This window comes from Panthera leo, chromosome A1, assembly GCF_018350215.1.
Source record: "Panthera leo isolate Ple1 chromosome A1, P.leo_Ple1_pat1.1, whole genome shotgun sequence".
Classification (NCBI taxonomy): Eukaryota; Metazoa; Chordata; class Mammalia; order Carnivora; family Felidae; genus Panthera; species Panthera leo.
Window position 1 is genome coordinate 106,487,106 of NC_056679.1, and position 72,089 is coordinate 106,559,194.

General features: G+C 39.6%; 1 protein-coding gene across 1 annotated transcript; it reads left to right on the plus strand.

Annotated features, from left to right (window-relative positions):
- Positions 1–1,536: 1,536 nt before the first annotated feature.
- On the plus strand, positions 1,537–19,478 carry ISOC1 (isochorismatase domain containing 1). The gene is made up of 5 exons (XM_042934358.1): positions 1,537–2,212; positions 11,543–11,662; positions 11,764–11,967; positions 13,597–13,713; positions 18,362–19,478. Exons 1-5 carry the CDS (start codon positions 1,910–1,912, stop codon positions 18,506–18,508), a joined length of 891 nt encoding a protein of 296 aa, XP_042790292.1. The 5' UTR covers positions 1,537–1,909; the 3' UTR covers positions 18,509–19,478.
- The last annotated feature ends 52,611 nt before the right edge of the window (positions 19,479–72,089 follow it).

The window sequence follows — 72,089 nt, forward strand, 5'->3', positions numbered from 1 at the left end:
TTTGAGCATCATCAACCCTATCCCATGTGTCATGGTCCAGTTTCCAACGAGGGCTCTGGCTTTGGCATAGAAAATATGTAATGTTTAATAAGAGTTTAACCTTCTTTAGAGCTCTGTTACGTTTAATATTAACTCCTACTCTTGGTCCTGAGCATTCCCTGCCTTCCTACTGCAGGAATTAAGAGCCTCTTTCAATGCTACCAAATAGGCCTCTGGCTTTCGCATTTAGCTTTTAATTGCAAATTATCTTTTCCTTATCTTTTCCTAGGGCATCAGTGGAGCTTTGCAACTGTCACTCTTATTAGCATAGATTTTCACATCTGCATATGGAAGACCTTTCAATGGAGTAATAGCTGCCAAAACATTATTTTGGGTTTGACAGGTTCAGATAATAAGAGTTTTTAATGGAATCTCCCAAAGTTTGAAGAGAAACCAGAAAACACATTATTTTTAGTGGTTTCGGCATAAGTAAGCAATAAAGGCCAAATGATGGTCTTAGCATTATTTGAAAGCAGTAGTTCTCAATCGGGAGCAAATCTGCCCCCTGGGGGATATTTGGCAATATCTAGAAACACTTTTGATTATGAATACCCGGAAGGAGCCAGGAGTACCGGCATCTACTCGGTAGAGGCCAGGGATGCTGCTAAACATCCTACAAATATACAGGAGGTACTGCTTCCCCACAGCCCCCCTTCCCACCAACTCTCCCCCATGAAAAAGTAGTATGCCTTCCAAATATCAACAGTTCCAGTTGAGAAACCCTGACTTAAAAGTTACTACCTTCAGGGGCACCTGGGTGGCTCGGTCAGTTAAGCACCCAACTTCCACTCAGGTAATGATCTCATGGTTTGTGAGTTTGATCCCATTGTGGGGCTCTGTGCTGTGCTGACAGCTCAGAGCTGAAGCCTGCTTCAGTTTCTGTGTCTCCCTCTCTCTCTGTCCCTCCCCTGCTGCATGCGTGCTCTCTCTCAAAAATAAACATTAAAAAATTAAAAAAAAAGTTATTACCTTCTAAGAAGAGGAAACCCCTACTATCTAAAAAATGTTTAGACTCTTGATCCTATTTTCCCAGGACCTGGTGTTAAGGAAACTTAGTTCATAGTATATGCTTCTCTAATTCCGGTTCATTGTATACAGTGCTTGACAGTGTTCATAAGGCAGAGGATTATTTTATTTGCAGGTGATCCACTTTACTGAAAAACAAACCCTCAGTTTGAATATAATGTCTCGATTTTTACTCCCATCCAAGTGCCATCCCCAATCCAAGTTCTTCCTGAAATTGAGGTGAGATAAAGGGAAGCCAAGATCTCAGATTCATTGCTAGAGATACTGTATTCCATGAGACTGAAAAAATATGAAATTCTGAGCCTCGGGTGGCCCTCTGGAAACATTACAGTCCTGCGGTTCTTCTTAGGCTATCAGCCAGACCTACAGGTTTTGCGATTACTGCTGCCAGCCTCGAGGAGGAATGACTGCAACCCTCTGCACAAGGCCAACAGGTAACGCGTCCCAGCAGATTCAGCCGGGCAGCCCTGGGTCCCACGTAAACTCCGCGCGAACTGCGCTCATTGGAAGGTGGGCGGGGCGCGAGGGCAGTAGGGGGGCCACAAACCTCCTCCGCGCACTAGACCCGCAGCCGGGCAGCCGGGCAGCCGAGACAAGTCCGGGTTGGAGGGGGCGGTCCCGGCAGCGGGCGCAGGCGCTAGCTAGCGCCTTCACCCAGGCCCCACCGCCCAGCCCTCAGTCGCGGTCCGCCCCCTGAGGGGCGGAGGAGGGCGCGCGAGCCGCGGCCGCCAGGGCCCGCCCCTTCGCCTTCCAGAGCAAGCGGGCGGCGCGGGGAGGCGGGGCCCCGGCGGCCGGCCCTGTCTGCGCCTCGCTGGCCTCGGAGCTGGCAGACGCTCGGGGGAACATGGCGGCGGCAGAGCTGGCTGTCCCGGCGCTCCCCAACAGCGGCGGCGCGGGGGCGCCGTCGGGCACGGTCCCCGTGCTCTTCTGCTTCTCGGTCTTCGCGCGGCCCTCGTCCGTGCCGCACGGCGCGGGCTACGAGCTGCTCATCCAGAAGTTCCTCAGCCTGTACGGCGACCAGATCGACATGCACCGCAAATTCGTAGTGCAGCTCTTCGCGGAAGAGTGGGGTCAGTACGTGGACCTGCCCAAGGGCTTCGCGGTGAGCGAGCGCTGCAAGGTGCGCCTCGTGCCGCTGCAGATCCAGGTGGGTCCCGCCGGAGGGCCGCGCGCCCAGCCGCTTCTCCCGGTCCCCGTGCGTCTCTGTCTCCGCCCCCGCCGCGCTCCTCAGGTGCCCCGCGCCGCCCTGGCGCCGGGCCCTGCGCGCCTCGCCGGCTTGGAAGGGCGGTGGGGCGATCGCAGTCCTCGGGGACGGCCCAGAGAATGGGCCAGTAGGAAGGTGACGGTCAGCAGCTGTCCGCCCCCGAGGCGGGGGCGGGGGCCTCCCAGCGGGTCGCGGCGCGAGCGAACGCCCCCACGTGTGTGGTCCGCGATCTCCCGCATCAGCTTTGTGTGCCTGGAGCACGTCCAGCCGCCTGCGTAACCTAAGGGCTGTGCGGTACTAGCTGTGATTTTATTTTGGGCTCATGCCGAATGGGGTAAAGAGTTGATGCGGAGTATTGGCCTTAGGGTTACCCGGAGTTGTGTTTACCACTTGCGGAAACACAAACTTCAGGAGTTAGACCTTTCCCCCCCTCTCCCCAGCTTTCAGTTTCTTGAGCTTAAGCTTCCCCTAACCTTAAGTGAAATAACCCTTTGCGTAGCCTTTTCCTGGTATCCGGCTATTGAATCTGTTGATTATATATGCGTCGCCTACGTTGAAAAAGTCATTTGACTCTAGGACTGTAATACCTTGTTAATTACCCAACTTTTCCTAGACCACGATTTTCTGGCTTGAGAAAGTTGATGCACCTGAGGATTATTTTATAGCTTTAAATTTTTTTTTTTTGAAGCTGTGCCGTAATACTGTGCGGGTTTGTCTCCTGTCCTTTTTACTCTCAGAAGATTAACTGGAGGATTTATATTGTTGAAAAGAAAGAACGTAAGGTATATTTTAAATACTACACTGTCCACATTTTTTTTTCTTTAGTTGAGAAACTGATAAGCTATTTCTTCCGAAGACCAAACTGAAATGTGGGATTCAGGCTTAGAAGGCATTTTAATATTCAAATGTCATATTCTTAAGATTATTCTCTAGATTCGTTTTTTCCAGCTGTATTCGGCTGCAGAATTGTTCTTGTTTCCTGTCACACCAGCACCCATGCCAGAAGCTTCCAAAGCAGGTACTTTTTACTTGGATAAATTTCTTAGGTTCACAGGACAAAGGCAGTGAGATTCCATTGTCTATTCCTGGAGATCCTAAAGGGATATCTCTGATCCCCCAGAATTTGCCCTGGTGTCCATGCTGGGAATTGTGGTTTGTAGGTGTTTACTACACCCCCATTTTTATGTCTTCAAGAGTTTTCGTGGCTGACACCTCTTTGCAACCTTCTTTGTCAGTGTATTTAGATAATTGCTGCCAAAATACCCAAGAAGTTGGATGCCCCTTTGACAAATCCATTAATAAAGGCCAGAATCCAAATGCTAACTGAGGAGATATGGAGCTATCCTGAGGATGCAGACTTCTTTGTGATGCATTTCCTGTAGTGGTTGGGAGGGAGGGTGGGCAGTTCCCTGATAAGATGTTATGCTGAATCAGGGACTGCCCACCCCACATCTGTAAGTCTTCCCCCCCACCCGCCTGCCCAAGATAAGATTTTTTATTTTGAAAAATTCAATGCCCAGGTATGCCAACTCTTTTTAATTAAACGTGTATACCAGAAACATCCTATACATTCTCAAAAGGCATTATATAATTTAGGTCACTTGTGGCTTTTGAAGTATTTTGCTTGGTACAGAAGATAACAATTTTTTTGGTGATGATGTTTAAAATAAAAATTATAATAATAGCAGTATTCTGTTCCATCTTGTTAAAAATGTTATTTATACTTCACTAAATAGTCCAAGAATTCCTAAGCCTCTGTTATATAATACTTCATATATTTCAAAGTTGTAAAAAATATTCTTCTTTTATATTATCTCATTTTAGTACTCATCATACTTTGACTTGTTCCGCTGGGTGCCTCCCTTAGCCTAAAAATAATGTGGAAGGACACACACCTCATATATATCCATAAACCTATTCTGAAGCCTGTTTTTGTGTATTTATGTCTGAGTATACTTAGAGAAGTGAAGGGGAAGCTATTTCTTTTCATGAACGCTTTATTACATGGTTTTGGAACCTAGCTGGTTTTAGGAACCTTTAGGTTTTAGGAATCTAAAGACATGGACATTTTGTAGCTAAATGAGACCATAGAGTTCATGACACCAACATTTGAGTGGCAGCGTTAAGTGCCTGGCACAGTGAAAGCAAACATGGATAAGACCCAGTTCTTGTTCCTTACCTGATACCGTAACTCTCACTTTGCAAAAGAGCAGAACAGATGGGAAATTGCCCAAGACTCCAAGGTGATGGTGGAGCTGGCAGAGCTGGGAAGGGCCTTCCTTTTAGCTGCCTATAGCATTCATCTTTTCTTTTTGTGCTTAATGAAAGCATCACGCTGAATAGAAACCGGCCACAAACTTGAGCTTGTAATATCATTTGTTTTGCTGGTGTTCATTGCTCTTTGTTATCGATGCCTGTCGCTTAGGAAGGCTCAAGATGGCCCATCATTGAGGTGCTGCTACTGGGCATGGCAGGCCCCTTCTCCCAGAAGCAGGGATAGAGAGCATAAATTTGGCCAAATGTACTGCTTAAATAATGTAACTTGTTATTTTTTCTTCCTGAACATAGACCTTAGAGCCTCGAGGGCCCTGGCTCACATACTGTATATTCTAGAATTTATTCTCAATTTACATAGGGTTGTGACTTTGCTTTCATGCTTGTTCTGACTGCTACTGCTACTGACCTTGTAAAACACAGTGGTCGCTTGTGCCATACTGTCTGCACCCTGGTTGGTTAAGCAATTCTGTGGGGACTGATCTTTGAGACTGCCGTTGCCAGTGTTGGACCTTTGCGTGTCTTCTCTGAAACACTCTGTCAAAATGACCGAGTGTCCGTTGACAGCTCAGGTAGCTGCAGACTGCTCATGTTTCAAGCATGGTTTATGTGTCTTCTGCTTTGTCGGAATGCTTGAAGTCTGAGGAATTTTGAGACACAGAAGAAGAAATGTAAATGAAAGGATTATACGGTGGGAATTTAGGTCATTTTTATAACTTCCAGTTTTTAATTTTTTGAAAGGTGTTTCCCAATTTTTAACTAATTGAAACATTCAACCCTGGAAATACCTGTAAATTTGATACCATATAACCACCACTTTATTTTCCAGCTTGTCACCAGGGAAAGCAGAGCCCAAACAGAAGGGAGGAAGAAATGGACATTTTAGGGAGGATGCCAGTGACGCCATTTTGCCTCCGTACATATGAGGGAAGGCTCTGGCAGCTTTGTGTGGGCAGAAGATAAGGGCTTCCCTGGGAAGGTTATTTTGACCTTTCCTGAGATGGTTAATTGGGAGGGGATTTGACTCCAGCTTTCGCTTTCTTGGAGGTTTGTTGCTACTGTTACTGTTTTTAACAGGGGGCATGGACATTTTTAGCTAGAAGAGACCCCAGGGTTTGTGGTGGGAAGGGAGAGAAGGCAGGGTTTGGAAAGAAGAGGGAAAAGAAGCTGTACCCCCTTGGGCTTGCTGGTTTGAAGGTGGCAATGTTTGATAACGAAACCTTGACCGTGGGAGCATGTAGGAGGAGCAGGAAAATGATAATGATGAGAAACAGTGGAGAAGCAGGCCTGACAGATCTCTGGGAGGTGACCAGTGTCAGGGCGCTGAGGGGAAACAGCTGGATCTTGAGGGTGTGGTTTGCCTCTACTCCATTGGTTCAGTGGGGTTGTGTGTGTCACGTTCAAAAAAGTTAACATTTAATTCTTTGGATTACTGCCCAAAGCATTGTATATCCACCCCCCCCCCCCCCGCCCCGGAGGCTACCTGTAAATATGTGTGTTCATGACACTCTGTGTTTCAGAGTGGAAACTATGCATTTTTTGATTGATTACATGCAGCTCATTGGATCCTTGAAGTAGCCCTCTGAGGGAAATGCTGTTTGGTTGCTTTATTAAGAAACTGCTGTTTGAAAATGTTAATGATTTGTCCCATTTCACGTAATTGAGTTCAGTGAAATTGAGATTTGGTCTCAGATTCCAACGCCCACAGCTCTGTGGTGTAGGGAGCCTTGTAACCCCAGGGGGATCACATCGCTGAAATCTGTTTTCAGGGAGTCAGTCCTCGAGCAAGGCCTTACTGTTACTGTGGTAATCACATTTGCTTGGAAACACTTCTCAGTGAAATAATGATACCCTTTACCCCTTTGGACTCTCTCCCAAGCACATCATTCATGCCTATCTTGTGACTGTAATAGACTCCTACAATTTTGAACACATCATATTTACAATTCCAAACTTTTTTTTTTTTTTTTTTTTTTTTTTTGAGAGAACAGGTGAGAGAGGCAGAGAGAGAGAATAGAATCTCAAGCAGGCTCCTTGCTCAGCAAAGAGCCTGAGGTGGAGCTCAATCCCACGACCGTGGGATCATGACCTGAGCCGAAATCAAGAGTCAGATGCTCAACTGAGCCACCCAGGCACCACTACAATTCCAAACTTTAATCATTCCTAAAGGTACACAGTTTACACACTGTAGTAGTTCGCCCTGGAAGGCTGCTGTAACAAAGTGTCACAAACTGAGTGGCTTATACCACAGAAATCTGTTTCTGCACAGTCCTGGAGGCCAGTGATCAGGGCTGACTCCTTTTGAGGGCTGTGAGGGAGAATCTGTTCCATGTTTCTTTCCTGGCTCTTGGTGGTTTGCTGGCAGTCTTTAGCATTGCTTGGCTTATAGACCCATTACTTTAATCTCTGCCTTCAATTTCACAAGGCCTTCTCCGTCCAAATTTCCCCTTTTTATAAGGAGACTGGTGGTGTTGGATTAGGCACTCACCCTTTTCCATTATGACCTCATCTTGACTAGATTTTCAGTAATTCTCTTTCCAAATAAAGTCACTCTTTGAGGTACTGGGGGTTACGAATTCACCATATGCATTTTGAGGGACACAATTTAACATATAACACTGTGTATTACTTTTACGGAAGAACAGAACTGGTACACAGAGCATCCCTAAGCAAGGCCATCCTCCCCGTATGTGTCTGCCCTGAGTACCCTGAGGCACTCAGCATGGGACGTACAGGTTCCTTGCAGATGTACAGCCATTGTGAGAAAATGTCAGAACACATTTTCACTAGAAGAGGGGAAAATAGTGTCATGTTAATGGTTATAATGTACTTGGGGATGAAAAGTTTTTTGTCTTTGAAATCTAAGGTCAAATAACAGCTATGACGGTTCTTAAGAAAGTGGTCACCAGTTTATATTGGAACACTTTTTTGTTGGGGAAGCTACTGGCTCCAATCAATTTTTTGTATTTAAATATTTATTGGAATACGTATTACCTGTATGTGTATATACAGGGTTGTTTGTAGATATATAGATATATGAAGGTGTGTATGTATACATCCATATATTTTTATATGTGAGTTTTTCATGATTCCTGAATATGCATCGATCTGTAGTTGTATTTTGCTTGGGATGGCACTTGGTCAAGACCACTTTTAATTTGCTAGCCTGCAAATTCTCTTCCACAATCCATTGCTGGATTCTAATTATTTAGTGGTCATGTCTTCCGAGGTCCCCCTGGGCTATGAAAGTTTTTCAGACTTGTACTGTTTTTGATGTCATTGACAATTTTGAGGCATACTGGTCAGATATTTTGGTAGAATGTACCTCAGTTTTGGTTTATCTGATGTTTTTCTAATGCTAAACATGGGGTTTTGGGATTTTGAGAGCCAGATCATGAAGGTTGTTGTCATCACATTTTATCTTATATACTATCAATGTGACCTCACAGATTATCTCAGTTTTGATCACCTGGCTGAGGCAATGTCTACCAGGTTTTTCCACTACAAAGTCACCATACTCCCTCTATATTCTACTTTGAGGAAGCAAGTTACTTGGTGCAGACCATGTCCTAGGGGGTGTCAGGAGTTAAAGTCTGACTTGCTTGGAGAAGGCTATCCGAGCATTTTTCATTAACTAAGTTATAATCAAATCATCGCTGCATAATAATCTGCCTTGCCATTATCTCTATGGTTTCTCTCTGTGTTTGCTGAAGGCCTGCAGGTAAGTTCCTATACTAGAAGGGTTTTGCAAGGTGGTGAGGATTTTATGGCTGCATTTTCTTACGTCCCCAGTCTTTGATGACTATGACATATATCTGATGTGGTTCCTTGCCTGGAACAGGATACCTCACAGTCTGAAAGGAGATAGAGGGAAGCACCAGGTAACAGAAACCCCAGGAGACCACAGCTCTCAATATTTAGGATTTCTGGGTAGGGAAGGTTTTATTCCTTTCAATATCCCAGTATTGAGTATTTTGACCATTTTAGTATTGTGGTCCTGGGGTATTACATAATTTAACATTCTCTGAGTTGAGCGTGCTCTAAAATGATCTTGTCCCAGTTTATACGTTATGTACATACTGTTACTCCTCCACTAGAAGGCTAGAGTGTGGAACTAGTTGAATTGTGATCTGCTTTTATTGTATTTTGAATCTTTTCTCTGTCATCTATCATTTCTTGCTGATATCAGTTTGCCTGTCTCCAGCAGTTTCCTTTCTGGTTTGCCATTTATAACCTTTTGTGAATTTAGAGTCCGCACAACTAACCGTGTTAGGAATGTATACAGAGTTTGTCCATTATCTGAGATGAGATCCATGAGCTGAAGATACAGCAGGTATGAGCTGTAAGGATGATAGTGTGTGTCCATCCAGCACACGTAAGCCTTTCCCCGTTTACTTTGCCTGCTTCCTGCTCTCATAGCCGTGGAGTGGCGAGAATGGCTGAGTAGCATTGCTGTAATCTGAAGCAGACCAGTTGTGGGTCAGCTGCATTTTGTAGTGTGCCCTAAACACATTGTGGATGACTAGGGACCCACTTGGATTTTGAGCCCTTTTAGCCAAAATTTAATTTTTACTGAGAATTTAAAGTACATATTCATATATAGTGATTGGTTTTTAAAATTGTGTCCTGAGTACCTCTGTATACATCATACTGCTTTGGAAAAGGACCAAAATGGAAGCATGACACCTGCATTAAAATTGAAGTAAGCAAACAGTTAAAGATAGAATGTATAATTTAAGATGACTGAATATTTATTTTAATCAGACTCTATTGGCAAAATAGGAAAACCCTGTACCTGATGTTAGAATTACAGATGGCACATCCGTTCTGCCATGACCTTGGTGTTGCATGTCTGTAGAGTTCATACCAAAGGAAGGTTGATGCCAGAGTGCCTCAGACCAGCACATAGATAATAAAGTACAAAGTTACTAGAACAGTCATACCACTCAGGATAAAAGATTCCTTTTAATGATTCATTTAATTCCTGTAGCAGTTGTTTCCTGAGAAGTTGCCCTGGGCACTGACACTAAGGCAGGGTCTAGGGCCAGGCTGGTGGGGAAGCCACCACCATGTGATTGGGACGTGGGTTTCTTTAGGAAATTATTAACAGCTATTATCTATGGGTGGTTTTAGGGCAAAACAGGGTAGCTAGAGGGGAGGCTTAGGAGGTGGCTAGTAAGAGGAAGAGTATGGGTTCATTCAGGACCGGGCTGCTTCCTTTATATATATGCTCTCTGAAATTAGAGAAGGTAGGAAGGAAAGAAGCATGGGCCTTGAAGAATCTATGAGTGACATTAAATTCTTATATTCAACAGTGGTTTTTACTTTTTGGTAAATCCATCTTGGGCCCAAGTTGTAGCCCAACTATAGTAATTAACGTAAAGCTTGGTGATCTAATGCCTGCTTTTAACCTTAATTCATTAATTTCCTGATGGTGATGAATCTTTTTAAGAAAGCAAGTGTCACCTTTATGTCTGTCTGTTTAACGGTGGTGATGTGTTTGGCATCATTTTATTGCATTTCTTTTTTGAACTCTAAGAAATTATTCCTGAGAACAGCATCTTGATATTTCGTGTGTTGATGACAGCAGCAAGCCTGGAGTTCTTTTTTTTTTTTTTTAAGTTTTTTTATATATTTTTGGGGCAGAGAGAGAGGAGAGGCAGAGAATCCCAACCAGGCTCCTCACTGTCAGCGCTGAGCCCATCGTGGGACTCGAGCTCATGAACAGTGAGATCATGACGTGAGCTGAAAAGAAGAGATCGTGAGTCAAACACTTAACTGACTGAGCCACCCAGTGGATTGCCCAGTGGATTTCTGTTTTTTTAGATATATGTTTTCTAGTCTCTGCTACAGATTATTTTCATTGTTACTTTTCATACTTGTAAGCATTGCCAGCATCAAATTTAAGTTGTTTACTATCATAACGTTTTTTTCCAATTACAAAAGCAGTGCGCATTTTTATTTTTTATTTTACTTATTTAGTGCGTGTGAGAGAGAGTGGAGGAGGGGCAGAGGGAGAGGGTGAAAGAGAGAATCTTAAGTGGGCTCCACGCCCCAGTGCTGAGCCCAATGTGGGGCACGATCTCGCCACTGTGAGATCATGACCTGAGCTCAAATCAAGAGTCAGATGCTTGAGCCACTCAGGCACCCCAGTGTGTATTTTTAAATATTATCGGGAAGGGTTTTTAAATAGCATTTGGAGAATATAAGAAAACCATAAAGAAAAAAACATTGCTAACTCCCGTTAAAACAGTTAATGGTAGAATGTATAATTTAAGATGACTGAATATTTATTTTAATCAGACTCTATTGGCAAAGTAGGAAAACCCTGTACCTAATGTTCGAATTACAGATGGCACACCCATTCTGCCATGACCTTGGTGTTGCATGTTTGTAGAGTTCACACCAAAGGAAGGTTGATGCCAGAGTGCCTCAGACCAGCACATAGATAATAAAGTACAAAGTCACTCGAACAGTCATACCACTAAAGATAAAAGTGGTATCTACTTGTTAATACTCATATATTTGCTTCTTCTTCTTGATAAGAGTCTCCTATATTTGCTTCTATCTTCTATTTGTATTTTTACATTATTGAAATACCATTGAACTGTGCTCTCTTTTTAAAATTAACATTAGATTATGAGCATTTCTTTGTAGATGGCTCAAATTTTTTGAAAACTTATTTGCATATGTTATTTTGGTTCTCTAAAAAATGTTTTATCATGTGAATGTGTTAAAATTTGTGTAGTCATTTCTGTATTGTTGGTCCTTGGTTTATTTCTAATTTTCACTATTGAAAGCAATTCAGGGAACATCTTTGGATAATTTTTTTTTGTTTGTTTTTTTTTGTAATTCGAATCATTTCTTTTAGATAATAGTGGTAGAAATTGACTTACTGGGTCAAACAGTAGGAACACTTTTCTCCTTCATTGACCTCCACTGAAAATAAATGTCGTTGTATAACGAGTGCTAAATCATTCTTTTTTCTTTTTTTCTCAGCTCACCACCCTGGGAAATCTTACACCTTCAAGCACTGTGTTTTTCTGCTGTGATATGCAGGAACGATTCAGACCAGCCATCAAATATTTTGGGGATATAATTAGTGTGGGACAAAGATTGGTATGTTTGTTTATTTTTTCCAGTTTGCAGAAGCATGATATACATTTATATATATGCAGATTGTATATTACTAATTGTCTTTGTTTGTTTGTTTTTTCCAGTTACAAGGGGCCCGGATGTTAGGAATTCCAGTTATTGTAACAGAACAGTATCCTAAAGGTCTTGGAAGCACTGTTCAAGAAATTGATTTAACAGGTGTCAAATTGGTACTTCCGAAGACCAAGTTTTCAATGGTATTGCCAGAAGTAGAAGCAGCGTTAGCAGAGATTCCTGGAGTCAGGAGTGTTGTGTTATTTGGAGTAGAAGTAAGTACTTGTTGTTATGTTTTGGGTACAATGTCATTTGTAAAATCTTGATATGTCCACAGTGCCGTTTTGTAGATAGACTAGGTGGTAGGCGGTAGTAATGATGAAAAATAGCCACCCTTTATTAAGTGTTGACTGTGTGCAAGGCAGTGATCTGCATCTGTTGATTCATTAAACACTCCCCAGTGAGTTTCTGAGCCAATTAAGTACTTTTCATCTCCCCCTGTTATGTAGATGAGGAAACGAAAATACAGATGTTGTACCACTTGCCTAGGGTCATACTGCTGGTTATGGGATGGAATTGAATTTGAATGTGGGTTGATTGATTGTTGCGCCTTTCCTTTTAACTACTTTTGGAGCATGTTTTTATTAAAGGCGTTATTTTTATTTATGTGTTGTAGGATTTCATGTTGGTCATGTTTTTGCTGTAGAAAAAACCATAGAAATCATGTATTTCATTGTCCTTCACACTTGATCGCTTATATACCTTTTTAAAGGAACAGAAAACCCATAGATTCTTAATGCTGATTAAAATGATTTTTTGATTTTTTTTGGATATCTATGAATGGAATACATGTATTTATTCATAGCATTTAAACAACTATTGAATTAAATTTAAAAGTTATGAAAACTGTAAAAACAATGCAGCCCAAATAGTGTTACTTTAATACACCTATGATGTATTGATGGTAGGATTTATACAGTAGGCTTTAAGATGTAGCCTAGGGTTTAGATATACGTTACATATTTCTGTATTTTGACTTCGATAATGACAATATAGGGTAAGCTTGTTTGTATTAATGTCATGCCAAATACTGTTGCTGACTTCTGCACTTTTTTTGCTCATTCATCATTGTTCTACCTCATGCCTAATCAAAATCATCTTTGAACAGTCCTCCAGTGCTAATTTTAATGAAATGTCAGTTGATAATTCTCCAAAGCTCACTTGTCATGTGCACATAAGGTTGGCATCCTGGTATTACTGAAATGTGCTTTCATTGCTTATATAACCCAGTTATTGTTGGGACATGTTTTTACTCTGTATTCTCTGCTAATGAATTGTTACAAGTTAGTACTTACAAAAATGGAATCTATAGAGTACATCTGCTTGTGCTGTATACTGGATATTTTTTGCCTTTGTCACTTGTTATTTTTAACTTGGCCTACCTTTACTACTGGGTACCCAGTAACAACTTAGTTTTTCTACTTGTTTCTCAATATGCAGGACTGCTGACTCATTCTTTGTGTTAGGCACTCAGTGTGAGTTCAGAAATAAACCCGACTGCAAGTGGCATCAAAACCGAGTGGTAGTAGTCAGTCGTATGAAGGTCATTCAGATGACAGATGAAAATCTTCAAAAACAAAAAAAAAATTCTCACAGAGCTCTAAGAATATGTTCAAGTTCCCAGTGTGAAAAAAACCTGATATAATCCAATTCCTGACTTTACAATGAAGAAACCAAAGCCTGAGATGCTGTTTATTTTCAAGAGCACCTAGCAAGTTAGAGGCAAATCTAGGTGTAGGACAAGGTCGTGAGAGCTGTAGTATTCTTTCTGCTTTATCATGGTGTCACACATTTGTACAATGCTTTACTGCGTTTTTACGTATGATTTTTTACTTTCCTACTAGACTCATGTATGCATCCAGCAAACAGCTCTGGAACTAGTTGGCCGAGGTATTGAGGTTCATATCGTTGCTGATGCCACCTCATCGAGAAGCATGATGGACCGGATGTTTGCTCTTGAGGTACTTGTCCTGGTTTCAAACAAATGATTGGTCAAATTTTCCAAATTAATTTGAAGAATAATGAGTACTTCACAGCAATGAAGCATTTACCTCTTCAGTTTGAGTTGTACTCTGACCATAGCGGACTCACTGACTTCCAGAGTCGTGTGCTGACCAACTTTTGAGGTCTTGCCACCATATTGTTTTAGATCTTCTGTCTCCTGAGGTCTGGAGTTCTAGTGATACCAAAAGCTCTTGCACATCTTCCATTGGACTTTGTTTTGGTTTGATGTTTGAACTTCTAAGAGGTATTCCAGAAAGCTTAGTCTGAACCATTTAGAGATTTGCAAATCAAAAATAGCCCACCTTGGTTTAACTCAGCCAAGATGTAGCCCCAAACTAGGGTGTGGTGGGCCTAAGACTGACTCTGCTTATATTAAGCTTCCTCACATGTGAATCTCTGGGACTAGGAGGTATGTCACTGCCTGTGGACACCACTCAGACACATTGTTTCTTGGCTGTCTGCACTAGCGTGTCAGGTTGGATCATAGTCAGGGAATCAGTGATGTTTTGTCAAGGTTGCTTAACAGTCGTCTTCTGTAAGCATTTTCTCTTCCTGTTGAGAAGCAAACTACCACATAATTGTTTGAAACATTCACTCCACATTGTGGATTGTTCTCTTTCTCTCTCTTGTTTAATTCTAATTCTGTAATAATTTTAGAGTAATGTCCATGTGGATTGAGTTGGCAAGTTTTTTAACTGATTATTTCTGTTGAGAACGGGAAATAGAAATTGTTGTTTTTTGTTTTTGTTTTTTTTTTTTTGAGATCCTCCAGTGTTGGGGCACAAGCTGGCCTGTGAACCACTTTCTCTGTTGGATTGCTAAATCATTTCATTAGCTCACAGTGTGCCCAAGGGTGGTGAGGTAGGGCAAATGAAAAAGAGTCAGAGGGAAGAGAGGAGAAAAGTCAGTGCAGAGGGTTGATGCAGAGGCATCTGGGGAATTGGCAACAGCAGTTGTTCTAAGGCCCTGGTTGGCCATCCCTTCTCTAGGAGGGCCGAGGTCCAGAACTTGGAATACTACAAACATCCAAAAAAAAAAAAAATCTTACTTCCTTATAAGTTGCAAGGACTTTTGTCATACATTCAAGTTAGTTTTTGAGACATGTCTTTATATTATGGCATTTATCAAGTTTGTTGGCAGTTCTGTTTTCTCACCAGACTAAAAACATAGTCAGGATATTTACTCATTCTTTCAGAAGTAGTCTCATCTCAGTGATGAGGAGTCAAAACACTGGAGGGATGATAATACTGGTTTGAATGCAGGTTGTGACATTTAGTAAATCTGTGTCCAAGGACAGTTTAGCTAGTACATATGCCTCAGATTTCTTACTGGTGAAATGGAAATAGTCATAGCCACTACATGGCAGGATTTGCTGCGGGTTAAATGAGATAATGTGTTGATGGCATTTAGTGTAGTGCCTGATAACAGTAAACACAGGTTAGCTGCTTGTTATTATTGTTATTAAATAAATTGTTATTATTTATAATCGTCTCTATGAGGTTAGTCTTCTCTGAAACGTAGAAGCATTACATCAGCTTGTAATACCCAGAAGGGACCAGTCGTGAGAAGTTCTCAGGAGGGAAGGAAAGAATCTGGTGTGGGTGGCTTTGGCAGAGACAGAGCCCCCAGCACTGCCTTGGGGTGCAGCGTGGAGGTTGAAAAGTTAAAGAATGAGGTCAGGTGTTGATGGAGGAGGCATGCCACATTGCACAATTTTCTCTTAGTCTTTCTTAATTTTATATTTGAGGTGTTGTAGTTTATACCTCATTTATTGGGAGAAATGTTAAGTATCTTTCTTTTAACGTGTGACTTTGAAAGCTAAATAGCAGTCGGGCCAGTTTCCTTCTCTGTTCCTTTAGAACACAACTACCTAAGGAATTCCTGAAACTCCCCATATTCCCCGTTGAGATTATTATACTAAGATGATTTATAATTACTATTACTGAAACTTCTGTGCCAGAGTTTGTGGTATGTGGGTTATTCGACAAAATATTTTGAGCACCGGCCATCTGTCAGGCATTGTTTCTTTCAACTAATAATTGGTAGGGTAAATCAAAATAAAAGAGAAGAAAACCCTCTCTGGAACTTGATACCCTTGTACTTGTGGAGGTTTGTTGATGTTGGTTGGAAATGTACTGGGTTTTGTCTTTGTTTTGCGCTTTGCCCTCTCTGAAGCTGTCATGGCTTTGTGCCCTTGCATTTGGAGATTTGTGGATCAGAGTAACTTCTTTTTCGGAGGCCTCTTTGGACTGTTTTTGCAAAGTGTAGGGGATGAATTTCAGAGGCCTAATAAGTTATATATCTGTGTGCATTAAAGATGTGCAGTTTTAACTGCCCCTTTTGAATCCAGGAAAGAAAGAGAGTTTGGGACCGGTACTGTAGGTGTTCTCACACCTCCTGTTGTTGTACACGAACCTGCCTGTGTCTGGACAAGTTGGTGCTTTTCTCTCTCTGCTCAGGTACCTTTCAGTTGGGGCTGGCAGGCACCATGGGAAGGTCTGGGAGTCTGTTCTAAAAGCTTTGCACATTGCTGAGCCATGCCTCCCTCATACAGGTTCTTGGCTTGATTAGTCTTGAGTCCAGTTACTACTGGCCATATCTCCATCTTGGAGCTAAGTAACACTGTGTAGGTTTCAGTTGACTAATATGTGTTTCTGTGCTTCGAGCATTCCAGCCTATTCCCGCCACGGTGACCCGCCTCAGCGTCACTGAGGATTGAGGATTGTTGGCCTGCGGTCAAGCAGATTGTGGTCAGCAGAGCACTAGGGAAAGCTGGTTTCTTCAGGAGTCATCTGATTTCTTCCTTCCATCTGGGAACAAACAGTTCTCTGTCCTTCTTGCCTCACTAAGGAACTAGAGAGATAAGCAAGGACTGACCTCTGTTGGCACTCTTGAGTGTAAAGCAGTTTTGCGGACACTGAAAGTATGTGATTGGGATTCAGAGCAAATCCTTGAAAGTCTGCTGGTTGAACCTTGGTCAGTGAGGAAGGCTGGGCAGGGCCGCCAGCTAGTGAGGGAGGGAGCTGCGTCTGAAGACATTCACACAGCTGCGCTGCATCCAGTCTCATATTTGTCCCCTGCCCTTGTCTCCGAAGCTAGCACACAGCCCTGGAGATTTCTTAGGGTTTTGGTATGGTAGGCAGAAGTTGACTAAAAGGCAAGGAGGAGGAAATTAGCTTCCAGAAGTCTTTAAGAAACTCAGAGATAACTTACCTGGGTTATTTGTCTCAACATAAAGAGTACTAGTGTAGCACGCTTGCTGTCTTTCCTCCCTCTTCCCTACGTAACTCTGCTGTTTGTTCATTTCTTTAGAGTTCTTGTCAGCTGCTCTGCGTGCCCTTCCACACTGGCTGTTGAGTCCAAGCTTGCTTTCTGAAGAGTAGGCTATGGCTCCTACTCCCTGCTGCGTCCTTGGGGTTAAAAAGGAAGGGGTTGCTCTGCCCGTGGGAAAATTGGGCAGGTGCATCTACAGTCATCTGAAGGATTAACCTTCACTCTGCAAGGATGTCCTGGCTCTTCATGGGACTCCTTCTTTATGAGGAGTGACTGATCTAGGTCTTTTCTTCTGACCTGCCTAGGAATTATTTCTAACCACCTGTCTTCCATGGTTCTTTTAGTAGATGTTTCTTGGGATAGCAGTTGGCCAGATTTTTCCCTGTAGTTTCTGATAACAGAGACATCTAAGAGTACCTCTCTACTCTAGAATTCTCATTCAGTTCTCGATCACTCTTTGCCTTGTTCTCGACTTTGTCTTCTTTGCCCTCTTCCTTCCCTCCTTGAGATTTCTGTCCTTGGTTCTTTATTATGGTTCCCCTGGGGCAATTTGGCCAGGACATTCATTGACCTGTCAGTGAAACTTTAGACAGCCTTAAATTTTATACTCGTGTTTAGTAATTCTGAAGTTTATGATGGTGGCAGTGGTGGTGGTTCTGTTATCATCATCCCAGGGGCACATTCCTAGACCTTGCTTGGAGGTCTTCTTTTTTTTTTTTATTTTCTAAATTTCCTTTTGTTAATATTTATCTATTTTTGAGAAAGAGAGAGGGGCGGAGCGTGAGTGGGAGAGGGGCAGAGAGAGAGGGAGACACAGAATCCGGAGCAGGCTCCAGGCTCTGAGCTGTCAGCACAGAGCCCGATGTGGGCCTCGAACTCATGAACCGTGAGATCATGCCCTGAGCCGAAGTTGGACACCCAACTGATTGAGCCACACAGGTGCCCTCACTTGAAGGTGTTCTACCACTGGTCATTTCTTATTTACAGGAAGGACACACATGCTGTAGGTCACATGTTTGGAAATAGAGAAAAAATAAAAATCATTGTTGTGCATTCATAGTCTTGATTTCCTTTCCTCCCTGGTACATATAAATCATAATATTAGCTATGTGTTTTCTTCTGCTTATTTCTTGTCCGTATTACTAATATAGAGAGTAATCATAATGGGTTTCTGGTTTGTCTCCATGAGTGAATTTGATGGTATGACTAAGGACCATGGCTTTACTAGAGGACGCTAATTAACTGTGTACTACCCTTGCTTTTGCTTCTGTAATATACTGTTCATTGTCATGCTTAGTTCTTGATTTGTCCTTATCTTTTTTTTCTTTTAAGCGTCTTGCTCGAACTGGGATCATAGTGACGACCAGTGAGGCTGTTCTGCTACAGCTGGTGGCAGATAAAGACCATCCAAAATTCAAGGAAATTCAGAATTTAATTAAGGCGAGCGCCCCAGAGTCAGGCCTGCTTTCCAAAGTATAAGGACGTTTGAAGGACTGGTCTCTTCCTCGGCATCAGGTGACAGGACTGTAAGCCCAGACAAGCTCTTGCCTCTACTAGAATTAAAACGTTCAAGTCAAAAATTGGCTCTTCTTTTGCGCCTCTTAGTAAAACGTAAGCAGTTAGACCCTTCGGGTACCAGCATTTAGTTACAGTGTTGAAGGCTTCAGGTGCTGCTTTATTCCTTTTCTTTTTGTTTTTGTTTAATGTGCTTTTATTTATTAAAAATTATAATGGAGGTGCCTGTTTTGTCTTTACTGTACCACAGATCATTATTTTCTAAAGTGAATACTCTTGTGACGTTTTCTTAAATTGTGCACTGTAAAGAAAAATATGCCGATCATGGTTTGACTTTTGTAGTATCATTCAAATCTATGTTGTAGTATGGATTCTGTGCTTTTACTTTACAGGTTGATTGAAAGAAGATTATTAGGTGAGAACTTAAAACAGGCCTTTGGATCATGTTACCCCTTTCTTTCACAATGCAGTCATCTTACTTGAGTGAGTTGCATTGATCTAACCAAACAAAATTATATTGAATAATTATGTTTCTTTCTTGAGTATGCTAATTTTCTTGTTCTAGTCATCATCACAAATTCTGTTAATGTTCTTTTTTTTACTGGGATATTTTACCTAGAAAGACTCATTGGGCCGTTGTTTGTTTTAATTTTGTAAATGGAATGATTTACAATACTGTATAATTAGTGACGAGCTGACTTTGGCTGAATGTGTTTACAGCAATCTTGAATACATATTCTAATATGCACCAGATTTAGCAAAGAGTTAAAGCCTGGGTAAAATCGAGTTTTTCAGTGTCCATATTCTTATTTGATATTTTCTCTTCCTACCCTCCAAATATTACAATTAATGCAAAGGCTTGAGTAATGATTTGGTAGTATTAATTTTGTAGTCATTGCTACTCTTCAATAAATTTATTTTCTTTAAAAACTTACTAGAGGGTTTTAAAACTTTTTTTTATATTATGTGAAATATGGAACATTGCTGTCTTTTATATTAAAGTAATTAAAGAAAGTGTATTATGTGAATGAAATTATTTTGTTCCCCACAATATAGCTCTATGAGTACTATACCAGGCATTCGAGTATTTATTTAAAGGTGTAAAACTTTTGACATTTAAAATCTCTCAACCAAAGGGAGTTGTCAAAGGAAAATCCTTTGCAGGTGGGGCAAATGGATTTTACTGAAGGGCCTTTTCATTATTTAAGAGTAATTGAATTGTTTATATTTCTTTTGTCATTGTAACAGACAGCAGCCAGCTGTCTTGTTGTGGGTGTGGTTGAGTATTTTTTCCCCCAGCAAATTTGGGTTTCAAAAAAGAAGAATCAAAGATTTCTGCACATTCTAAAATAGTTTTTAATAACTTCAACGTAGTGCTTTTCAAACTTTAATAAGAATGCAGTTCACCTGGGGATCTTGTTAAACTGCTTACTCTGGTTCAGTAGGTGTGGGGTAGGGCTTGACATTTTGCATTTCCACATAAAAGGCCACTTTGCACCAGTTCTGCTCAGAGCAAGGATTTAATCAACAACACCTGTTTCCCCGCCTCTGTTTCCACCCCCCCCCCCCCCCAGGCCCTTTGTTTTTTCCCGAAATACCACCACAGTGAAGCCTTGTCAGAGCTGAAACTAATTCCCTGATCCCCTAGTTTCCTATGGCTACCATAACAGATTACCACAAATTTAGTGGCTTAACACAACACAAACTTAATATTCCTACCGTTCTGTAGGTTAGAAGCCTGAACTGGGTGTCACTGGGCTAAAATCCATCTTTCTCACTAGATTGTCAGCTCTTTGAAAGCAGGACCTGTGCAGTTTCTAGACTCATTCTAAAAATGTATTTTGAGAACCTGCTAAGTTCTAATCACCATACTATGTGCTGAGGATAAAAAGATGCCCGTGGGAAATTTCTGGTCCGATACAAAATCAGATGTATCATAGCCTCTCTGTAAATGTAAATTGAAATAGGTTATGTCAAAGGTTCAGGAATGTCAATAAACAGAAGTTCAGAGTAATTGTGAATCTGGCTTGTCCCTTCTTTCTTGCAGATCATCCAAAACAAGGTCACACGGCCTTATTATTCTGGGAAGATTGAACTGATTTTAACACATTAGGCTTTGAATTTGGAAGTGTCTACAGTTTTGTAGGATAACAATATTGTTTTAACTGCTGTAAATAATGAAGTTGAGAACATAAGCAGAACCATAGTTCAGTGTATTGAACTGTAAGGGGGTTAGGAGAAGGATTAAGATGCTTCATTTATCACAATGTGAAAATATCTGCAGAACTTTAAAATTAAAAGTAATAAAAGTGATAACCTTCTCCAACCAGGAAAGTAAATAACCTGCTATATCAATTTAAATATCACATTTCTCTAATTGGAAAATTTTCCCTTTTTAAAAGTTGGTGTTTGGATAAATTTGACTAGAGCTGGCTGAAACTATGAAGATCGTGATCTCAAAGGCCCATTTTAGCTCTAAAATTCTAAAATGGTTTGGGGCACCTGGGTGGCTCAGTCGGTTGAATGTCCACCTTCAGCTCAGGTCATGATCTGGAGCGTGCTTCAGATTCTGTCTCCCTCTCTCTCTGCCCCTCCCCCGCTCATGCTCTGTCTCTCTGTCTGTCAAAAATAAATAAACATTAAAATTAAGAAAAAATTCTAAAATGGTTTTATGTTACAAATGAGGCCTAGAGATAAATGGCTTTTCTAAAGATGCATAGATGGCTAAAGGCATAGTAGAATGGGAACCAGGTTTCGTTTAACACATCGTCTTGTGCTTCCTGACATGAGTGGTTAATGCTATAAAGATGTTTGGAAGGAGAGGGGAAAAACAATAAAAGGGATACATGTTACAGTCTATAAAACACACCCTTTACTTAGCAGAGCTAATGGGATACTCCCATGCTTACAGCTTTTCTTGTGCTGCAGTCTTCAATCTAGTGTTCTCTCCAGGTGGCTTTCTCACTAATTCGGGAGGATGGCCAATAATGTAAAATTATTTTCATTGTCAAGTAACTACACATCAATATTTGCACATCATTAATGTTTCCTTAATCCTCCGTGGAGCATTTTTGTCAACGTCTAACCTTTGATTAAAAAGAATTTAAAAATCACTAGGCTACCGTAATGAGAAATATCAATTACTTAGATGAGATTGCAATGGATTTTCCAAATAATTGAAATTGGCTTTTAGAATTCTTCCACATTGCTTTTCTTTTTCTTTTAGGTCTGAACAGATAACAAGAAAGTTTGTTTTTAGAAGAGATTGAAATCCAAAATGGTGTTTAAGTAAAAATAACCTGTTAATTCCTGTTGAGTAGAGTATACTCCTGATTTGCCGGCTGTAGGAAACAAAATTCTGAAATGGCGCCCAGAGTTCCCACTTTGGTGTGGGAACACGCAGAGGCCCCTTCTCCCAGGCAGGCAGTTAAACACCCAAGGTCAGTATGGTGTTAAAGGGTTTTGCTCAGGTGATTCAAGTTTCAAATCAGTGCATCTTTTATTCTTTTAAGTTTTTTAATGTTTAGTTTTGAGAGGGAAAGAGAGCATGAACGGGAAGGGGCAGAGAGAGAGGGAGACACAGAATCCGAAGCAGGCTCCTGGCTCTGAGCTGTCAGCACAAAGCCCTACTCGGGGCTCAAAATCACAAACCGCCACATCATGACCTGAGCCGGAAGTTGGACGTTTAACTGACTGAACAACCCAGGTGCCCCAAATCAGTGCCCCTCAATAGAGGGAGGCTGGGTTTTGTGGCTTGTATCTATTCAGAGGAGATCTTAAAAAGGACTTGGCTCTTCCTGACAAAAGAGTGTGCAAGGGATTCCCCAGAGAGAGTCGGCTGCTGACTTTGAAGATGAGGGGATCACAAGCCTCAAAATGCAGGTGGCTGGCAAAGGAACCAGGGACTCACGTTATGCAAGCCAAAAGAGCTGAATTCAGTCAACAACGTGAGTACGATTTGGAAGAAGATTTTCCTCCAGGAGCTCCAGACAAGAATGAGGTCCTGCTGACACCTTGATTTCTGCCTTGGGAGATCCTGAGCAGGGAATGCAGCCATCATGTGCCCAGACTTCTGATCTACAGAACTGTGAGGTAATACGTTTTCTTGTTTTAAGTCACTAAACTTGTGACTGTTGGTTACACAACAATAGGAAACTAATAATTCTTGATTTTATTTTATCTTATTTTAATGTGTAATCATGTTTACATGAAGAAAGGAAGGAAATAAGTGGGATGTTATCAAGAGAATAAAATAATGTTTTTATTTTATATTCCAGTTAGCTCCTATTTATGTGTTTCCAGAAAAGTGGGGCAGGAAGGAAAAATGTACGTCTTCTAGCCCGTCATATTAATACTGTGCTTTTTCATTGTCCTCGTTGGCTTTTTGTATTCTTGAGTGCACAGCAAGTCAAGTTAGAGCACACTTGTCATAGGAGGCTTCATTTCTTGATATAATTGTTAGTTGCACAGTACATTTTACTACCATACTCTAAAAGTCACTAGGCTTTAGATTTATTCATTGTTCTCGCAGCTGTTTCCTTGTTAAATTGTTCCTCCCTCTTCAGGCACTAAATGCAAGAAATGAAAGGGGATGTGTCTCAGAACCTACAGTTAATACACAAGTACTCACTGTTGACGTATACTGAACACATGTGGCTCTGAATTGGGCTTTTGGAAAATGCATATTGTGCTTTCAGAATAGGCTCTTTGGCAGCCTCAGCTGAAAGTGTGGAATGCTTTGTAAACTACAGGTTGGAAATGTGCAGGGGTTTTTTTTTTGTCCCAGAGACTAAGACCCTGGAAAGAATGCATGATACCTGTGAAGAACACCCATGAAAATTGTTGGCTGCTACTCAAATGTTAGTAGTTACTTGGTCATATAGTTCGTGTGCCAATAAGTAAGTGCTTTATTCTTTTAGAGAATTCGGCAGAACCAAATATCTTAGGATGTCAGTATTCGATTTCATCAATTTGTTCATGCAGATAGACAACATCGTTTCTTCACAACATTGTGTGTGCATGTGTTCATCACCTACCCTTCTCACATGTGGGAAAAAAAAAAAGGTCGGGGTTGTCAGTGAAGGGCATTGGCAGGAAAAAGAATGGGGAGTTTTCTTACTGGAAAAGTAGCTGCTGGTTATGTAATGCATTGAGAGGTCACACCTGGCTTCATCATTAATAGCTCTGGCACCTGAAGCAAATTTCTCATCTGCACAATGAAGAGAATGGACTACACTCCATCGTGAGTAAGGTTCATTACAGTTGTAAATTCTATGCTGCACATTTTGAAAGTGAATTAAATTGAACATGTGTTTGAGTTCCCATCATAGGAAATGTGTCAGGTATACCAAAATGCTTTGTGTCTATGAACTCAGTCCTCCTATCCCTATGATGTAACTGAAGAACTGAGTGACTAAGTAACTTGCCCAAGGCCATTGAGCTGGTTAGAAGTGGAGAGGTGGAGATTTTGATTGGAATTTAGATAGCTTTTTGCTGTGTGCCCTCTTGCTATCCTGCTAGGTGCTAAGGAGACCTCTAAGAGCAAGCCGTAATAATGCTTAAAGCATGAGTGACAAATAGGTGTTCTTGATTCCCAAGTTTTTTCTTTTTTAAAAATTTCTTTAGTGTTTATTTATTTTGAGGCAGGGAGATAGAGCATGAGTGGGGGAGGGGCAGAGAGAGACCAGGAGACACAGAATCTGAAGCAGCCTCGGAGCTGTCAGCATAGAGCCTGAAGCAGGGCTCGAACCCACAAACTGTGAGATCATGACCTGAGCCGAAGTCGGACGCTCAATCTACTCAGCCACCCAGGCACCCTCAAGTTATTTCTTTATATAGGTAACCTTTTTTGCTGTCTGAGATTTGCTATAAATAGCTTGATTTTTGTTTTGCAGACTTCCCCTTTTACTTTAAATATTTAATTTCTGTAGAGAGCTCCTTGAGAAACATGAAAATTTCACTAAATGTCAACCATCGTGCTCTCTTTAAACTTCCTTTGAAGGTTCATTAAATTGCTTCACATTTGCATTCAAAAATGCAGTTTTCTTAGCTAGATACTGTTTATTGACTCCTCCAACCTCTGTGTTCAGAACTTTCAGATAAATAGCTTTTTTTCTGGTGAATGTTTGCTCTGACAAATTTAATTTCTGCTTATTTTAATGACAAAATATACTTACCGAAGACTGAATCTGTCTCTTAAACCCTTGAGTGTTTTCAGCCTTGAAGATCCGTGAAATAGAAAGTCTTTAGAGACTTGAATGTTTAGGACCAAAAATAGCATAAGAACTTAATAGAATGGTGAGTAATGGGAATGCCCATACCCTATAACACTTGGGTGTTTTTGTTTGCCTTAATGACCAATCTCAGTATTCTGAGGAATTATAATCAAATAATTTGCTTTCATAACCTATAAGCATGAGTTTTCAAGCTAAAATTATTGTCAAGCTTGGGATTTCATGTTACTCAGAAGCTAAAGTGTCTCAGAGACTTTTTTTTTTACGTTTATTTTTGAGAGAGACAAAGTGTGAGTGGGGGAGGGACAGAGAGAGAGAGAATCTGAAGCAGGCTCCAGGCTCCAAGCTGTCAGCACAGAACCTGATGCGGGGTTTGAACTCATGGACCATGAGATCATGACCTGAGCCGAAGTTGGACACTTAATAGACTGAGCCACCCAGGCACTCCCAAGCAAGACTGTTCTTAGTCCAAAAGGAGTGGTTAGCCTCTCTCTGAAGGTGACCAGTTCCATAAACAACATTGAGAAGTGGCCGGGGTAGAAGCATTCAGGGCCTTAAAGACATGACACACCAGCGAGACTTGTGGGAGCATAAGGCACTGAAGGACAGACCATATCTGCCCACAGATAGAGGGTGTGTGCTGCAGGGCGGGGAGGGCAGGCTCTGATAGAGTTCTGGTTATTGTGCTAGCTCATGCTGTAGTGGCCCTCAGCAAGACTTTGTGTGAGTTCTCTGGGTTCTCTCCTATAGCAAGGGGAGTTGGAGGAGGTGACAAAAAATATTTACCCCTTCCTCTAGCCACTGGGTGTTAGAATTGAGGCTTAGAGCTTTTTCACATAACCAAGCAATGCAAACATAGTATGATGGGCCGCCCTCAATTGTTAAATGGATTCTTAGAAGGGAAAATGAATCATTGTAATTGTTCAATCAAGGATGCCCTTTGTAATTTCAAGAGAAATAGATCTTAGAAAATGCAAGCACAATTAGAAATGTATGACTAAGAAATATTACCTCATTTTCTTTTTTTTTTTTTTTTCTTTTGATAATCATAAAAAGTGCGATGATTGGGCATAGGGTGTTGTGAGCATTTAAAAAATGGTCCCCTTTGTGGAATGTCTGAACTAGCTTAGAGATATTTTAGAGTTACTGCATTGTTGGGATTTTTTTGTTTGTGTTTTTCAAGAACAAATGGTTGAGGAGCACCTGGGTGGCTCAGTCAGTTAGGTGTCTGACTCTTGACCCTAGGTCATGATCTTAGGGTTGGGTTCATGAGTTTGAGCCCTGGTCTGGCTCTGCTCTGAGCATGGAGCCTGCTTGGAATTCCTCTCTTTCTCTCCCTTTCTCTATCCCTCCCCTCCCCGCACTCATTTGCACTGTCTCTGTCTCAAAAATAAATTCAGAGAACAAATGGATGAGTTTATTGCTTGCTTTTTTTTGAAACACATTTGATGCATTTTTCTATTAAGTAAATGGACAGGAACAAACTCCGTGATTACAGCGGTTTTGCTGAATGGTACCACACAGCTTGGTCAGAACATAATTGAAGTAGGTTGAGCATGTCCTCTTTGCTCTTGAATACTGCTCCTTACTGAAAGACCTAATAAAGATACACCTAAAAGATGCGTGCTAAAGTATTCAATGATTTCCGTCTATACTTGGAAAATAATGAGGCACAGTTCTGGAAAAACCAATCCTCCTGTGATTGTTGATAGTTGATGTACAATCCAAATTTTAACAATTTTAGTCACTTGGGGTGTGGAAAACGTGAAGTCCAGGTGCACAAGGATTTTTTTTGTGTGTTCACATCCTCCACCAATAGCTTTCTGCCACCATAGATTTTGAAGTATTAGAACAAAAAATACAAGCAGACATGAGCTACCAGGAGCTCTCTGGAATCAGTGTATGTGGGTTTATTTGTTCTTGGAGGACTGCTTTATTGATGACCCACCCTGTGAAAGCTTCCCCACTGGGGTAGAGCCGAGAGAGCTATTATTTCTGAAGGGACTCAGTCTAGTGATGGATGAAACAAAGGCCACAGAGCATGGTCAGTACAAAGATGACACATTGGACACAATCAGGGAATGCCTTAGGACAGATTCTCACCAGATGGATGATGGCTTTTTAAGTCCAAGGTACGCTTGCATTTTAATTTTCTTAGTGTTTGGTGGTTGGTTGGTTTGGTTTGATTTGTTAAAATACTTTCTGGACTTTGTTTTTTTAATGTTTATTTTTCAGAGCGAGAGCGCACAAGTGGGGGGAGGGGCAGAGATTGTCAGTGCCAAGGCCAACATGGGACTGGCACACACAAACTGTGAGATCATGACCTAAGCTAAAGGTGGACACTCAACATCTGAGTCACCCAGGTACCCCTGGCGTTTACTTTAAATTTTTTTTTTAATGTTTATTCATTTTTGAGGGACAGCGAGCATGAGCAGAAAAGGGGCAGAGAGAGAGACAAAGAATCTGAAACAGGCTCTGAGCTGTCAGCACAGCCCAGCATGGGGCTTGAACTCACCAACTGCGAGATCCTGACCTGAACCGCTCAACCGACTAAGCCACCCAGGTCCCCTCCTGGCATTTACTTTAAAAGAACAGGCAATCTGACTTCGGCTCAGGGCATGATCATGTGGGTTGTGAGTCGAGCCCTGTTTCAGCTCTGTGCTGACAGCTCAGAGCCTGGAGCGTGCTTCGGAGTCTCCTCTCTCTGCACCTCTCCCTTGCACACACTTGACTATCTCTCTCAAAAATAAATAAATGTTAAAAAATAAAAATAATAAAAGGACAGTTTTACAGCAAGCTCACAGTCTTTTGAAGGAGCTTACAGTCTAGTTTTCTGAAAAGACTTGCACAGCCTGAACAGGGCTTATTCAGCTCTGTGCACAGATGAAGGGCATGGATAGAAAATGGGTAATAGCAGCTTGACCTCGATGGACTCCACACACAGAGGTCAACAACTTGGAGTCAGATGTAATGGGTGATCTGTTGAATGGGCTTAGTCACTAACTGTGAGGCCTTGAATATTACTACATAATAGGTTTGGGAAAGGACAGCTCATCAATACATATACAGTGTCTAAAAACTGAAGAAGCCAATGATTGATTTTATATACAGTCTGGATGGAACCAAGCTCTGCTGGCTACTTGCTAGTTGTGCCAGGTGACCTGGAGTCATCGTTCAGGAGGCATTGCCTCACCCAGAGTTGTCAGACTCGACTGTCCACAGGGTAAGACAGATTATACAGATGATGGGAATGGACAGGTGGGCCTGACACATGGGAAAGGGTGCTACCTTCTTTTTAAAAATGGTTTTTAAATGTTTGTTTATTTTTGAGAGAGACCGAGCATGAGCATGGGAGAGGCAGAGAGAGGGAGACACAGACTCTGAAGCAACCTCCAGGCTCTGAGCTGTCAGCACAGAGCCCAACACAGGACTTGAACTCACAAACTGTGAGATCATGACCTGAGCTGAAGTTGGAAGCTCAACCCACTGAGCCACCCAGGCACCCCAAGTGGACTACCTTCTAACGGGACAGACTGTACTTAGTCCTACCTGCCTGCTACCACAGGGGAATGCAGATCCAGTGGTGGCAGAGCTTCTGAATGTTGTAGAAAAGAAAAGTGTGACTTGTCACATGTTGGTGCTTTGGCTAGGAGACCTGTCAGTATGTGCAGCCCATCACCTATACAGGATGCTTTTCTTACTCCTCTTCATGCATGGTTTTCCAGTTAGTCTTGGTTCCTTTAACGAGGTACAAGCTAAGGCAGTGGCCTCAAATTTTGGTGCCTATTAGAATCACCTGGAGAACTGTTACAACCCCAGTACCCAGAGGATGCCATACACCAAAGTCATCAGAATCTCCGTAGAAGGGGCCCAGATACTACTGGGATATTAACTCCCCAGCTTATTCCAGTGTGCAGCCAAATTTAAGAACTAGTGTTTGAAGGGTGTGGCTGCTGACTGTACCTGTCAGATCATCACCATCATGTCTGTGGCAAATGCAGAATGTCAGGCCCTACCCTGTGCTCCTGAGACAGAACCAGAAGTTCATGTCAAAGGCAATTCCTCTGTGGGTTAAAGTTCAACAGCATTGCCTAATGATTATCATGTAACCAGTTGGACTGCACTTTTAATTTTAAGCTTTAATAAGACAGTGGGTTCGTTTGTTTGTTTGTTTGTTTGTTTGTTTGTTTTTAAGAGCTCAAGTAGGGAGAGGGGCAAAGGGGGTCAGAGAGAGAATCCTAAGCAGGCTCCATGCTCAGTGTGAAGCCTGATAGGGGGCTCAATCCCATTATGCTGCGATCATGAACTGAGCCAAAAAAGAGAGTAGGATGCTCAACCAGCTGAAACACTGAGGTGCCCCAGAACAGTCATTCTTGACCATGGCTACACCTTATAATCACCAAGGACTAGAAATGTACCCATATCCATAGCCTGTCTCGGGAGATTGTAATTTAATTGATCCTTGGTAAGTTCTGGGCATCAGTATTTTAAAAACTTAGCAAAGTGAGGGTAATGTCTTGCCAGCCGTAGTCCAGTTTTGTTCATTTCGTAGTCCTCTGATACCTCAGAAAGGCAGGAAGAGAATTGTGGTTGTTAACAAAACTGTTAGCTGTTCCATCAAGGTGTGAATGTTTTCTAATTACTCCTACTGATTAACACTTCGGTTGCCACTCTTCGAGGTAGATTAAAGAATTTGTTCGTTAGAGTCTATTTTCTTCTAAAAACTTATTTTTCTTTGTGTGCATGTACTTTACTACATGATAATTGGTTATATATCTTATACTGTTCTGCCTCAGTAGGCCTTAGTTTGTAAACAGCAGCCCTTGACTCGGAGGTTTTTCATCTGTGTATACAGCAAAATTACTGAAAAACATTGATTGTGCTTTCACGGAGCCCATAGAGATCATTCTGATGGGACGAAGGGAAGAATCAGTTAAAATTCTGTAGTCCCACACTAGCCCATAATACAACACAGGAATGACTCTGTCAGCCAGGTGTCTTACCTGAGGGGACTTGGAGATCACCTGCTATGAACTCCTGTTTCTTCCAATGAACACATTAACAAGTCTATATGCCTCAAAGCCTAATCCAACAGGGCAGAATGTCTTCTCTGGATGGAAGATACTTTAAATGGCGTGTATCAAGGACCTTGGCCTCCCTGTCTTTAATTTTTTTTCCCCTGTCTTTAATTTAGACCCAAATGAAAGCAGCTTTTTTTTTTTTCTTTGAATGAACTAGTTGTATGCCTTCTGATCACATAAAATAAGAAAATAATTACCTTTGTTTATGTAGATGACATGGCTTACCATAATGAAACAAGAGGTATCCCTGATAAGCCAAATGATCCTTATTAATGTGGAAATGAAGTTCTCTTCCCCCCCCCCCCCCTCCCAGACAAGTTAATCATTTCAGCTGCACAATTGAGTTTGTTCAGCCCTTGGGGGCACTGCTGGAAAGCTAATGCTGTGGATGAGCCCACAATGGAATGTACTTGAAGGTTCTTTGGTCACAGGGGCCATAGGTCACACTTGTTAATCTTGGGTAGCAGTTTTCTCCTTTTTTTTTTTTTTTTTCTAAAGATTTTTTTTAAACTTTTAAAACTTTATTTTCAGGGAGAATGTGCACCAACAGGGAAAGGGCAGAGAGGGAAAGAGAGAATTCTAAGCAGGCTCTGCCCTGTCAGCACAGCACCCACCCGTCGTGGGGATCAATCCCACGAATGTTGAGATCGTGACCCTCAGGCTACTAATTTATCTTTGTCATGTACTACAGTGGTTTCCAATCTTGGTATCATAGCAGTAGTAGAAATGCTGACCTCTCTAAGACACTCTGGGGTAAACTGACAATATTTGTCCAGGAGAAGCCACATGCTCAAGTGCATATCATAGTACAAGTGTACTGGGATCCTGGTCAGAGAACATCTGCCCCAGCTCTAGCATCTCCTCAAAGGTGTTGGGCAATCTCAAAGGCCTTGATGGGGGCTCGTTAAGAAGACACTGAAGCCTGCTGAACGCATTGACGGCTGGGAATGGAGGTCTGCTTCATAGGATCTCCTTCATAAAGGCAGAGGCAGCTAAGTTCTCTGGTGGGTTTACTGAAATTTTTTAGTTTCTCTAATTAAGCATTCACTCTTTCAGTGTAGATCACCATGGAGGTTTACTAACATGGACACAGAAGATACATGCCTTTCCATAAACAAAAACAGAAAACCGGCGAAATTAAGTAACAGGCTCCCAGGTATTTTAAGAGAATCCAAAAGGACTGTTGAAAACATGTCCGTAAAGAAGTGATCTACGATTTTCATTTTCTTCAAGTGGTTTCTCTATTACTTCCAGAATGCAAGCTCTACAAAAGCAAGGACTCTTACTTTCCTGTAAATTAAGATTTCTCTGCAACATTAAAAAATTATAACCTAAGAGTCTGGCTGCGTTGAAAGCCTTATTTCCACAGTCTGCCCCAGCTCAAGTCATGATCTCAGGGTCATGAGATCAAGCCCTGTGTCTGGTTCCTCCACTGGGCATGGAGCCTGCTTAAGATTCTCTTTTTCTACCCCTCCCCTCACCCTATTGGTGCACATGGCCTCTATTAAAGGAAGAAGTTCTTAGGCAGAGAGAATCTTGCCTATTTGATGTAGTTTGAAAGCAGTCAAGTGCTGTATGTTGTTTAGTGTCTTAGAATTCCTGGGCAAGGTGCTGAAATTAATTTTTTACCATAAAACAATTGGTAGATGGTGTTGACTTGGTAACTAAAGCTTTTAAGGCCTAGTAGCTTCAGATACAGAAAAGCTGCATCAAGATATGAAAAACAGGGATTCATTATTTATGAATGTGAAATGATAAACTGGAAAATTACTTCTGAATTAGTATGCCTACTATTTTTAGCTAACAAGAATCCTATACTGTTACATACAACCTCCTGACGGGCTTTTAACCCACTCATTTGTGTTGTTTTTGAGTGCATCACTGTGATGAATATTTGTATTCCGTACCTCCTCTGCACTGTGAATGCAGTGATGCCTGAATAAAGAAGTCCATGCAAAGGGTAGAAAATGAGCAATTGCAGAAAAAACTGCATTGCTCTGCCGAGACTTGTGATGGTTTTCCCTTTATTACAAATAACTAGCCAGAAATCGGACTCAAATTCAACTGGACAAGGATAATTACTCCTTCTCTAAGATGTGTTCTATCTCCAGCTTTGAGTTTTGTGTTTTCTCCTTGTCAGGTGCATTCTCAGAAAAAGACGCTAATAAAGAATGATCTTATTTGAAGGTACTTAAATATCCTTAAGGGAAACTGTACTTCATCTAGAATGCAAAAGTGAAGCTTTTAACTGGAACTGCTGTTAGTAATCAGTAATACCATAGACAATAAAAGCTTAGTTTTTACTGAAAAAATTTAGTGAAACTAAATTCTTTCAGGTATTTGGAAATGTTAATATTTTTCTTTGATGGAAACAGAAACTGCATCAGTAGAGGGAATGCTAGGAAATCTAATTTAATCAGATAAAGATTTCTGGCAAAGCCATAATTCACCAATGTGTTTTATCCCCAGTGAATTCACGTGTAGTTATATTTCTTTTTGGAGAGAGAAGGGGGAGGGGGAGAGAGAGCGCGCATGAGGGAGAAGGGGTGGGGGTGGAGGGGGGAGTGGCAGAGAGAGAGAGACTGAGATGGAGAATCTAAAGCAGGCTCCAGGCTCTGAGCTGTCAGCACAGAGTCTGACCTGGGGCTTGAACCTATGAACCATGAGATCGTGACCTGAGCTGTAGTTGGACGCTTAACCAACTGAACCATCCAGGCACCCTACACAAACCCTCTCTACACAAAATCAAGGAGTAATACTCTGAGATGATTAAGTTTTACAGCAAAGAAGATTGTATGCATTATTTCACTTAAATATTAAAAGTGACTTTTCAGTATCCTGAATTAGACCTACTTTCTAGGTCATTTTAAATGCCAGATGGGCTGATAGCTTTTATCCCCTATTTTTTAGTAATTCATTTTTTAAAAAAAAAATTTAAGTTTTTTATTAGAATTCAAGTGTAGTAACAGTGTTAGATAACTGAGGTCCTTTAAAAATGAATTTTAAATGAATACCATTGCCTTCTCAAAATGGCTGATTTTGTCCATCCTACAGTAAGGATAGACAGAAATGAGCTGGCAGATTCAGGAGAAAATAATAAGCTTACCTGTATCCTCTAAATTGGGTGTTTGTTTTCTGTCAAAGAATTACACTTAGAAGTCAAATGAGAAAGACTACTGGGCATGATTTAAAGTTCATCTACAGTGGTAGAAGGACTCAGAAGACTAAGAATAGGTATTAATCTTAAATGAGAATGATAGTAAAGTATTATTTAAAGGCCACAGGATGAAAAAAATATTCTAAACACTGATGCTTAGAATGTGTATTTCTTTCATCAAATGTATTAACTTACTACAACAACAGTATTGGTCACTAATGGCTCATAATTTTGAAGCTATGGCAGAATTGTAATTTAAACTCATGACCTCCCATATGTAATGAGTAAATATGCCCTCTTGATTACTTCAGGCTTATCTCGGTGTTGAAAAAATTCCTAAAAGAAATTACTAAGGAATGGGACCACAACATAATTAAAGTCTTTTATTGGACAAAACCCTATGATGTTAACAAGCAAACGGCAACTGGGGGAAAGTCTACAACATTTAATTAAAAACCTAACATTCTTATATAAAGATTTTTTTCATTAGAAATTGGACAAATAGGAAATTACCAGGCATTTATCAGAAAAGAATGTAAATGACTATAGCATGAAAAAAAAGTTCAGTAATCATAAAAAATTGTACATAGGAAGCTACCACTGTTCACAATGTTTACAAAAAGAAAAAGCCAGTTTCATACAGTTGGGAGTATTATTTGGTAGAAACTTTCCAGAGGGAAGATGGTAAAGTGAAAAATATATAATATATTAATATTAATATGTGTTCGTGACATTCAAATAACAATTTCTCATTATTCTTGTTTATTAGGGAAGAAACCTAGATGGCTATACATGGTTCAGAGGAAATTTGTCAACATGCCCATTAGTTACCATTGACTTTAGAATTGCATTAAACAGATATTTATTGAATAGCCAATTTGACATTGCCAAAGTACTGTATATAGAGGATTGCCTGAAGGAAAAAGCTGTGCTTCTAGTGCGTGCATTCTAGTTGAGGCTAATATTTAGTGTCTTAGGTTTTATTCCGTATGGTTTCCATTATTGACCATTTTTCTCTACTGAACATGCTTCCTTAAATTATCAGAAAGCAGGTTATTTAACTTTCTTAATATTTAAACAGACGTTGATCTTTTTATCAGGCTGCATTAATTTGACTAAGATCGTTCTCTACTATGTTCCTCACATGTTTGGACATGTTAGATACTGAAAGCCCCTGGCTGTGTACAAAAATGTGTAAGTGTATATTAACTTTTTTATGTATAGCCTTCATCATGTTGAGCTAATCATACACTTGCTGAACATCAGTTTTCCTAATACCTTCTGAGAGAATTTTGAGAATGAGAACACCTGTCAAGGGGCTTTCTTTCCTCACGGATGCCCCTGGATCATCAGGGGGAGGTGCTATGTGGTTGCATAATTACCTGTTCACCCTGATCTGGGTGTCAGAATGACCTGGGGAAGTTAGGGTAAAGCAGATTTTCAGGCCCAAGAAATTGTGAGACCTTAAGCTTGGAATTGGGCCAAGCCTCAAATTTTATCAGGTTGTCTGAAGTCGTTTTGATGGCAGTAGCTACATAATAAAAACACAGAATAAGTGCCCTGGGACTCGAAGCATGTGTACCAGTAACTTGAGGGTGTGGAATTGTTTCCAAGCTCCTTTGCCTCTGGCCTACTCTCCGTGCCTTTCGAATCACCAGTACAATTAAAGACTGAGCATTACTTAAGGTCTGTTCGAGGTGCTCTTCTTTTCTCTTGATAGATTCAGACTGATTGCAAAACTAGGTCACCTAGAGCATGAACAGTTGCAAGTTTTCCTTACTTAGTCTTTGTGTCTCAAACTTGATCCCCGTGTGCTCAAAGGGGAAACCTCTTTCAGGCTTAATAGTCTTCCAGATAACTTTGTTGGATAGATACTAACCTGAGAAACGGATACTGAATTCTCAGAGAATGTTTTCCAATTGGAAGGGTAACAGCAAAAGGGAATTTTTGGCTTTACGGTTAGCAGAACACATTGTCCTGGGATTCAACATCAAAATAAATGCGTGAAAAGTAAACATTCATGTAGAGTTTAGGGATTCCTAAATGTGTAGGTAAGTCCTGTGGATCCTTGGCTGCCGGTTTGAGGGATACTTAAAAAAAAATTTTTTTTTTTAATGTTTATCTTGGAGAGAGAGATGGTGACAGAGTATGAGTGGGTAAGAGGCCGAGAGAGAGAGAGAGAGAGAGAGAGAGAGAGACAGGATCTGAGGCAGGCTCCAGGCTCTGAGCTGTCAGCACAGAGCCCTACACAGGGCTTGAACTCATGAACCCCGAGATAATGACCTGAGTTGAAGTCAGATGCTTAACCGACTGAGCCACCCAGGCGCCCTGAGGGATATTTTTAAATCTATTTAAAAGGTAATACTTCAAGCATGGTCATGACCTAACATTGGATCAGATTTATGAAGTAGATGGAGGAGGTTATTTACCTCTGCTTGCTGATGATGCTGTACTTCGTAAAGTGTTGATTATGACCCTCTGCTGGAAATGGGGCCACCAGCTTCTCTTCAAGAAGGATGTTGAATGTTAGCAAGAATTCAGAAAACATTGGTGAGGGGCTTTGGGGTTTTTCTCTGAAATAAAAATCCTTGAGATTCTTCTTACCTCCTGTGAAACCACCCTGACCTTTTTGATATTCTTTCCTCAGTATTGGCATAATAGGGTAGTAAGAAAAATAGCTTCCTCCTCAAAGAATTAAAATGGGCCTCTGAATAAATGTTTACTTCTATTTCCCTTTTACAGTTTCCTAAACCAAATGAAAGATGAGATGAATCTGTATAAAACCCTGTGAATCGTGTGTATGAACATTTACCTATATTTCCTATAAAGTGCTATGAAAATGGAGATGACTTTCAAGTAATGGGTTTTGCATGAACTGACTATACCGTGCAAGAATGCTGTGTTGTCTTATATCATGGAGACTTAGGACAGTGGTGTCATAAGTACATAACCTGCTGGAAAAAAATGTGCTATGGTAAAAAGAGCAAGAAAACAGCTGCACTGATCCGTGAAATAGTACCGATGTGTTTTGTCAACCCATCAGATAGTGGAGCACTTACGTGGAGTTAGTGATTTTTACTCATGAAAGGGTTTTGTTTTGTTTCATTTTGAGAGCCTGTAGATGGAAAAGAAGAGTTAGGCTGCTGTAAAAACATGCATGATTAAAACTTGTTAATTCAGAGCTTCTTGTGTTCCCTGGCCTGTAGGAGGCTGTCAGTAGGCATTTGATGATGGATTCAGGAAGTGTTAGGTATCTACTGACTCTGAGATGGCTGGGTGGAAAGTACCCTGGGTTAAGTCCTGTCCCTGGCAGGCTATGTGAGGCTACATTGATTTCACACAGACTGAAATACTCATCAGATGATAAATTTACCCGGCTTGCAATTATTCAGTTCTAAAATTCCGAAGTTGATGGAGAAATCACACTGTCTAATAATACATCACCCTCTTTTACAGACAGAGAACCTGAGGCCCAGTTGGGTCAGATGATTGGCAGTAAATAATTAGGAGCAAAACTTGGTGGTTCTCATCCCAGCTCTTAAGTGTATACTTTCACTTAATAGCTCTCACTTTCTACAGAGTGTAACAGGATGCCAATAGTTCTCAGCTCACATTTTAACCCTTCAAAGACTCTGTGTGGGTGAAAGTTAATAATAGCCCATTGAACAGATGGGGACACTGACGATAAGAGAAGTTAAGTGATGGTTTTTAGGACCTGTATTTAGTAAGAGTAGAATCACTTCCCTTTTTGCTCATCATGGTATCAGCTCTTGTTGAATGTTGAGCTTTCTTAGGTCTCTACTAGAACGATAGGTAAGGTTGCTCTTACTGGAAATATTTTGGTTTTCCCATTTTTAATCTTTTGGAAATAGTGAACTTCCATCCGATGTGTGAAACTTGAGTAGTTATCTAACTAGATGCATCAAGTCAGAAAAAAAAAAATACATGGATTCCTCATAGCCAAAATTGTCAGGCTTTACCATTCTAGCTTAAAAAAACCTTTTTTTTATTAATGTTTGTTTATTCTTGAGAGAGAGACTGAGCATGAGCAAAGGAGGGGCAGAGAGAGAGAGAGAGGGAGGGAGACACAGAATCTGAAGCAGGCTCCAGGCACTGAGCTATCAGCATGGAGCCTGACGTAGGACCCTAACTCGGGAACCTTGAGATCATGACATTAGCTGAAGTCAGATGCTTAACCGACTGACCCACCCACGTGCCTCATTCTTGATTTTTTTTAAACCTGATATCTGAGTTGGTGAGTACAATCTCAAACTGTCAATCACTGGGAGTTTTTAATTTGGAACAAAAAACTGGAAAATTGATGTTATTTTTCAAATTTAAAATAGTCGTTAGGGGCGCCTGGGTTGCTCAGTCCGTTAAGTGTCCGACTCTTGATTTTAGTTCGGGTCATGATCTCATGATTCGTGAATTCGAGCCCTGCATCAGGCTCTGTGCTGACAGCGTGGAAACTGCTTTGGATTCTCTCTCTGTGCCTTCCCCTGGTCATGTGTGCATGCTCTTTCTCTCTGAAAATAAATAAACCTAAAAAAAAAAATCTTGAAGAATGAAAAGTAAACTTTCTAAATTACAGGCCAAAATTCAATAAGCCCAGGTGTTCAAAGGCAGTAAATTATTAAGTGAAGCTAATTCTCACTTTGATGAGTGATTTTCTCATATCTTCCAAAAGATTGTCTGTTGAAACCATACATCTCACGGAGGGGAAAAACATCCAGATGGGGCCAGGTGACTTGGAAAAGGGGAAAGACACTGTAGTTTTGTTTCCACATGATGAAGACTTGGAACCAACATAAGGCAGAAGAGGCGTGCTTTCATAACCTGCTTGAGACCTAGATTTACCAAAATAGTAGGAGTTGAGCTAGTTGTATTGTTATACTCAGCCATACGTACCAAAGAAGATGACGTTCAGAGAAGGAAAGAGTATCGAGGTAATGCTCTGATGTTACTGTTGAGGAAACCCACGTTTAGGGAGATGAGCAGACTTGTCCATTCTTTCACACACAGGTGCCAAGTCAGACCCCCAACCCTCTCTTCCTGAGCCCTTGTTACTAAAATGAACTATGTTCCTAGATAATCAGTCGACAAACTGTTGTCTGGGATAGTTGTCCATGAGGTATGAATGGACAAGCTGGCATTTCTCCCAAAGATCAAGAGTATACAATCGGCTAGGTCAGAGGTGCCGTTGACAGTTGTCAGAATGAGATGAGCTCTGATAGGGAACACGTGGAATAAAGGTGGACTTGGTCAATCAAGACTGCTAACAAGCCAGCTCTGGGAATAGCAAGTACATGTTGCGGGGGTGGGGGTGGGGTAGTTGAGATGACATGACCAGAAGTTGACCCCACAGTTGGATCCCCACAAGCTCATCCCCTCCTGGTCCTTGGAATGGAGGTCCAGTACTGTCACCAAAGCTGGGGGCCATTTCAAGGATGTAACCTTAAGAGTAAGGTATTGAGACCTTGACCTATACACAACTGTGTGTATGATACATATATGTATACATATAATATGACAAAGATATATATACACACACACTCTACTAAGATTGTGGCATGCGGGTGGCAGATACCTCCTCACCTTGCAGCCACCCCAGCCAAGCCTTGTGACTTCCTTTGTTTGTTACAACTGCCACCTATCAATCTGGGGTGGTCTGATGCTTCCTTTGTCTCTTCAGACCCTCTGCGTATGACAAACAATGGGCGAATGCAACCGTGTGATAGAGTGGCTTAGGGTATAGTTAGCAAAATAGTCTCTGTGGTTCATTGACTGAAGAAAATAGAGCCACTTTTAAACCCCCCTGAAGGCAAAGAATTTGTATCCTTTTAAAGATCCTGGAGAGAAGTTATTTTTGATAACTTGTTCCAATGTTGGACCTCATGTATGTTAGGAATTGTTTAAATTGTAAGTATCACATGATGAGGCTTAAACCTGAGGTTAAGCAAATTAAGAAATACAACATTCCCAATTCTTTTTAATGTTTATTGTTGAGAGAGACAGAGACACAGAGGTGGGTCGGGCAGGACAGGTGGTAGAGAGGGAGACATAGAATCTGAAACAGGCTCCAAGCCACCCAGGTGCCCCATATTAGTAATTCTTTAGAAGCACTCTTTGTGTTTCTTTTTTCTCCTTTCTTCCTCACTTTGAAAGTAAATTCTTTTCTGATGTCTAATATAATGAGTTTTCCCTGTTGTTGAACCTGATAAAAATTTTTATCTCCTCTAATATTAGTGTATTAATCTTCAGCTTTAGTGCCATTTCTGTCTTCCCTCATACCTTTTTTTTTGCCCTCTTTTTTCTAGAAAAGTTATTCAAGACTTCATTTTTTAGAGCATTTTTTGGTTTATAACAACTTGAGAGGGAGATAGAGATTTTCTATGTACCCCATGGCCACAAAAATGCATAGCCTGTTCCCCATTACTAACATCACTCACCAGAATGGTACTGACGGACTTAATTTTTATCAGGGATGAACCTACATCATCATTACCCAAAGCCCATTGTTTATCTTCGGGTTCCCTCTTGGTGTTCTACTTTCTGTGGTTTTGGACAAATGTTGAATTACATATATCTATCATTATATTATCCTACAGGGTACCTTCACAGCCCTAAAAATCCTCTATGTTCTGCCTTGTCATTTCTTGCTCCCCCGCTTCCTCCCACATTCACCCCCCTGTGGCAACCACTGATGTTTTTGTTAGCCTAGTTTTGCCTTTTCCAGATTGTAATATAGTTGCACTCCTACAGTATGATTGGCTTTTGAGATCTGCTCCTTGAACTTAGTAATATGTGTTTAAGGTTCCTCCTTGTCTATTCAGGCCAGGATAGCTTTTTTTTTTTTCTTTTCTTTTCTTTTAGCACCAAATGCATCCTATTGTCTGAGTTTCTTTATTAAATTCACCTGCTGAACGGCACCTGCTTGCTTCCAAGTCCTGATAATTATGAATAAAGCTGCTGTAAACATCCATGTACAGTTTTCATGTAGACATTTATTGTCGACTCCTTAAGGTAACTTAGGGGTGCATTTGCTAGATCATACGTAAGAATATGTTTAGTTTTGTAAAAAAAGAAAAATAGGCAAAATTAGGCAAATGTTTTGCCAAAGTGACTGTACCATTTCACATCCCTACCAACAGTGAGCTAGAGAGTTCCTGCTGATGCCTGCCTCTATCAGCACATGGTGGTGTCTTTGTTTTGGACTTCGGTCACTCTAATAGGTGTGTGATGGTTCCCTTCATATCTTTAAGTCAAATACAAAGGAATGTTATTTTCCGGGTTAATCATATATGCCTAGGATTTTTGCTTCTCTGTTGAAGCTACTTCATATTCTCAGCGCACTTGATTTCCCTGTTACTCTGAAGTTGCTTCTTAGTCTTTGCTTCATTCACTGGCTCATTCCATATATGTTGGGGTATGTACTATTAGTAGGTGCCATGTTTTATGCTGGAGATAAAAAGGTCAACCAGGGGGTGCCTGGGTGGCTAAGTCGTTTGAACAAGCGTCCAACTTCAGCTCAGGTTATGATCTTGCGGTTCGGGAGTTCGAGCTCTGCATTGGGCTCTGTGCAGACAGCTCAGAGCCTGGAGCCTGCTTTGCATTCTGTGTCTCCTTCTCTCTCTGCCCCTCCCTCGCATGTGTGCGTGTTCTCGTTCTCTCTCTCTCTCTCTCTCTCTCTCTCTCTCTCTCAAAAATAAACATTAAAAAAAAAGTAAAAATTGACATGAATTTTAAAATGCAGATTTGAAAAATATTTTAAAATATCTTTTAACCCAACAACATGCCTGCTCCTTTCTTTTCCACCCCAATTCCTAAAACAAAATTCAACGTTTTTTAATAGCTGATATCCAGAAAAGTATGCCTATCATACCTGAATGTCTAAATGAATTCACAAAGTGGCCAAACTCGCATAATCAGCAAATTGAGAAATAGATGATCAGTTCTTGAGAAGCACTCTTTGTTTTTCTGTCCTCTTTTTTCCCTCCCTTTGAAAGTAAATTCTGTTCTGGCATCTAATACAATAGAGTTTTGCCTGTTGTTGAACAGTTTTTTAGCGGCCCTGATATTAAGGAACATTGAATAGGACTGCTTCAAATGATCTTGGTGTATCTTCTTGGTGGACATATGCTCAGATGTCCATTAGGTAGATTAATAGGAATGGAATTACTATGTTGTAAGTAGTACATTCACAGAGATGTACTAGAAACTGCCAAACTGATTTTCAAAGCAATTACATTCCTTTGCAAATGACTACTGATAACCTTGTATATGCACTTAACTGCACCCACCCAGCCTGTTCACCTTTCTCCAAAAGTTATGAGTAATTTATCTCTTCTGTTGAGTATATTTTTAACTTAATATCATATGTGTATCCTCTGTCACCTTTAAGCAATTTCCCTTATGTGTCTACTATGTCAGATGTAAATAGTAGTGACTAACAGCATATTTTTTTATGTGAACTTATTTTGAGTTTTAGATTTGTAGAAACATTGCAGAGGTAGAAAGTACATTTCTCACTACTGTTAACTTCTTACTTTATCATTTGTACAGTTGTCAAAAATGAGAAACCAACATTGGTACATCACTAATAAATAAATACCAGACTCGATGTGTATTTCCCTAGTTTGCTTACTGTCCCTTTCTCGTTTGAGGTTCCAATGCAGGATACTGCAATTGAATTTACTCCTCATGTTTCCTTATTTTTCTTGAGTCTGCGACAATTTCTTGGTTTTCCCTTGTTTTCAATGACTTTGATGGCTTTGAGTGCTGTTGGATGTTCAGAAGAATCGTGCTTTTTCTCAGGATTATATTAGCATTACGAGATCTGAGGAAGAATACCACAGGAGTGAAATGTCCACGTCACGTCAGGGCCACATGACATGCCCACGAAATCCCTGGTGATACTAGTCTTCATCCTTGGTTACAGTAGTGTTGGTCAGATGTCTCTACTGTCAAGTTATTTTTCTTGTTGTTCTTACTTGATTCTTGGGAAACCAGTCATTAGGTTGAACCAGTGCACACTTTTAAATAGTGTGGTTGGCAGAGTTAAATAGTCTCCTCGCCTTGAATGAGGGCAGGGCTCATGAATAGAAGGGGACAGCAGTGAAGGTGATGGCATAGTCCATCCTGTGACTGCTCTGCTCTGTGAGACAGAAGGGAGATGTTCCTGGTGGATTGGAAAAAGTAAGCCCCCTGTTGGGAGAGCATCACATGGTTAAGAACTGCAAGTGGCCTCTAACAATTGGGAGATTTTAGTTGATTTGTTACAGAACAATGAAAAATAAATGGCTCCAAATGACAGGAAATTGATACAAATACTTAACACATTTTGTTTTTGCTATCAACACTGTCTTCTGGGCCTTGTCTGTGGATTGAAGCTAAATGTAGAAAAGCAATAAATCCAGGGCATTATTATCATGTATACTCTACTGCAAAATTTCTATAGGTGCAAGGATCCTATTTCTTACATTCCAAGCATACAAGTCAGGTGAATATTAGTTTCTCCTACTCTATTGCTCAAAAATCAGACCACAGTTTAATTTGCTTCAGATTTGGTTAAAAAATTTTGTAAAAATTGTATTTAAAACCCTTTACTTTTTAAAAAGAAATACCCAAATCTCTCCAAACATTTAGTTATTTCTATTTATTGAATATAGTCAGGAGATTTTTATTTGAAGACAGACATTTTAGAGTGTGTTGATTCCTATTCTCTTTTGGACCGTATCCATTCTAGGCCTGATGAACAAATTGCATTTTAAGATGCGGTATATGCTAAGATATATAGAATCTGGACGGCTTGTTACATAAAATCTTTTTATTGTTGAATTGCTTATTAATCATGATCACTTTTGTTTATCTTACTCTTCTTTGTTACTATCTTCATATGGCCAGTAATGAGTCGTTATTTGCTCAAATTTAGAAATCTAAAACTGTGACGACAGAATCTTGAAAAAAGAAAAAAAAAAAAAAATGTGGCACCAGGCTGGCCCAGTCAGTAGAGCATGCAACCCTTGATATCCGGGTTGTGAGTTCAAGCTCCACATTAGGTATACAGATTACTTAAAAATAATAAAATCCTAAAAAAAAACCCAAAAAACTGATGATAGCAAGTATTTGGTATGGGTTTCTGTTGTATATGTACATGTGCTTTACTCATTAGGACTCTCCCCTGAATGAGAATGCTGAGTGTAAAGGCTGTCTGTCTGTATTTCTCTGAGTTGAGTCTTATTGACTAACAGTTCATGTGGTCGGAGCCAGAGAACTGCCTTGTAAATTAGGAGTTCCCCACATGCCAGAATGAGGACTTCTTCTGGAATATCCACACCCACAAAAGTACTGCAGCATTTTCCAGGCAGCTCTTGATACTCTGCACAGATCTTTGCAAGAAGCTAAGAGTGTCTTACGCTGCAAGAGGGAGGTAAGCTATGTGTATGTGTGTACTTGGCTGGTGTATTTGCTCTGTAGACAGACATGAAATGAAAACTTGTATTTTATTTTACTCCTTTCATTCCTACGCTTTGTGCTGCATGCACTGAGCTGGGGCTATTCAGGGGTTCCTCTGGGTAGTTTGGCTTTTACCTCCATTTTAACTCCTTTGTGGACTTTATTTTCATTAGTATATTTCCATGGACTTTCACAGTTGGAGACAATTATTAGTCTCTAATTCCCTCGTGACCACCTACAACTCTCTTGACTCTTACAAGTTGATTTATTTTTGTGTTGCTTGTTAGTGACTTGCCTCCATAGTTGTTTTTCTGTTTACCTGCCGGTAGCCAATGTTCTCGTGGACATGGGTTTCTTAATGGTAGTAGTTGCAGGCTCAATTTCTTGGGTTTTATACTTGGCCCCCAACTGTGCCTAATGCACCACTTGAGAAGAATGGCTTAATTTGTGTCTCAGCCAGGACACAATCAAGATTATTACTGCTGTCTACTGCATAGAGTAATCTGAATATGACTTCATTTTCATTGCCATAGCATTTCTAAAACTGTCTTAGGATTTTAAAATAACCTTCTTTGTCTTAAAGACTATAAGCAGATGCAGAAAAATGCCAGCAGGCAGAGGTAAACTGAGAATATTCCAATGTTCATCAACACATCTTGAAAATTCTTCATCAGTCTCACTGGTGAGTGATTCCTGACCAACATCCAGAGTGCTAGGCTTAGGGGCCAACAGAGAAGAAAAACAGCAATATAACGTTGCTAAATCCTGCCCCTTGGTATAACTTATCCTCAGTGTTGATTTCATGATGATTGCTTTTTTATAATTCTGTGACTAAATGAGAAGTTGATGAGTCATTACATAATTAAATAACCATGAAACAGCAGGACGCATACTCTGGGCACTCTCAAACAGGCGGGACGTGTTTTCACTTCACTGGGTTGATAGAGGAAAGGTGACTCTTGGGGAAACTTTTTTTTTTTTCCTTAATACATTTTTTTTAACATATAAAACATGTATGTCTAGGGCTAAAGAGAGGACTCACATCAAACAAAGCAACATTTTTATTAATTGTATAAAATTTTACAGGCTATTAACCAAAGAAGAGGTACAACCTTTAAGCTTTGCTTTATGTCTTTCCACGATTTGGATTAAATGATCTTTTCCATCTAGGTCTGGGCTCTGTCTCTGGCAGAGACATCAAAAGATTATTGTGGGAGGCCTTGATTACTGTCACAACAGTGTCAAAAAATTACTCGAAGAGCCAAAATACACTGATGATCCTCATTGATCATCAACATACATGAATCTCTATAAAACTTGAACATTTTTTCAATAGTTAATAGTTCAGTTAAAAACAAATCTATAATGAAAAGAACTATAATGCTATTACTGCTTAAATAATCCCTCTTTTTCATTGTATTTGATAGGGTACAGATGGGGTTCTCTGTGATGGGTCTCCCTTTTCCTTCCCCTCGTGTCTGCTTGATGACTTTAATGACCACTGTCCACTGTGAGGTTCAGGTGTTAGCAAGGATGGAAATGATCCCTATTCTGGTTTACTAAGGCTGATGGCCTCTGGAGTTGTATTCACTTCCTTCTCTATATATTAGTACACCCACTAACTTGACCTTGCTTGGCCTGTTTGTATCTGTATAGCTCTGGAGCACTCTCTCATCAGTTACACACTTGAATGTCCAGAGGTGTTTACTATGGCCATCTGCAAACTTCAATATCTAGTGAGATCATATCCAACACTGATTCTGACAAGGCCCTGTTTTTTATGCTACTTCTCTCTGAGATAAGTCTGCTGGTGGTGGTGGTGGTGTTTTTTTTGTTGTTTTTTTTTTTTAATTTTTGAGAAAGACATGGGAGTGTGAGATGGGAAGGGGCAAAGAGAGGGAGACACAGAATCCAAAGCAGGCTCCAGGCTCCGAGCTGTCAGCACAGAGCCAGATGTGGGGCATGAACCCACAAATGGTGAGATCATGACCCGAGCAGAAGTTGGATGCTCAACCGACTGAGCCACCCAGGCGTCCCAGTGTTGTTTTTTTGACATGAAAAAATTTTTTCTTGGTGCCAGTTACTCATAACAAAAATGTCTTCCCCTTCTCCAGCTTGAGTGTTTAAGATCACTTCCGGATAGACCCTCATTACTGACTTCTGAAAACAGACGACTCCCACTGCCTCTTGGCACTGCCTCCCTCTGCCACCTGCAACAGATGGTGTTTAAGTAATTTATAAAATCACTTGTCCTCCTGGTCAGTTACATTTCCCAAAACCATTAATTTCTTTCTAATTTTCTCTTTCCTTAAAGGCAATGAAACTTGGATGGTCCTTTAAATATTTTCTTCACTTGGAGGCACCTGGCTCAGTCATGATCTCTGCTCAGGTCATGATCTCATGATCTCATGGTCTCATGGTCTCGTGAGTTTGAGCCCCTTTTCAGGCTCTGCCCTGACAGTGTGGAGCCTGCTTGGGATTCTCTGTCTCTCCCTATCTCTCTCTGCCCTTCCCTGCTCATGCTGTCTCTGTTTTTCTCAAAATAAGTCAGTAAACTTAAAAAAAAAAAAAAAATTTTTTTTTCTTCCCTTTGGGTAAAGCAAGTTCCAAGTTTTCAAGAGAGTATATGCTAGTACATACCTAAGCCATTCAATCTCGTGCCTAGGAGTTTGTTGATCCACAGTCAAAGCATAAGTAACTTAATTTCTAATACCTGTGTTTTAATTGGCCTTCATTTAAGGTGTGATTTAACGCAACCTTTCCATATGTACCTTTTGTAGTCTGTCTTGGTGTGTAAATCTTTTGAAACTAGAAGGAGTTAGGAGCACACATTTTGAGAAAAGTACCTTTAGGGTATAAGCAGTGATTAATACATGTTTGGAATGACCTATGCAGTCGAGGTTCTTAGGCAGAGGGAATATTCCCTATTTCATGTAGTTTGGTAATCGTCAAGTGCTGTATGTTGTTTAGTGTCTTAGAATTCCTAGGCAAGTTGCTGAAATTAATTTTTTTTTACCATAAAACAGTTGGTATTTTATTTTGCCGAAGATGATACTCAGCCTTTTATTTTTTATTTATTTATTTTTTTAAAATTTTTTTAATGTTTATTTTTGAGACAGAGAGAGACAGAGCATGAATGGGGGAGGGGCAGAGAGAGAGGGAGACACAGAATCAGAAACAGGCTCCAGGCTCTGAGCCATTAGCCCAGAGCCTGACACGGGGCTCGAACTCACAAACCATGAGATCGTGACCTGAGCTGAAGTCGGACGCTCTACCGACTGAGCCACCCAGGCGCCCCGATACTCAGCCTTTTAAAAAGCAATCTGGGAACATTTGGTGACTGAGGAGCTCCTCAGGTCAGGGTCCTCTAACTTACCATTTTCATTCAGTGAACACTTCTTAGTGTCTTCTGGGTGAAAAGTACTGTATTGACTGTGACAGTTAAAGAGATTATATTATCCTTGAACTAAAGCTGATGACAATTTAGTAGAAAAAACAGTAAGAACTAAGCATGAGGTAAAACAGAAAGACTTGGTAGAGGTACAAATTTCCATGGAATCAGTGAGAGAGGTGCTATTGCTTGCATTTGGAATGATACCCAAAGCTATGGGAAGCCTGCATTTGAATTAGATTTGTGTACCTCTCTTAGCAGCCATCTCTTGGTTGGAGAGGGGAGAATGACGTATCTGTCTTACCTCACCCAACCAGCTTCTAGTCTTGTTTGTAACCTAAGTTTCTTGCCGTGTACAATTAGTTTTAAGGAGGTAATTTTGTACCTCTTGATTTCCTTGCTAAATTGGACACGAATGCAGAACATAAAATAGGTCTTGAACTTTTTGTGGGCAACACAAGAAATGCCTTGACAGTTGTTCAAGAGTTTTCCATTTTTTTAAAGGATTTTTTTTTTTAATAGTGACCACATGTGCCAACCGAGTAGGGGGAGCGGTACAAAGAGAATCTTAAGCAGGCTCCATGCCCAGTAGAGGAACCAGACATACGGCTTGATCTCATGACCCTGAGATCATGACCTGAGCTGAAATCAAGAGTATGACCCTTAACTGACTAAGCTTCCCAGGTGCCCCTGAAGAAATTATGGAAATAAACATGAGGTATAATTAAAATTGGTGATTTTGATAGGAGCATTTAGAAGTTTAACTTGAGTTGACAAGTTAACCTCATATCTATTTATAGTGAAGGTAAAAGTGACAGAAGTGACAGAAGAATGAGGAACCTGGGTGTGTTTGTGTGACCAGGATCTCAAGAATAAGGTCATTGTGTCCATTTTGTCATTGTGACATGGTCTGGTTTTTTTTTTTTTTTTTTTTTTTTTTTTTTTTTTTTTTTAGTATTTACCTCTGAGAGAGAGAGAGAGAGCTAGAGAGAGCGCACACAGGGGAGGGGACAAAGAGACAGGGAGACACAGAATCTGAAGCAGGCACCAGGCTTGAAACCACGAACCGTAAGATCATGACCCAAGCTGAAGTTGGACCCTTAAATGACTGAGCCACCCGGGAGCCTCTTGATGTGTTCTGTTAGACATCAGTATCTTCTACTTGCCTGCTGACCCATTCAACTGCTTTACGGTGCTGTTTCATTATTATTATTAACAGGTGTATAAGAAGGCAAAATTAAAACCAAGTAAGTGTAAAGACCTCAAGGTGGGTGGAATATAGTGGGGGTACAGCTAAGTGGGAGGAGGCCACATTTTCAGATTTTCAGCTGCTTATTTGTGGACATGTAGGGCTTCTAGGTTTGTTATGTTCAATGTGCCCTATTTAATATAATCAGGGTACGTTTGGTTCTCTCAAAGGTTTCTTTCCATTATTAAATTTCAGAAGCTTTTAATAATTTTATAAAGCTTATAAAGACTAGTCCTTTTATGTTTTGGTAAAACCATTTTTTAAAAAAATTTAATGACTGATGCTACCTTGAAGCCATCTGAGGGTTCTGGGCTGTGAAGAGCAGAAATTAATGATGCCTGACTTGTCTAACTTCTGCAGGTGGAGGGGTGCCTTTGGATCAGGCACCCTCTGGGTTGAAGTTTATTAGAGTGTGAACATTCTACTGAACTATCACTGTGGTACCTAAAACAGCTTCTTTTCAGAAGGATTGGGCCTCTTCTTTGGTAGCTGACTCAACAGGCAAATGACTATTCCCAGGGCACATTAATAAACACCCATGTTCTTGGCTGTTGTGGATCTGTGAGCCAATAGTACTCTTGAAGCAGGGATATTATTAAGCTGAGCAGCTTCGAAGTCTACTTGGGTTTGCAATAAAGCAGTACTAAAAATTAATAAAAATTATAGGTATTAAAAATGAAGGTAGTGAACTACAGTTATTGACCATTTTGTAAATTTCAGCATTAAATAATGTTATATATATATATGTATATATATATATGATTATAAATACTATTACAAACTATTCTCCAGTACAAGGTAATCATTTACTTTTAACCTTTAACTGGCTAATATCTAAGGATGTTTTGGTTTTCTGCATAGTGAAATAGATGGTGATACAATTCTAGCTTTACCTGAAAATTCTGTTTTACCTGAAAAAAGGTTCCCAGAAAAGTAAGTTACCTATTTCTTAAATTTTAATAGAAATGCTCTTAAAATTATTTCACATGATATATAAGGCATGAAGCATTGAACATTGTTTAGCTGAAATTCCAAAAGAGATGGCAATTTAAAGGAATGTTTGCTCTGTAATAAACCTTGGGTCAGAGGTAGCCTCTGGATATTGCATTCTTAAGATAGGATCTAAGGATTTTCCCTATATTTGCACTATAAAATGTTTTATTAAAGTACTGGTATGTTGGAAAAAATACCTACAGTGGATTTGGTAAGATGATTTTACACGTAAACAACCCTGGCACTCTTGATCTTTCGTACTCTGGTTTACTTATTCTTTATACTTTTTCTCAAATCACTTATTAACTGCTAGACTGTTACTTTACTAATCTATCATGTGTACAAATCACTTCTTTCTCTCCATGGTACAATATAAAGTATGTGCAAGAAGAGATTTTTCTCTAGTATGTTCATCTACAAGCATCTCCAACAATAGATATTGTTGAATGAATTAATAAGAACAATGGGTTTTTTTCCTCAAAAAGCATCATTCTTATATGTGCTATAATTTTTATTTAAAATTTGCTTAACATTAGATATTTAAAATACACTATGGGAACTTAAGTTATTAAAATACTTATTTCAAATACTTATTCCAAATTCTGTTCTAATATCATTTAAATATTCTGTACTTTTTTATGAAATAATCTTGGTTCCTTTATATTTCATGCTAACATTTTAAGAAAAATGGATTTAAGACCTAGAATTGACAAATTACGAATTTCACTTTTAAATCAACAATTGCTGTTTTTGCTGATCTCAGTCAATTTCTTTGTTTCCTACTTTAAGGCCCCAGAGTATTTCTCTTAAAGACACCACTTAAATTCCTCTGGAAGTAAAAGGTTATACTTGACAGGAGAAAGAGAAATTAAATTACCCTATAAGGTATACTGCTCTAGAAAAAATGAGAAATTTTTTATTACTTATATAAAAATACACACAATTGGAACTTTCTAGTCAATATTTATATTTTATATCTAAAAGTCTTAACACAGTCTGCTTTAATAAGGGCTGCCTGAAATGGTGCTTTTAAAAATGCAATGAAGGTGGCCGCCTGGGTGGCTCAGTCGGTTAAGCATCTGACTTCGGCTCAGGTCATGGTCTCAAGGTTCATGGGTTTGAGCCCCACATCAGGCTCTGTGCTGACAGCTTAGAGCCTGGAGCCTGTCTTCAGATTCTGTGTCTCCCTGTCCCTCTCCTGCTTGCTCTGTCTCTCTTTCAAAAGCAAATAAAAACTAAAAATTAAAAAAAATTAAAAAGGCAACGAAGGTAAACAATGTAATGTTGAAGTAACAAATGTATAATGTATACATATCACTTGTTTTATGTATTTTGGTAGGTTTTCTACTTAGAGAGAAAGTGAAATCCTCTCAAAATTAACCACTGATGGACGGAAGTAGAGTTTTCTTGGTTAGTTTTGATAATTTTTGTATTTCAGCTTCTATTTCCTGTTTATTTATGAAGACTGTATTTTCCTCTACTTATGAGAACATCCTTTCCTCTAGTTCTTTGAGCGTATTTATACTTCCTGTGTTAAATATTGTCTAACAAATTTACCATTTTAGCCAATTTAGCTTAGGTATCTACTGACTGTGGGGTTTTTTTTGTTTTTTGTTTTTTGGGTTTTTTTTAGCTATGTTTAACAATACTTATTGTAATTCTTGCATTTTTTTTTTCATGTGGAAAGCACATTACTCAGAAAACATTTTGTACAAACGCTAAGGTTTTTTTTCTTTTGAGTATGCAGTTAAATTATTAATTGAACATTTAGGACTTGTGTAGTCTTGATTTAATGCTTTCTTAGAATCTTTGGAAAGCTTAGGGAATTTTCTCAAGCCCCTGTTACTTGGGATGTCAATTTTCAAAATGTGCTTTGCTAATCTTTAAGGACTTGGTTTCAGTTTGTTTCAGGTTACATTTAAAGTAGGCCTTACCTTCGATCTTGGGCCTTACTTCCAGAGTTGGCTTTTGGTCTTTGCTGAGTGCACATGATATTAATGCAGTAATAAGGAGGTGTTAATAAGATGTCTCTGCTGCTGTTTTCTTGGCAACATAAAACAAGGAAAATGATGTTTTAGCTTGTTTGGGCTATGAAATTGTCTTTATTATAAATGTTTCTGGGTTTTGTGTGAATGATATTTTGTCATCTTTTTTTACAGCTGGAACTCTGGGGATTTAAAATGAGCATCTTTTGCATGACCTTCTTAAACGAAAAACAGTTGAAACTTCATGTTCCACATCTTTCTGCCATGCATTATCTAAGTAAACCTTTGTGAGCTGCATGGCATCCATTTTGACCTGAATTTTCTTGCCCAGTGTAACTTGGGAAGACTACATCCTCTAGGACCACATGTACACAGCTGTCAGAGTGTGGTTTCTTGAACGCATTTATTTATTTTTTTTATGTAGCTCTTTCAAGGAGGCTTAGTCAAAATTCTCCTGAGCATTGAAGACAATGTGCTTCTCACTCAACTGTTTCTCCAACTCATGGACTTAACAGACTTTTTTTCTAGAAAGATTTCAGTTGAGGAATAGAAAGAACAGAAGATTGTAATAGCTTTCTGATGACCATCAACTTCAATTTCCTTGGCTGCTATTATATTCAGCTCCCATAGCTGGGCCTTCACATATGAATTAACCTCCAGCCTAAGGAGAGTCTGAGAGACATAGAAAAGAAGTGTCATGGCTTTTCACCTTTAGGCTTCACCATCTTTAGGGCCCTGCCTGAATTAGGTCCTCCTGGTTGAGCGCTGGCCCAGGAAGAGAATACTTTATTTTTAAAGTTTCCTCAGCCATGTATTAGAAACATCAGATACTGTGGTATTACACAAGATGACCAATGAGGCTGTATTCCAGTTCATAGTCTACTTTGACAACCCTGCCTCGTAATGTCAGTCAAATGTGTCCCATCTTTTCCACCTTGACTGCCACAATTTCTGTCTAGATGTTGATAATTACTAGCTTGGCTTATTGACACTGATTTTCCTAGCATCCACTCTGGAAGTCCAGTAATTCCTTATCCACAGAGCTATATAGAGGATACAGCATTTTAAAAAGGCAAATTACTTGGAATGTGAAATTCTCCTCTGCATTAAGTGGAAACTATACATGAAAGGAATGAAATGAGGAGGAAGACAAAATAGCCTTGAAAGAGAACAGAGAAGCATAACGTTTTGAACAGTTGGGTTCTTCACTCCTTGAACCATACCTTCTTTTTCTTTTTTTTAATTTTTAATTATTTTGGGCAGAGTACGAGTGGGGAGGGGCAGAGAGAAGGGAACAGAGGATCTGCTTCGGATCCTGAAGCAGGCTGACAGCAGCAAGCCCAATGTGGGGCTCAAACTCATGGACTGTGAGATCATGACCTGAGCCGAAGTCCGACGTTCAACCAACTGAGCCACCCAGGTGCCCCAAACCATACCTTCTGCAGGTATGGCTGCAGACTTCTCTTTATAAGCTATATACTATATTCAGTGCAGTTTTCCCTGTTCTCTGTCCCACTGAAAACCAGCTTGCTCCCATACGATTGACTCCCTGTCTGTCCCACTAATATGGATGTCAGTGCCCATGTTGACTGCCACTTTAAGATTAACAGCTTCTGGGATGCCTGGGTGCCTCTGTCCGGTAAACATCCGACGTCGGCTCAGGTCACGATCTTGCAATTTGTGGGTTCAAGCCCTGTGTAGGCTCTGTGCCGACAGCTCAGCACCTGGAGCCTGCTTCAGATTCTGTGACTCCTCTCCCTGCCCACCCCCCCCACCCCCCCCCACCCCCCCCCCCCCACCCCCCAGCTCAGGCTATGTCTCTTTATCTCTCAAAAATAAACATTAAGTATATTTAAAAAAAAAAGATTAACAACTTCATAGACCGTTCACCTGGCTTTGAATTTATTTTCTGAGATACTACTTTTTGGATTGTCTCCTTTTCCCTAATTGCAATCCCAGCTTTATTGTGAAGGAGGTAGTGGTTAAGATTGATGGACCCAAGTTTCTGAGTACATTGTTCTACAATATTCCGCCTAGGTTTCCAGATTCAGGTTTCCTTTAATTTAAAAACAAAAACAAACAAACCCAAACCAAAACAAACAAAAAACACACAAAATTATGCTTCTGCATAGTTGGGCAGGGGAAAAAAAAATACCCAACTGGGCTATGAGATAGCCTTTTTTTTTTTTTTTTGCTTTCAACTTTTGAATACCTATGTATTGTACATGAATGCATGTTATTTTTTGGTGTGCTGTACACAACAGCAAATGATTTAAACTGTGTTTCTATTTTTGTTTTTTTGTTTTTTTTTTTTTTTTTTTTGTGTGTTTCTATTTTTGGAGTGCTTTCGGTATTCCAGAGGACACAGACCATCACAATATTGAGAGTTGTTCTATAATAAAGAAGTAGAGGGGTCATTCAAGTACCTCGTTGAAACCTCTCAGTCCACCAAGTCAGGTTTTTTTGTTTTGTTTTGAGAATAATTTTAAAAAGATTGGGTCACCAAGGAAGGAGTTACGGTTATGTGGAAAAGATGGCAGGGATGTCAGCGTCTTCATTGGGTGGATGGGGATTATTGAGAGAAACAGCAGGAAAGGTAAATGGGAGCTTCTTCATGAAGACCCTTGTGAGCCTTGTAGAGAAATTTGGATTGTATCCTGATGCAGGACATGTGTATTGAAAACATCTAGTAATCTTACTCCAGCCTGGAGTCTTAATCCGTAGGTCTGAAGTGTAAGTTGCTTTCCTGCATTTGTAATATGCTCTATGTGTTGCTGATGCTGCAGGTTTGTGGCCCACGCTTGAGATAGCCTTCTCCTAAGGGACATAGTAACAATTTGAAGCAGATCATGAAATCCAATCATGACTTGTTTGTGTTCTGAAAAGATAGCTGTGATTTCAGAATAGAGAATTACCTGAATGAGGCAAGATTGCACACAGCAAGTTTTTTTAGTAGGGTGTGTTAGTAATCCTGGTTAGATGTAACAGGGATTTAGCCTGCTAAATGGCCCCAGGGATAGAGAGAACTAAGCACATTCAGAGATGCTTAGGAGGCAAAGATGAGGATCTTGGAAATAGGTTGGATTTTGGAAGTGAAACAGAAAACAGACAATAAGGATTATTAGATTCCTGGTTTGGTCAAATTTATAGCTGCTCAATGTGACAAAGTGTCTGTGGAAAGACTGTAAAACATGCAAACAATATGAAAAGATGCTATTTTTTTATTATAAATTAGAAATACCTGCTTATTATCTGTAAATTTAGAGACGTAATATGTTTGGCATGAATACAGAATCAAAAATAAAGAGTTTTTTTCTTTGTTCTATGGTTCAAATAGAGACTTCTCTTTTCTTGTTATATGTTGACGGGCTCTGTGCTGACAGCTCGGAGCCTGGAGCCTGCTTTGGATTCTGTGTCTCCCTCTCTCTGCCCCTTCCCTGTTCATGCTCTCTCTCTGTCTCTCAGAAATGAATAAATGTTAAAAAAAATTTTTTTTAATTGTTATACGTTGAGATGAGTCAATAAAATGAACTCCCTTGAGTTTGGCATGATGGACCCAAGGAACTGTTAGTGATGTAGTTACCACAGGGAATGTCTTCAATTTCTCCTGGCTGTTACCTTTCAGCTCTGACTTTGTTCAGTTAGACTCTTGTGAGTGGGTAAAGGATTATGATAAAACATCTATTTCAAGATACTTTAAATCTTACTTTGCTAAATCCATTGATGTTGAGGTTTTTTGTTTTTTTGTTTTTTTTAGTAAGATTAATTTTTTTTTTTTTTTTTTTTTTTTTTTTTTAACCAATCCTCTCTGGTACAGTGGGATAGCTAATTGGGAGTAGCAACATTGCTGACTAAATAAGCTTGTCCCTTTATTGTCATTTGTGCAAATTCAGTTGGTACCTGGGCTTGTCTTGCACAGATAAATGTTAGGGCTCTCAAAAAATGTTTACACTGGGAAGAGTATGTCCATGATGGAAGGTTCTTGGAGAAATTTAGTCCTTGGATTCTGCTATACCCCCCATATTTCTCTTCAGAAGAACTACATTTTGAGAGGAATCTTGTACTTGATCAGACTGTGGTTTAGAGCCATGATGACTTGTTTGCTCAAGTCCGAGCTTTGTAACCATTGTCATCTTGAGAGTTGTTTGGGGTGCTCGCCTCAAAGAACACTTTTTTTTTCTGATTCTTTGTAAGCAATGACAAAATTAGAATGTTGAGGAGAGAAACCTAGTTTCTTCTGGGTTCTAGCAAGAAGCAGAAACGGGATATGTACATATATGTGTACATATGCATTGGGGTGTCTCTGGAAGTTCATTAACAAATTATTTCATGTGGTTATGTGGGCTTAGAAGTCTCCCATTCTGCCACCTGCAAGCTAGAGAACCAGAAAGGCTGGCAGGTGTCTATCAGTCCAAGTCTGAAGGCCTGAGAAGCAGAGATGCTAATGATACGAGTCTGGTCTGAGGCCAAAAGAGATGAAATGGGATGTCCCTGCTCAACTAATGAGGCAGGAAAAAAGAGACCTATTCCTCCTTCCTCTGCCTTTTTTGTGTTCAGGCCCTCCTCAGATTGCTTGATGCCCACCACAGTGGGGAGGGCAGTCTCCTTTATTGGGTCCACTGATTCAAATGTTAATCTCATCTGGACACATGTGCACCAAAAGTCATCACAATAATTTAATCTACCCACCCCATGGTTCACTCAAATTGACACATAAAATGAACCACTAGTCCACATCTTATCAACTTGGCCCCCCACCACATCTCCTTAAACCATATCTAATTTCTAAATAATAATAACAAGGTCTTAATTCTGCCTATTAGACAACAACTGTCCTGTGTACAATTGAAAATGGAGTGGCTGCTTCCCAGTAAAGGAGGTAAAGTCCTTGAATAATGCTTTATCTTTTCCTTGATATCCTATAACTTCCCTAAGATGTTGAACTAAGGTACAAAATCAATACATATTATGTTACACGGTAAGGGAATAAGAGGAAAGAAAACGTGTGTGTGTGTATTGTACAGAAATAGTCGTAATTTGTGTGATGGTCACATGGTTGTAGCTGGTATTTATAATTACTTTCTTCGCCTTCTCATTCTGTATTCCCTTCGTATTCAGGAAGCACATCAGTTGGTCTTGATTCTGAGCAGTTAGAAGTCTTACTTGGATTGGGTTAGTGTAGTTTTCTATTGACCTTAAGCATAGGACATGATGCTACTAAGTGATGCCCTTAAGGAATTGCCTCTGTTCCAGACACATTCTTCCTTGCTTCCGTTATAGAGTAGGAGTCCAGTTTTATCTTGGTATTAGATCAATATACCCCAGTTAACAGTAAAACTCCCTTTGTGGCCAGGTCATTCAGAAACATTAGGAGCCCAAGGTGGCCAGCCAGTGGCAATCTTACCTTCCAGATAAATGGACTCATTTTATGTCTGTTGATAGATTTCCTACCTATGGAAATAAAACTGCTTGGCCAGCAGAGCATATTATGTCAAGAACAAAGAGCAAAAATTTTACTAGTAGATATCAAGGGTAGTACTGAATGGTTCCACTGCCATTTCTCCTCCTTGATACTTGGAGCTATTTATTCTGGCTATTGGAAGAATAGCATCATATATTGGATACTGATTGAGAGTGTATGTAGTATTCTAGGGTATCTTGTTGAGGACCTGCAAAGAATTGCTACTTAAATGGCACTGTAACTGAGTCATCAAAAGGCCATTACTCTGTTTTATCTAGCTAGTTGCCTTGGGGTGGTGAGGAACATGGTAAGACCAGTGAATTCTATGAGCCTGGGTCCATCACTGTCTTTCTTTTGCTATAAAAAAACTTTCCTTGATCTAAAGCATTGCTTTGTGGAATACTATGCTGATTGATAAGGCATTCTATGCTGATTGATAAGCCCCAGACTTCATTATAAAATTTTTTTATCTTGAGTTTTCTAATTATAATCCTTCGATATCCCTGGACATTCAGCCAAACTATTAGCTACAGTCCATGAATTGGTATATAATTACACATCTGCCCATTTCTCCTTCCAAGCAAAGTGAAAAAACCATGTGCACTGCCCATGGAGAAGATGCCCTTCCCCATTTTCCTTCAGAGATTTCCCACAGAGGGTTATAGTGCTACAGCTGTCAACTTTAAGGTGAGACCTGCATATCCTGCAGAATCATTTTTAAACTAGACTGTCATCTTCTATCAGTGATTGTAAGAAAATATGTATAAGGCCCTAGATGGGGGCTGGGAAAGAGAAGGCATTGTAACAGGAACAGTGATCAGGGGCTTTTGAGCCACTTCTTGGAACTTATTTGTACCTGAAGAATCTGCTCAGGGCTGGTCATGTGTACCTGTTCCATTTGATGATGGAGTATTGCTGTGCACACCCAACTTAATGGCTTGGTGATCAGGTATCACCATTCTAAATTAGTTGCCATTTTTTGCTCACTAGCTGTAAGCAGCTTATTGTCATCAATATACTAGACGATTGTATATGTACTTACAGAAGGTAAAGGTGGTCAGTATCTCTCAATGAAATTATCACATATGACTGGAGAGTTGGGATAGACACTTGAGGTAGGACCAAGATTAATCAGCTAACATCATGGCATTACATAAGTGAAAGTGTATTACTGGCCTTGCCAGTTGAAAAAAATACATTTCTGGTGGACATTATGGACAGAGATGAGGAAAAAGCTGTTTTCCAGATGAATGGCTGAATACTTGGTACCAGGGGATGTGTTAATTTGCTCAAGTAATGAAATGACATCTGGTACAGCAGCTGCAGTTGTAGTCAGTACCTAGTTAATCTTAGAGTAACCTACTGTCATTCTCCACGGCCCATCTGTCTTTGGCTCTGGGAAAATAGGAGAGTTGAATAAGCATGTGGTGTGTGAATCTGTCTTTCAAGTCCCTGATGAGGACACCAGTCTCTGCAGTCCTTCCAGGAATGTGGTATTACTTTTGCATTATTTTCCTATGTAGAAGCAGTTGTAATGGCTTTCACTTGGACTCACCTACCAGAATAGCCACTCTGTAGGTCAGACATTTCTAGGGTTTGGGGTTTCTACCAGTTCCTGAGTACGTCTGTTGTATTTGTACAGTCTAAAACTGTGGGGAAATACTCATAGGATTGGTTCAGGACCACTGTGTCACCTGAGAGATGGACCAGAGGAAAAACTCCATTGATCTCCTGACCTCCCTAAGTCCTTACTTTCGTGGGCCATGGTAATGTTTCATGTCTCCTGGAATTAGTGCCAATTCAGAGCCAGTGTCTAGTAGTTCCTGAAAGTTGTAGTTATTTCCTTGTATTGTTACCCTGTTAAAAGGCCAGAGGTGCCTTTTATGAAGGCTGGGTGAAATAGGAACCGTGTAAATTTTTGGTAGCATAATGAGGTCCGTGCTGGAATGAGGTCCTGGCCTCCCCTCTTGAGTGGGTTTTAGGTCTAGAAACCTCTGAGAATGAGGAGCTATGATTCTCTGTGATTGGGTTTACACTTGGGTTCATTTAACGTAGACTTTTTTGGTTACACAGATTCAATAAGAATTTAATAAGCTTCACGACTATTTTACTTGTAAGAACACTAAAAGTAGCTAGTCAATATAATAGGTTTTACATGAGTCCGATTGTTGTGATTGCTTCTGGACTCAGTATCCATTTACACACATTCCTCAGATTTCTGTCTGTAAAAGTTACAAAGGTCTGTAAGTTCTTTTGGAGTATAACACATGTCCTCCATGATCACACCTTTTACTTCACTGGTAGGTAGCTGCTGGGGCTTGTGTCTAGTTCCAGATCCAAAAGCTGAGGAGGAGATTCTCCTGAGGAGAATCACAGGAGGCCATTAGAGTTACATCAGACAATACAGTTTTCCTCACCAGAAGTGGAGGGAAGGCAGACACTCATGGGGGTGAGGAGAGGCCACTTCTACTGACCATAAAGTCTCATCAGAATTACCGGTCCAGTATTCCCAGCTGCACTTTCATTGTAATTCAGCTGATGATACGATAAGATGTTGCCCTGGATTTTCAGGAATTTCAACCCTGAGGGGATAGGAGATCAGGGTCTCCTTAGGACACACATGGTGCTCTTAGGTTATTTATGCTGTGTTCAAGCTAGGAATTCAAATCCCTAAGCTCCTCCTTTGTACCACTTTGTCCAGAAACATTAGGAACAACCAGATGACTGATATTTTTGGAAAATAGGAGTTTAAAAGGTATCACCCAGGTTCCTACTTTTTATAAGGGATTGGTTAGGAGTATACAATGCCGACTATTTTATGTATCTCTAATGCCACATCATGCCATGGGATATCCATGTACTCTGTTACTAGAAATCCTGGAACCAATTTAGAAAACTCATCTTGAAAATTCTCTTCTTCTGAAACCACTTTTGATACTTAACTCTGTAGTAATCAGCATTCTCGGGACAAAAAGAACCAATGGTGGAAATTGTATATATATGTATTCTTTGTAAATATCTCAGTATATCATTTCATCATTTGTAAATATCTGTTCTCTCTCCTCTACCTGATATATATATATGTGTGTATATACATATATATCACATACGTGTAATGGGATGTAATAGGGATGAGCTCACATGCTAATGGAGGCTGGAAAGTCTCAGGATCTGCCCCCTTCCTGCTGGAGAACAGGAAAATCAAATTGTGTCATTCAGTAAGAATCTGAAGGTCTAAGAGACCTGCTGATGCAAATCCTAGTCTAGGGCAGGATGAGATGAGGTGAAATGAAATGTCCCAGTTTACTCAGTGGGGCAGGAAAAAAAAAAAGGGGTGAATGCCTCCTTCTATGCAAGACTTACTGGATTGGTGATGCCCAACCACAATGGGGAGGGCAATCTACTGAGTACATTGATTGAAATAGTAACCTCAACTGGAAACAGTGTTATAGACACCTCTGGATACCATGTATGATTTGGACACCCACTGACCCACCCAAACTGACTCCTACAATTGACCATCACACTGAGAAATCTATATTTTTTTAGTAATCCTCTCAGCAGATGATTTTCATGTGTACACATTTGACTTCTGGCTCACATTATTCTTCCATAAGAAATTTGATTCCCTACTGTATAAAAATTGAGTAAAATGTTCACCCAAATATGCACACTCTAGAAAGTAGGTGAAAATAATCCAATTTTAGGTTCTCGAGAAAAGAAACGTTTGGACATTTAATCTTGGAAGATTCACTGGGCTTTCTTATAAAGGAGTGCTTAAGTGGATGTGATAGTACAGTAGAAAGTGCAATTATAGAATGTCGTAGGTAAATGGAGTTCTAATAAGAAATTGTCCTGGTTATCCTTTTACTTTTTTTTTTTTTCCTTTTTTAGATTTGCTATGGTGTGCATTATTGGAAAACTTACCAGCAGGTGGTAGCGCTGTTTAACAAATACATCTCTGATCACAAAACAAGCATTTGTGAATGAATTCCTGGCTGCAGCACCATTTCAATAGGTCACAATATGGAACTGTGATTCAGAAACCCTGACATCATCATTTTGCAAAAATTATCTCCTCTACTTAAAAATCATGAGTAAGACAGAGATAAAAGATCACAAACCAGGACAATTATTCTTAAGGGTGAAGCAAAATGACTGTGACATCCTTGAGAAGGAAACAATGCTATGTAATGGCAAATACTTATCCTTTAAACAATTGTTGGTTATGCTCTCATTTATTTAGGATGGCTCCTTAAGAGCAACAATGGTGGTCATCTTGTTGGATCCTAAAAGGTTGATACTTATAAATGGAAAATGGTTTTCCCATTGGATAGTCAACTATTTTTTGACTATTTTTTAATTCCATTTTATGTCTGTGAGGTATAAGTTGCCAAACCCAGAAGTTTGTTGGGTTTAAGAGTAGCTCTAGGGGCGCCTGGGTGGCTCAGTCGGTTGGGCGTCCGACTTCGGCTCAGGTCATGATCTCGTGGTCCGTGAGTTCAAGCCCCGCGTCGGGCTCTGTGCTGACAGCTCAGAGCCTGGAGCCTGTTTCAGATTCTGTGTGTCTCCCTCTCTCTCTGACCCTCTCCCGTTCATGCTCTGTCTCTCTCTGTCTCAAAAAAAAAAAAAAACGTTAAAAAAAAAAAAAGTAGCTCTAGCTTCTGAATGCTTTTTCAGGCACAACCATTGTTTAACATTTATACCTTCATGAAAGAAAGGGCTAATGTCCAAGAAAACCCCAACAACTGCAAGGTATTTTTCAGAGGAAATGGTATCTATAGGTACCATCTGTAATATTTAAAGTATTAATTACATAGTATTTACTGTGTATTTACTGCTTATTTACTCAGTTTACTGAGTATTTACTTTGTGCTGAGAAGTGTACTAATGACTAAAGGGATTCAGAGATAAAGAGCCCAGACGATGCCAAAAATTAAGAACTTTGGGTTTTTTTTTTGATGTGACAGATATTTATTGATCACATTCAATAGACCACACATGCTATTAATAGCTGGAGCCATAGGCTACACAAGACATCCCTAATTCTCAAAGTTAAATCTTCCTCAGGTGAATTATAGACTACCTGTAAACAAGAGCAAACAGATAAAGTACATAAGGCCAGAGACCAGAGTCAGGAAAAGGAATTCAGTCAGGTTGTTATTTACTATTTCTTTCTTTATTTCTTCCTTTTTTGTTTCTTTCTTATTTTCTCTTTCTTTCTTCCTTCCTTCCTTCCTTCCTTCCTTCCTTCCTTCCTTCCTTCCTTCCTTCCTTCCTTCTTGTTTGAGAGGGAGAAAGAGAGCGCAAGTAGGGGACGGACAGAGAGGGAGACAGAGAATCCCAAGTAGGCTCTGTACTGTGAGTGCAGAGCCCCACATGGGGCTGGATCCCATGAACCGTGAGCTCATGTTCTAAGCTGAAACCAAGAGTCGGATGCTTACCCGACTGAGCCACCCAGGCACCGCCCCCCCCACTCCCCGCCCAAGTTGCTACTTAGATTAAAGCCAACTTGGACAAGATGGTAGGAAAAGAGATTTTAGGTGCACAAAATGATACCTACAAAAATAGGTATTTGATGTGCAAGCAGTATAAATAGTTAATGATTATGGGCTTTGGAGTCAGAATGACCTGAAATAAAGTAATAACTCTACCACTTACAAACTGAGTGGTTACTTTGGTTTTTTTGATGGTTGGTTTCATCTTGTGTAAAAAAGAGGTAAGAAGATCTACTGTATAGGCTTATTGTAAGAATCCTATGTTAAAATTAGTCAACATTAAATTCCAGATGGGGAAACAACCAATTTTCTGGAGGTACCTAAAATACTTAAAAGAACAGTTTATATAAGGAACTGTATGCTGGACACTAAAGTGTGGCTTTTTTATAGCAGGCAATGGGAAGTATAGATTCTTGTATAGAAGGAGGAATCAGTGAAAAGATACGTAAAAGGTCTGAGGTGCCTGGGTGGCTCAGTCAAGTGTCTGACTTTGGCTCAGGTCATGATCTCGGGGTTCATGAGTTCGAGCCCCGCATCAGGCTCTGTGCTGACAGCTCCGAGCCTGGACCCTGCTTTGGAGTCTGTGTCTCCCTGTTTTTCTGCCCCTCCCGCTTGATCTCTCTTTCTCTCTCAAGAAAAAAAAAAACATTAAAAGATACTTTTAAAAGGTCTCACATCAGTGTGTACAGGGTGTTTGAGGACAGAGGAAATGGAGGCAGGAGAAGGAAGGTCATCTCAGGAGTATGGAGGTCAATATGACCTTAGATTTGGGTAAGGAGTTGGAGAGACTTAATGAATTGTCTATGACATCAAGGGCGAGAAAGGATTGAAAAGTGATTCTAATAACGGAGCCTGGGGAGCTGGTGGGTGGTTGTAACTTTGGCAAAAATAAGAGGTGATTTTTTTTTTTTATGTGTGAGGAAAGCAAATTATTATTAGGGGAAAGAAGCAGTCAGAAGACACAAAGCACCAGGCAGAAGGGTCAAGATCAACGCTGAACATTTCATTTGAAGATAATCTGCTGACTTTCAAAATGTTCATTGAAACCAGCTGCTATAGCATGGTTGAAGGGAATAGGGGGAAAAGGAAAAAAGAAAACGTCACATAAGTATATTCCAAGAAAGATAATTTCTGGTGCTGACAGAACATTCAGGAAAGTGATAAAAGCTTCACAGCAAGCCAAACTCTGTTTACATGAACTTGGAATAGCAATTGCCCCTTTCTTTGCAGCATTTCCCCCCAAATCCTTAAAGCCCCATTCTCCTTTAACGATGTCATGACTTGAATTATAATTCCTGATACTAACACATAATAACTAATTTAGCGTCTGGCTGACGCATGTATAGTAAGGTCAAATAGCAGGTACCTCATATTCTATTAAATTACTGTGTTCTTCAGAAAAACTTAGTTTCCCTGGGTTTGCCATATAGAATGCAATGTCTTTCTGGAACAAACTGACCACCCATAAAACATGCAAAAAGATGGACCAGTAAAATCCTTTTCTGAGCCTCTGGGAAGAGTTCCCTAAGATCCTATCCCTACAACTGTGTCCAGAAACTATTCTGAATATTGAAGTAATATGCCACCTTATTTCTATCAGCCTGCTTATGTTGTGCCAGTATTATCTTTTGGTATTATCTTTTTACATGAGGGTATGAGCTTCACTAAATGTTAAAAGCATTAAAGACAATAAAAAGACTATTAAAAGAGTGTCATTTTAAGATTTATAAATGTATATACACACAATATATACATACATAATGTGTATATTATGTATATTATGCATATATATAATATGCATATATATAATGTATATATTATATATATATATATAACTGATTTTGTCCACTGTATGTATTCTAGTAACTACTATGGTGTTTCGTGATGTAGAACGTGTCCATGACTGAAAATACCCCAGTGTCTCTGTGCTGTCAGCCCCATCCCCTCACTTCTGGCCATTGGCAGTCGTTCCCCTGTCACTGTAGTTATAACTTCTAGAATTTCATACAAAAGGAATGATGCAATGCATACTTCTCTGTGCCTTTCACTTAGTGTCATGCTTACATTGTTGCGTGTATCAGTAATTTGTTCCTTGTTATTTATTTGAGAGCGAGAGAGCACGCGCACGCATGCACACATGAATGCTGTTGGGTGACAGGCAGGGAGAGGGAGAATCCCAAGTAGGCTCCATGCTGTCAGCACAGAGCTGGATGTAGGACTTAAACTCACGGATGGTGAGATCATGACTTGAGCCGAAATCAAGAGTCGGTTGCTTAATGCCCTGAGCCACGCAGATGCCCCTTTGTTTTTATTTATTAACTAAATTCCATGTTTTAAAAATTTACTAGTTTTTCCTGTATGTTTTTTTCTAGGATCCAATACTGAATGTCACATTACATTTAGTGGTTATATCTCTTTCGGGTCCTTTGGGCTATAACTCTTGCTCAAACTTGACTTGTTTTTGATGACCTTGATATTTTTCATAAGTACTGATCAGGTGTTTTAGACAGTGTCCTGTTTTAGTTTATGTGATGACTTTCTCATGGTTACGCTAAACTTGAGGTTTTTCAGAATAGAACCACAGAGGTGAAGTGGTTCTCCAATCTAGCATATAAAAGAAACCTAGCTATTAACATGTATTATTATCACTAATGTTAATTTTGAAATCTTGACTGTTGCTCAGTTTTTGCCTCTGAATAATCACTTTTTTCCTCCTTGACATACTGTGGTCGAGAGGAAAGTCATTGTAGCCTGTACTTCTGCACAGGGTGTTGTGTTCTACCTCTTTAAGGAGAGGCTATCTATGTACATTATTTGGAAGTCTACTGTACAGGAGCCTCCTCTCTTATTCCTCTGTATTCATTTACATAACCATTTATTAAATTAATATGGACTTACATGATTTTTTTTATACTTCGGTTAACCCCACCAATATTATGTTATTCGATTACTCAAATTGTTCAAGCTTTGGCAATTGGGATCTCTTTTACTTGATGGGATACAGTATTTCACCAGGCATTGTGATTTTTGCTTTATCATTTTGTGAAAGTTTTCTTCTATCTCAGATTTGCTGGGATGTTAAAAATTTGGAATGCGTATTGCAGTTTGTCAAAGACTCTTCTAACACTTGAGTTGATCAGATGGTTTTTAGTTCTCTTTTTAGTTATCAAATACTGTTAAATTCTTGAACATTAAATCAGCCTGACATTCTGGGGAAACCCAGGTTGGTCATGACTTAACCATTTTTATAGTTTAATTTGTTGAAAATCTATGTTTTTGAGAAATATTTGTTATTTTCTGGCAATGTCTTTGTCTGATGGTGTTATCAAGACCTCATAGAGTAAGTTAGAAAGTATTCCCTCTCTTCAATTGTTTTAAAGATTTTTCTGTAAAATTGGTATGAATTCTTCCTTAAATGTTGACTAGAATTCACCACTGAAGCAACTTGGGTATGGAATTTCCCTTTTTAATTATAAATTAAATTTGTTTAACATATGTAAGGCTATTCAGGGTATCTATTTCTTGTTGGGTGAACTTCAGTGTATATATTGCAAGGAATTTATCTCATACGTTTTTGAGTTCTCCATAAAGTTTTTCATATATTCTTATCCTTTTAATGTCTATATAATCTGTATTGATGCTATATCTTATTTCTGATATGGTGCATATCCCTTTTTTCTTTTTCAGTCTGGCCACATGTTTATCAATTTTAGTGAACTTTTCAAAGAACCACGTCTTGGTTTATTTTTTGCTATTTTTTTTTTTTGTTTTCATTTTTACTGATTTTTTCCTCCTTCTGATATTATTTTATTTAATCTTCCTGATTTGGGTTTAATTGGCTCTTCTTTTTCTAGCCTTCAGTTGGAAGCTTAATTCGTTGATTTCATACCTTGTTCTTTTCCAATGTAGGAGCTTATTTCTATAAAGGCTTCCGTAAGTGTTGGTATCCTGTCACAAATTTGGATACGTTGTCTTTACATTTTGATTTAGAGAAAAACACTTAATAGTCTCCCTTTTGATTTCTTCTCTGACGTATGGATTATTTAGAAGTGGTCTATACCACATGGCTTATGTACCATAAAATTGTTCCATTTGGGGGGCACCTGGGTGGCTCAGTCACTTAAGCGTCTGACTTCAGCTCAGGTCATGATCTCAGTTTGTGAGTTCAAGCCCTACATTGGGCTCTGTGCTGACAGCTCAGAGCCTGGAGCCTGCTTCAGATTTGGTATCTCTCTCTCTCTCTGCCCATCTCTAATTTGTGCTCTCTCACTCAAAAAAGTTAAAAAAATTTATTAAAAAATTCTTCCATTTAAGCTTAAAATTCACTGTTTTTTTTTTTTTAAGTTTACATAAGTACACAACAATCACCACTGCCTAGTTTGTCCACATTTCTGCTGTCTAAAAAGATTCCTAATGTCATTTTGCAGTAAATCGTGGTTCTTACTCCCAGCTCTTGGCAATCACTAATCTACATTCTGTCTGTAGAGAATCAACTTGTGTGGGCATTTTCTCTCAATAGAAATATAATGGGTTATTTAGAAGTATGTGGTTTATTTTCTATTATTTGTGAATTATCTGAATTTCCTTCTTTCCTTCCTTTCTTTGATTTGGAATTGAGCTTTACATCATTTTGATTTTAAAAAATTTGAGATAGGATTTATGGTCTGTTATATAGTGTATTTTGGAGACTGCTCCATCTGGATTTGAAAAGACTGTATGTTCTGTGGTGGATGGAGTGTTGTACAGATAACAGGTAAGGTTGATAGTGTTGTTCAAGTCTACTATATACCTGCTGGTTTCCTATCTAGTTGCTTTCTTCATTATTGAGAGTATAGTACTGCAATCTACAATTGTTGAAATCTCTCTCTCTTCCTTCAATTCCATCATTTTCTTTATTTTGGTTTTTGGAGATAGTATGTTAGATTCATAGGTTTATATATTTTGTATTTTTGTTAAATTGACCATTTTAGCATTTTTTTGGTCTGACACTGTATTTTTTTTCTTTCTGATACTGGTATAGCTATTGTGGTTTCCGCTAGCCTAATAGAGCTTTCTTCATTTTTTACTTTCAGTCTCTTTGTGTAATTGAAACTGAATTTCTCTTGGAGAGATAGTACAAATATGTCATATTTATATAGTTTGAATTTTGTGAATCTTTGCATTTTGATTGGAAGATTTAATCCATTTACATGGAGTATAATTACTGATATGTTTGAATTTTTAAAAATATTTTTAATGGTTTTTTTCAATTTTGTGTGAGAGAGAGAGACAGAAAGTGAGCGGGTGAGGGACAGAGAGAGACACAAACACAGAATCCGAAGCAGGCTCCAGGCTCTTAGCTGTCAGGTCAAAGCCTAATGTGGGGCTCGAACTCACGAATCGTTAGATCATGACTGGAACCGAATGGGACGCTTAACCGACTGAGCCACCCTGGCGCCCCGATATGTTTGAATTTCTGTCAGCCATTTTGCTATTTGATATTCCTCCTTTACTACTTTATGTTGGATTAAGTAGATCTATTTTTGGATATCACCTAAAAATTGTTTTGGGGGGTTAGTTTTTCAGTGGTTCCTTGAAAATTATAATATACATGATAATTTAAAATCAGCTTCAGGTGAATACTAACCTAAGTCAAATTAAATAAACTTTGTTCATATATAGCTCCCTCCCCTCAGTTACCCTTTGGGCTAGTCTTTTTTTTTTTTTTTTTTTTTTTTTTTTTAAAGAGAAAGTGAGAGAGTGTACAAGCTGGGAAGAGGGGCAAATGGGCAGACGGGTAGGGTGCGGGGAGAGAAAAAGATAGAGAGAGAATATATATTAAGTAGGCTCCATACTCAGACCAGAGCCTGATGCAGGGCTTGATCCCACAAATCGTGAGATCATGACCTGAGCTGAAATCAAGAGTCAGACACTTAACCAACTGAGCCACCAAGGTGCCCCTCCTTTGTAATATTCTTATCATAAATATTATATTTTAAAATACTAGCCTAGAAGTTATGAAAGAGTTTGATCATTTTTATTATACATTTCTTATCAGTCAAGAGAGAAAAATATATTCAGACTTGGTTTCATATGTAGCTAACAAATACCTTTACTGGTGCTCATAATTTCTTCCTGCATTTAACTTACTTTCTGATGCCATTTGCTTTTTGCCTGAAGGGTTTCTATATTTCTTGTAAGTCAAGTTTGCTAGCAACGAATTTTCTCAGTATTTGGTTATTCGGAAACGTCTAAATTTATCCATTTGTTAAAGAAGACTTTGGGACACATGGGTGGCTCAGTCAGTTAAGTATCTGGCTCTTGATTTCAGCTCAGATCATGATTTCAGGGTCATGGATGAAGCCCCGTGTCTGGCTCTTGATTTCAGCTCAGATCATGATTTGAGGGTCATGGATGAAGCCCCGCTGATCTCTGTCTCTTTCTCTAATAACAATAATAATAATAATAATAATAATAATAATAATAATAATAGTTTGAATAAAGAATTCTTAATTGCCCTTTTTAAAATATCTAGGCCATAGTGTTGCTAGGAGGATCTAGACTTGTTTTCAGAAGTAGTCTATAATAATTTTCTGTTGAACATAACAATTGCATGGAACACCAGCATCATAAAGTTAGTCACCATATGGATCAAGACCAAAACAAAGCTGTGTAGTCATATCTGAACACAGATATTAAAAAAAGAGAACATTGGCCAAAACACACAAATACCCAGACCTTTCTTTCCCATGATTAAAATGATTAATATGAGTGACTTCTGCCAGTTCATCAAGTACAGGTTTGCCTCATTTCATTCTTTGTTTCACAGATAAGAGCTTTTAAGATAGAATCATAAAATTTCCTCCCCTGTGTGGCATCGTCTAATCCCTAGCCAAGACCTCTTCTTTGAGCCCTCTTCCAAAGCATCCAAATCCTATTACACCCTCTTACTGAGACACTTCATGGTTCCCCATGGTGTGTGGTCTCCCCTGCCAATGGAACAAGTTATAAAGCCAACTTTGTTCAACTATAGGTGAGTTACTTGTCTCTTTGGCTGATGAGCATTGTCACCTGTATTAAAAAGGATGAAGGTTATGGGGCACTTGGTTAACTTGGTCATTAAGCAAAGTTCATGAGTTCAAGCCCCACCTCAAGCTCTTTGCTGACTGGGTGGAACCAGATTGGGGTTCTCTCTCTCCTTCTCTCTCTGCTCCTCCCCTGCTTGCTGTTTCTCTCAAAAATAAATAAATTTTAAAAAGAAATAGGAAAGTTACAATGGGCAAAGACCTACTACGTAATTACAAACAAAACTAAGTAATGGATCATAATATTAAAAAATTTTAATTCGAGGTAAAACCTTAAATTAGCTTAATATAGGTGAATAAAAAAGGATAAAATTTATAATTAAAATCGAACTTCAAAGTCTGTAGATACTTCAAAATGGCATAAACATGAGGAAAGTTCTTCGTGGAATATTCTTGCTTTCTAGATTAGCAGTCAGGAATCTCTTTTGTAAAGGGTCAAAAAGGAAATAGTAAATATTTTCAACTTTGCAGGTCAGATTTCTATTGTAAGCACTCACCTTTGCCATTGTGTTGTGAAAATAGCCATCAAGAATACACAAATGTGTTTGAAGAAAACTGTATTTATGTACATGAAACTGGAATTTTATGACTTTGTGGCACAAATGGTGGAAATTATTTTTAGCTCATGGAATGTGCAAAAATAGGAAAGGGACCATATTTAGTCTGTGTGCCTTTCTTGACACCCCTTCTCTACGTGATTATTGGCTCACTACCTCTCATCTTTACTATAATGTCACCTTCTCAGTAGAGGTCTTCCCTGATTTCCTTTTAAGAACAGCACCCCCCCCCCACTTCCTTCTCTTCTTTTTGTTCCCATATTGAACTTATAGTTAAAGGACCTACACATTTTATTCATTTGTTTGTTGTTAGACACTCCTCATTAGAATGTACAGTCCTTACATGTTAGAGTTTTCATTTTTGTTAACTGCATCCTCACCTGCTATGAAAGCGTTGAGTGTATTGTATGCTCCTACTGAGTATGCTCCTAATACAACGAATACATGAGAACCTATGAGAAGAATCACAGCAGCAGACGTTAGTAGTCACCTGGCTCCAGGGGTGGTCATACTTCATTGTCTCCAGTTTGAGAACCCACGTGGAAGATACCCTTACCTCACAGTCATGACAGTGAAAAGATTGAGCTTTTATTTAATAGTCTGAGATACTGGAAAAGATTGTTCAAATTAGGGAATGTAGCCTAAAAATCCCGTTTGGACTATAGTTTTTGTGTGTGTGTGTGTGTGTGTGTGTGTGTGTGTGTATCCCTCATAGCCATCTGGTGAAAAGTGACAGGGAGGATTAGATCAGCTATAGATAGATAGGTAGTAGTGGTTGCCCTACAGGAAGAGGACTGGGCGTTTAACTGAGAATTGACTTCCACTTAGATTGGTTATATAACATTTAAAGAGGAGGCTCCAGACTTTTGACATGCTAGATTCTTAGGATGCTGATCTCATAAGAAGATGTGGGTGCAGAAAGCTTCTTTTGAGTGCGTGTTTGCATGGTGAACACACTTGTTCAGAGGGTTGGCTTGGAAAGTGTGATCTACTTCATGTGGACCTAAGGCCGCTTGAAACCACTTCTGGGTTAGATATAAATAGAATCATTTTTTATCTTTTCTTTGATTTTAAATATAAATTTTTAGAGTATAGATGAAAATACAAGGTATATCAAAGTAAACAAATCAGAATGTTGGATACCAAAGAAAAATGTCTGTGATTATCTATATTTTTATTTCTGCAACAAGCAAGAATACTGTGTATTCATTTTTAAAGCATTTTCTAATTTTCTTAGAATGTTAATAAGTGAGCAAAGTTGTGAATTTTTACTACTGACAGATTGTTGAGCGGTAGAAGACATTGCAAGTATATACTCTCCTGGTTTAAAAAATCACCCATGCCTGTGTTTGGAAGGACAGAATTCAGAGGCCAGTGTCCCACCTCCTCTTGGAAAGGAACTTCTCTTGTTTTCCCTTTCAGAACAGAATTCAAAAGCTTACAGAGAAGGCTGTTAACATAAATTCAAGGAACACTGCCTACTGTCAGATGAGAAGGAACAGTGAGGAGGGTAAGTATCTAGGGTCCCTGCCATTAAAAAGCACAACAGCCGTTCAGTAATTGTTAGACAGTCATTCACCTACTAAAGAACATTGAAAATGTAGGCCTGGTCTTGCCATTCTTCCAATTTATTAAGAACAGATGGCAATCTGGGTTTGTATATGAGATCTACCCATTTTTTAAATGTCAGTTCATTCACTCAAGATGTTTTAAAATTCTGTATAGGTCAAATAAAATACCATGTTGGACTTAATCTTCTGGTTTCCTGCTTGATGGGACCTCTGAAGAAGATGATTGATCAAAGCACTTTGTTTCACGTGATTCTAAAGTTACAGTGCAGTACCAAGTTGATAGTATCGGGGAGGAATAATGGAGGGTAGGATATATACCTGAGCACATTTGTGCTCCTACAGTCTTAAGACTCTATCTAGATAAATAGATCTTTTCTTAAATCTTAAGCATAGTTCTATAGATTATAGATAAATTCACCTCTTGTCACGGGATCGTCTTTAGCAATGGCGGTCTCTTGGCAGTATGGGAAAGGTCATTTCAGATAGTATAAACCTTTATATCACAATATACATCTACAACTTTGTGAAAGAGAAAATAGCGTGATAATTGTAAAAAATGAAGTGATAGGTAACTAATTAAAATAGTGTAAATGAAACCATGCTTACAGAACAAGATAAGTTAAATAGATTCTTGAAGCCTTTCAAGGGAAATAAATCTTATAGCATGGTTTCTATAAGAATAAATTCCAAGTACTCAACTATTTATATTCCAAGGAACACTTAAAATACAGCCCTTTCATAAACTAGAGGCTGCTGCCTGCCTGTGGTCTCTTCTCCCAGAGAACAAGATTTGGCTACAAGGAACATTTTCGCTGTTCTTGGACCGTTGTGTAGCTATTGAGCCAAATTA

What these genes read in the sequence shown, in the direction of transcription:
- ISOC1 (XM_042934358.1), top strand. Translation starts at nt 1,910, where the DNA reads ATGGCGGCGGCAGAGCTGGCTGTCCCGGCGCTCCCCAACAGCGGCGGC. An exon ending in TTAGTGTGGGACAAAGATTG is followed by an intron (nt 11,663 to 11,763) that starts GTATGTTTGTTT and finishes TGTTTTTTCCAG; the next exon opens with TTACAAGGGGCCCGGATGTT. An exon ending in TTGTGTTATTTGGAGTAGAA is followed by an intron (nt 11,968 to 13,596) that starts GTAAGTACTTGT and finishes CTTTCCTACTAG; the next exon opens with ACTCATGTATGCATCCAGCA.